The sequence below is a fragment of the Sturnus vulgaris genome, chromosome Z (genome assembly GCF_052056855.1).
Source record: "Sturnus vulgaris isolate bStuVul1 chromosome Z, bStuVul1.hap1, whole genome shotgun sequence".
NCBI lineage: Eukaryota > Metazoa > Chordata > Aves > Passeriformes > Sturnidae > Sturnus > Sturnus vulgaris.
In genome coordinates this window covers 78,216,665-78,288,753 of record NC_142283.1, presented here as the reverse complement: position 1 = coordinate 78,288,753, position 72,089 = coordinate 78,216,665, and the positions used below count along the sequence as shown (strand labels likewise).

The 72,089-nt window shown below is 37.2% G+C and overlaps 1 protein-coding gene and 1 long non-coding RNA gene across 4 annotated transcripts; both read left to right on the top strand.

Annotated features, from left to right (window-relative positions):
• The first annotated feature begins 28,722 nt into the window (after nt 1-28,722).
• Nucleotides 28,723-55,006, top strand: LOC148219954 (uncharacterized). 2 transcript variants are annotated; one of them, XR_015799474.1, is made up of 3 exons: nt 28,723-28,803; nt 29,963-30,032; nt 54,488-55,006. It is a non-coding gene; the product is annotated as an uncharacterized LOC148219954 (long non-coding RNA). The 2 variants fall into 2 exon arrangements; XR_015799473.1 differs by lacking the exon at nt 54,488-55,006 and adding an exon at nt 49,455-50,766.
• A 3,009-nt stretch (nt 55,007-58,015) lies between these two features.
• On the top strand, nt 58,016-70,365 carry SYT4 (synaptotagmin 4). Of its 2 annotated transcripts, none has more exons than XM_088156059.1 (4): nt 58,016-58,620; nt 61,353-62,161; nt 63,729-63,849; nt 66,846-70,365. In XM_088156059.1, exons 1-4 carry the CDS (start codon nt 58,587-58,589, stop codon nt 67,151-67,153), a joined length of 1,272 nt encoding a protein of 423 aa, XP_088012185.1. In that variant the 5' UTR covers nt 58,016-58,586; the 3' UTR covers nt 67,154-70,365. The 2 variants fall into 2 exon arrangements, with proteins under 2 accessions (XP_088012185.1, XP_014750320.1); XM_014894834.2 differs by having other exon boundaries at nt 58,018-58,620; nt 61,353-62,167.
• The last annotated feature ends 1,724 nt before the right edge of the window (nt 70,366-72,089 follow it).

Genomic DNA, 72,089 nt, shown 5'->3' with positions numbered 1-72,089 from the left:
TCTTCCAAGCTGGGGTCACTGGTTGTTATAAATGTTACACAAGGACATAAATACTACAGAAAAAAAAATGTTTATAACTTTTTTAAAAAAAAAGTTTAACTGTACAATTTTAACTGAAGGCTATCTGTTCTACTCCTCTTACAGAATTAGCCTTTGTTTCCTGACAGACGTAGCTGTAGCAAAAACACACTGCTACATCCCATGGTGTGTGTGTATAACCAGTGAAGCAATCTAGCTGGTAGCAATTTTTCATAACCAAGTCATGTGTATTTGAAATTGAGATTACCCAACGTATCAAAGGAATGCAATCCAATGCAATTGGTTTCCTGCATTTTCTAAGAGATAAATGTGAAAACTAGGGGAAAAAAAATAATAAATTAATTTAGAGGCCGAACTCTGGACCCCTGTGATTGAAAACCTCGGCTCACAGCTTGTGTTTTTACTATAGTAAACACCATCAGCCAGTCACTTTTTATAGTAAACTTTTAGATTTGTTGTTAGAGGAAATTTCTAACATTAAGAGTAGCTAATTATCCAACCAAGCACTCAGATTAGGTGCTAGAGAAACTGTTTTCTCCTGTAGCTAAGTTTAACAGCACACCCCAGCTCAAGAAAAGATGCCCAAAGCTGTGCAAAGGTGCTATTTCAACAGCCTTTGGTTTGCTTCTCCCAGTCATTTTCAGTCATTTCCAACTGTATATTTAATAACAAGGAGACAGCAGACAGTAGCTTCCCTAAATTATTCATTTCAGCTCTGCAAAATATCTCTCAAGATTTCAGTGCTTCTGTTTTGTGGTGTTAATAATTCAGAGCTGCTGGAGAAGCAAAGCTTGCCAATTTAGTGCTTATCTTTTGTTTCCTCAACAATATTACACTTCTCAGTCTTGTCCTGATAGCTCATATGATCCAAACTTCAGCTTTCTCACATTCTTACCAAGAGAAGTAGGTTACATTTGACAGAGAGGAATTATTGTGTTCACTTATATCCTTTTGGATTCAGCATCCAGAGTGTTCCCTTATTTCCAAATATCTTGGAATATAAATAAATACTACCCTCTGGTGTTTTCCATTTGTAAATATTGTTATGGTATCCACCTTTATGTTTGTCTTCCTTCCTGAGTGCTAAAAGGATTCACCAGTTCCTGAGGATCATTGATTTTTATTCAATCTTGAAATAGCTAGAAGAGCAATGACATAAAATGGAAACATGAACTGCAGTCTACTGAAAGCAAAGCATCTCAAATTCACACAAACCCCCACCCCTACAAAATGCAATCATATTTCTAAAAGGCTTTTAAATGTTTTGTATAAATAATATATTTATTCTGCATCAGTAATATATTAATTCTGCTATATTTGACATATGTGGGGCTTCCACTGGTCACAGATATTGAAGGAATATGTTATGTGCTCATATTCTCTGGTTTATCATGTGTAACGTATATTGGAGCCTAATGCACTATTAAAATATGAAAATCTTGGCTCTCTTAGTACCACCCTGTATAAATGTTACATAAACCATTGAAAACAGTCCTCCAAAGAGTGGTTAACTAAGGGCTGGGTGATCAAACCTGTGTTTCAAACCACATCCTTGTAGCTGTAAACAGAAAAAGTGTTGTTGCACATACATGAAGGTACTGCAGTGTAATATTTTGTTTTGTGTAACGTGAAGAGGTTTTTTTGGTTTTGTTTTTGTTGTTTTTTTTTTTTTTTTTTTAAGTACGACATATAGTAGCACCTCTGTGCAGAGAGCCCTGAACCCATCAGCTGATAAAATCCAGTGGGAGCTGCTGATGTCTTTTTTCCCAACATCAGCAATGTGTACCTGATCTAAAGGACATCTTACCAAAGGTCTGTGAAGTCTCACTCTAATGACTCTGAGTGGAAACATCTGTATTCTTCTGCAAACAGTTAGGTTCACTTTTATTTGCCATCATGAAGAGGAATTTTTTTTTTTCTTTTTGATTGATGTCATTTTACTCTTCTAGCTTTTGAACTTCCCCTTTTGTGAACATAACTATCCACAAAGATTTTTTTCCTCCTGACAATCTCTTTTGCCATTGTAGATATTTTACAGAATTAACATATTTAACAGAATTAACATGTGACTTTGATTTTTGATCATTGCCCTGAGCTCACAGACAGAGACAAATGAAATGAGAAATGTAAAATAAAGCTAATTAGAGTAGAGTCTTTCTTGCTTGAGGTAGAATTTGATCAATATGTCAAAAATTTATCATGTCTTTTTCCCAGTAGAAAATTTAGACTTTGTATTCCAGTGATATGAAGTTACCATTCTTTGTCTTATAAAGTACAAAACCTGAGCTTTATATACATCATGTCTAAGATGAAACACCAAAATTCAGACAAGTTCCTTAAAAAGTCTTGCAATTAATTTGGAAAGCAATGAGAAAAATTTCAATTACCTTACTTGCATTTGCTTAACTCTCAGTTTCCACATCCTCCATGTCCGTCTCTTGACTGCTTCCTGGCTTTGCCATAGTACAGTATTTGTAAATTGCATTGAAAATATTACTATTCTGAATCTTGATTCTCATATTATTTTAAAGAAAAAAAACACAGAATATCATAAGATGCAAGAAAGCTGTCAAAAAAAGGGCATTTTCCAAGTTTTCTCATCAAGACGTTGAAAACAGCTGGATTCATAATGACTTCGACCTAAAAAAAAAAAAAAAAAAATTGAATGGAATAAAAAGACAGAACTTCCTTCCTCCAAAGAAGGAAGATTATTTTTCCAAATTCTAATTTAAAAATTTTACATGCCTTAAATCATATGTCAAATTAGATTAGACACATACACAGATGTACAGTTTTCTCACAGATTGCTTACATGCACAAAGCCTTTTTCATGTAGTATAGCTGAAGTATGAAATCATTTGCAGGACTCTCACAACTAGACATAAACACCAAAGGTAGTCATGGGGTGTCATCAATTTTCCTCTATCTTGATTTGTCTTGGTGACAGTTTAAGGCTGCTAAATATATTTCAGTTAGATAAAATAAGATGGATGACACTCCATGAGACTTCCCAAAAGGCATCATGTTGGAGGAAGTGGCAGGGAAAGACTTGGTTTCCCCAGCCCTTTCCCTCTCATCCTGTCAGCTGACATCCACACCACTGATGTCTTCTGTGTGGTAAACCCTTGCTGTGGAGCTGGATGCTTAGTTAGATTTCATATAGAGTCACCTAGGGAGAATGCAAATTTTGACAAGATGAAGAAAAAAGACCTGTGGAGAAGTAAGTTCAGCTGCAACCTTTGAGCTACAACTGTTCAGTCAATCTCATTTCAGTAATCTTTTCCCTCAGCTGTGCATCTGGTCTGATGACTCTAATTCATACTCCCCATGCTGTCTCAGTACTTCTTGGAGTCATGGAGAATATTCCCAGCATATTTCATCAGTGGGACTCTGCTGCTGTCAATGGGGCTGTGACACACTACAACTGAAGAGGATTTGTTTTAATGTAAGATGAGCAGCACATTGCAAAAGGTGAATTCACCTGTTGCCTTCTTTCTCCCTTTAAATTTATCTATAACATCTGGTTGTTTATTTGATGATGTACACAATTAACTGTGTTTTGAAGGCTTCAGCAGTGCACAAAAGGAAAGGAGTTTCCACTTTCACTCTGAATTTCTTTGCTGCCTTTGTGTTTTGCCTTTGCAGGAAAAAAAATATTTCAGGCATATTTGAAAAGACAGTAAAAGAAATTCCAAACTCTGAAGCTGATAGTTCGGTGACAAAATCCTCAAGAGGTATGGCAGCTGTAGTCATTAATACTTTTCCTCATTCATTCAGTTATTTTAAAATAGATCTGCTTCCTCCTGGGTTTGCTGCAGGAACATAGAAGAACAAGGTATTTTAATTTCCTTCAAAGTAAGAGGGCCAGATTCTAGGTGAAGTGCCCAGAAGCAAAATTGTGGTATGTATTCACAGAGGTATTTTGGCCATGTCAATGACCTTAGTTGTTCAGGATGTTTAGGCGATTCAGAAGCACAAGGACTGATTTTTCACAGTCTCGATTTCATTATTTTTCAGAACATACCAATGGCCAGCATCATTTTCACCACCTCTTTCCTTACAGACTTTCCAGATGTGTCACCAATGTTGCCCACGTTCCTTTATGGAGATGAAATTTATGACAGGCTTAGATTTCTGGGTGAATTAACCAGAATATGCTTTATAACTGCCTAGTTTCCATCAATCCTCCAGACTGAACAATTCCTTTGCTTTCTGTTCCAAATGAAACTCAAACTGTATCTCAGAGTAGATTAACATACAGCCCCATATCCTTCTCAACACTAGAATCTAACATAAAAGAATGTTTTATAGAGAAAGAAAAGTGTTTTTTTTCCCAGTCTGACAACCAGAATAATTGTGATATAGGTTGTATTAAATTGCACAAATCCTGCAACTATAGTAAAAATAATGTAAACTTGTAAGTCATTAAGTTTAATAAAATAAAATTGAGTGCCATGGTTATGAGACCAAATGTAGAAAAACAGGGGATTGCCTCAGTTTTTCTTTTACTATCAGTTTTGGTGATGATTGAAAAGCAGACAAACATATTGGAGTTGACTGCTCAGTCCTGACACATTCAAACATTGTGAGATCATACACAAGAATGAATTTTAAGCTACAGAAAAGGAGGTGGTGACAAGAAGGTTAACATCGAAGGAAGGGTGAAAACATAAGCCAAATTATAGTTGAAACAAGCAGTATTTCACAAGTATTGGAGAATAATTGTATAATAACATAATTAACCTGTGTAACTCCTCACCAAAGAGGAGAAATAGGATTAATTACATTCAAATAGTAATAGCTGACATAATTTCACAGAAGAACAAACACATAGATTAAAATCTCAAATAGGTCGAAGCACTCAGTAGGAACTAGATAGGATAATGAAGGAATTTCTCTTTTACTATGACAGAACATCTAGATAGACGTTAATAAGGGAAAGGCTTTGTAAAGAAATTTACAAAGAAATTAATTTGACCCTCCTTACAGAAAGATAAACTACTTGTAAACAGTTGTGTGAACCACACTGAAATGATTGGATTTTGCAGAAAAATAGGGTAAATTGCAGTTAGCAATTTCTTTGTTGCAACCAAGATGTACTGTGGGATATAACGTTCACTGGAGTGAGGACTGTGCTTGCTGAGGTTGAAAATAAAAATAAAGACATGGCATTTTTATAAACTGTGACTTTATGTTCTTTGTAAGACCTAGTGTTAGTGAATGATGCACTGTACAATGAAGTTTCAGCACTACTATGACTGTTATATAATAACAAGTGCTAAAATATGTAGAAGGAATGCATTTTAATCACACAGAAGAATTGCATTCTAATACGATGGCCAGAAATAACTAGAAAACTTTTATGTAAATCGGATTAAAGAGGACACACATTTTCATAGAATTTTTTCTCTATTTGGATAATGAATTATTCTGTCCCTACAAGTCCATGCTAACCTAAACACTTCTATAACCATTGCAGTGTAACTTTATCTTTCTCCTTAGTGAAGCCCAGGAGCTTATCTCTTTGGTGTGGCTGATCCCGCCAGGAAATGTATGAAGTGTTAATTGGGCACTATCTAATCTGCTGATCTAGAGCAGGATGTTTTAGAATAATACAGGTTGCAGCTTCAGTACTCCAAAGAATTTACCGAAGTGTTTGATGTGAAAAATTAGGTGAGAGTCTTTGCAAGACATGTGAAGGGCAAGAAACAAAGTCCATGCTCTGCAGCACAGCCTGATGTCACATCATAGAAAATGGATGTTTTCATGGCAGAAGGGCAGTGTTGTATTTAATAATTTTGAAAACAGCTGTTTCTCATAAAAGTGGCATGGTTTAAAAAAAAAAATTAAAAAAAAGTTAAAAAAAAAATCAAACAATTGGTTCCTGTATTAGAGTCTAAGCAGAAAAACTGGAACTTGAGGAATGTTGACTTCTCTGCCTCCTTATTTCACTCCATAACTGCTGGCAGCGGATTCTTGTGTGCACAAAGCCAGTACAGCAGTACCAGCTTGTGTCTTTGGATGGCAGCAGCATCCTAAGGACGTGGTTCAACCCGAAATGCCCTGGTCTGTAGCAATTTGGCACTGCTTGGGCACCACTGGCAGTGGTGCTGAGCTCGAGGTTGGTTGAGAACCAACCCAGGTGACATTTTGGTGATGTTTGGGGGGCCTGGCAGGAGCATGGGGACCTCCCTTCATGGGGCTCAGAACCAAGTCCAGTTATCAGTCCAATTCCCAGAGCAAGAAAACAGTTTTGCAATTATTATCTTCAGCATCAACCTGTCAATTGTATTAGGCAAAAAGCAATCAAAATATTCTCACCACCTTCTGTTCTGCCTGGAGCATGAAATAAATGTTAATACTAAGAGATTAAAAAAAAAAAAAAAAGAAAAAAGAAAAAGAAAATCAAAATACTATAAGCTGTTGTTAAAGAAACAAAAGTTATTGCTGAAATGTTACTAAAAAGATGTTTTCAACAGTACTTTTTTTTTTTTTTTCCCCTTCTGTTACTCAAATAATTGTTTTTGTAGCTTGTCTCTTTCAGGTCAAATTATCATATTTCTCCACTTCCACTTCACTTCTTACCTGGGGTGTTACAGTAGCAGAGGTTTAAAAGGTCTTCGAAAAATTAATTCTGACCTGAGGAAACAGGAAAATACATAGTAAGCTTTTAATAGGCTTCAAGCAAACCTTGAAGAGATTTGTCCCCTTGTATTTGAACCCCTAGGGTTTGCAAGCTAGCTGCAGATCTGATAAAAAGCTCATTGTAAAACAAGCTTTAATAAAATATGCGTACTCCAACAACAGGAAAATCTCAAAGTTAAAACAAAGTTTGAAAGGTCTGTTTACTTCAAATAATAATAAAATATATATATATTTGTAATTTAATGTTTAATTGGAACTTTTATGAGCAGTACATGATGGCAATGGTCCTAAAGCCTACATTTTTCAGAAGCTATTTTCTGAAGAAAGCATTTCAATGTATCATTTTTATATAGCCAGAGTGTGTTGTGTCTCATTATGGTAGAATGGAGCTTTGCTTTCATGCATTTTTAAAAGAGCTTATAGCTAACATAAAGAAGTTACAATAATATTTGTATTGGCTCTCTAAATCAAAACCAGGGTCCATAAAACTAACTCAATTCTCTGCAGCCTTTAAAGCTCCTGCAGCCTCTGAGCTAAAGCTTCATGGCAAATTCTTGCTATGTCCCACCACGGGCTGACTCGGTCAAGCAAACACAGATTCTGTAATCTCCAAGAGGGATTATTTTATTCCTTTTAAGAACAAAATAGCAGACCTTGCTACCAGTATTCCATCCACTATGTTAATACGGATCAAAAACAAGAAGGTCGAGATCAGAGGCTTTAAATCTCACAGCAAAACAGGCTAAGAGCTCAAGCAAAAGTTCTCCCCCTGCTTCTCCCCTAATGTCTTTTTGAAAACACGAAACTAGCAGTAAGAGGGAGACTATGAGGAAACAGACACAAATTCCGCTTTGAATGGCAGTGAACTAAGATTAGGATGTTTCTTCTTACATGGAAATAAGGTTGGCTGCAGAACTTGCTGTTTTCTTACTGTAAGACAGCTCTCATTTCCTCAACTTAGAGACAACTGCAAGGACAATAAATGCATTTATACTTAGGATCACTGGTGTACAGTAATTTCCCGGTTGCCATGGTAAGGAACAGATGACCTAAACAGATGAACAAGTGATGTCAGGCAACAACTCTCAAGCGAAAAAGTTGAAAAGTGCTAAAAGGACGCTAAAGGCATTATCAGGAATGTTTGTGTTCCAGTGTTAATCACTGAATCTTGAATGATTTAATAGGAAATAATGACTCCTTAAAAGGCTTTTAAAATCAGATTTTGCAGAAGACAGTTATTTGCCTTTTAATCTTTATTTTCAAGGGAACTGTAAACCTACCCTTTTTAAAGTTGTTTGAATACAACTCATGTCCATAGCTTTTACAAACTTGAGCTGATCATTAAGCTGACATGTTTAAGATATATTAGGGTAGGATTCAGAGCTAGTTTAGGAGGTAAAGATAGTCATCTTCTTGAGAGACAGACTTAGCTGCCAATGATTTAGTGGAGATATTGTTAACGCACACATAAACGTGTTGTAATTCCAAGGTTAATCTCATCCACCAGAACTTGATTGAGCAGCCCCTGTGGAGAATCCCCGTGTGCTTTGGGAATGAAGTAACCCACCAAATATTTGTGCAGAAGGAGGCAAGCAGGTTATCTGTTATACATCTCACTTCTATTAAGTACATTGGGCAATTTAAAACCCTCTTAGAAGTCCCCACATCTCAGTAGACAGATCCCCCACTGCCTGTGGGTGTGGGGCATGAAAAGGGGATGCAGATTCATTGGTCCTGGCCTTGTGTGGCTCCCAGTGTGCTGGCTGAGGGCTACTCAAAGTGGAACAACAAGAACCCACCACCAGCCACATTCCAGAAAGAGGATCCACTCCAAGGCATCGGGACCCTCATTGCTGCACCACCACCTCTCTGTACATCAGGGATTCTCACAATCATTTAGGTGGGATAAGACCTCTAAGACTGAGTCTAGCCATTAACCCAGAACTGCCAAGCACACCATCAAACTGTGTCCTCGAGTTCCACACCCACACATCTTTTAAATTTCTGCAGGGATGGGGACTGCCCTGGGCAGACAGGGCTTGACAAAAAAATTTTCCCTAATAGCCAATATAACCCCCTCCTGGAAAAGCTTGGGAATATTTCATCTTGTTCTGTCCCTCTAAATAAGTGGTTGTTAGCCTGCGCATAGAAGAAAGAAAAATTATTGGTGCACATCTTTCTCTTTTCACATATGTACATTAATCCCTTAAAAAAAAAAATCAACAAGCAAACAAACAAAACAAACAAACAAAAAAACCCAAAGAAACCAACTACAATAAAAGCAAACAAAAAAACCCCAAACCAACCAAACAAAAAGCCCAACAGAAAACAAACCAAAAACCTCACAAAAAAACCCCAAACAATAAAAGCCCTAAAACCAGATCCATCTCATATATAATCTTAGTCAAAGTCTCTTTCTGGTTCAGTTTTATGGTTATACTTACAAATTTTGGAGTTGGTGGCCTTTTTTTGAGAGCAATTTTTTGCTTCCCTTAATCATTTATTTATTGGAATTCCATCTGAAAAGTCCAACAGCAAATTAGACTGACAATGAAACAATATAACTCGATCTGTATAAAAATATGTCAAATATGTGAGGGGAGCAAACTGAAGAAATAGATTTTTGAAGATATATTTTGCCCCTTGGGAGAAATCCATCATGCAGGTCCTTTAAGCAGTGAGGCAGCGTGTGGTTCAATAAAGCTCTCTGTTATAGTAACATTTACCATTCATTGATGTTTAGTACACTTTTTTTTTCCCTATAGGCAATATCAAACATGCAAATAAAAAATATAGAAGTCTTCTCCTTTTCAAAGGTTTCTTAATAAAAATAATTTGCACGTATCCATTTAATAGCATAACCTAAAAACCATGTAATAGATGAGAGCTTTGGTGGGTAAGGTCCAGTGAAATTCTTGTGCTATAAAAGTGAAAATGTGCACTGTTAAGCTGGGGACATCAAATTTTATCCTACACAACACTGTGTAACTTAAACGTATCTCAAAACATCTTGGTGCTAGAAATAGGTTGTATTCAAGGTTAGCTCATTTCAATTTGTTTGTAAATAGTAATCTTTTTCCTTTCTGACATCTGCCACAAGAGGGAGAGATGAACACAAAATAAGCCATTAAATCAATTCTACAGATTTGAGGTGTCTAAAATAAATGTTGTGATAGATTTAATTATAGGACATGGTGCTGTTTTGAAAGACTGACATTTAAAAAAGAGAAAATAAATGCAATATTTTGGTTCTTCAATGCAGGATTTTAAACTAGCCCAAGATGAGGATGTCAAGCATTATCTGAACTTGCTGTATCCCTCTAAAAAATGAAGTGCTTTTTCTGAAGGCATGATAATTGCATTCTCACAAGGTGGAGGATTTAACTCAATGTCCTACCAGCACTGTTGTGGATTACTCTGCAGGAAACACAGAGGCAAATAAATTTCTTCTCTCTCTTCCTCTGGAAAATAAAGAAGGAACAGCACAACATTTAAAAGGATGAAGCAAAATCTTAATTGACTGTATTTTGAAAGAAAGAAGGGATTTGCTATTGCTTAAAAATATGTACACTTGGAACACTAGTCTCTGCCACTAGATAGAACTTAAAATAAAATACTCAGAACTATAGGGTTTCAGACTTTCTGAGTTAAAGATCTACATAATGTGAAAAAAGTACTCGTTTTGCCCAAGAAGAATGAAAGAATAAAAACAATTTTTGAGAAGGTACAGTCCTCTACTATGCCCTCACCCTCACAGACTCATTTCATATTAAGTTTACTGCCGGGTAAGACCTTCTCTGGAGCTCCATGACTGAAACTGGATAAAGCAGACTCCTTCTGAGGGGAAGAGTAGTCTTTTAGAAAGAGTTAAAAATAACTCAGGATTGTGAAAAATTGACAGAGACAACAGGAGAATCTGATAGAAAGTTTTACCAGGTAAGGTCGTAGTTTATGACCAGCCTCATAATATCTGTCCATTTAAAAGCAATTTTATTCACATTTATTCAGTTTTTTCCTGGCACTGTGATTCTCACTCTACCTGTCTAAATCAAAGTTGTTATTTTCTTCAGCTTTAGAGGACACTGGACTGAGGACTAAAAGACGGATGCTAATTGTTATTCTTTCTTATTAATTCTGCATGGTAACAACACTCAAAAAACATCCCCTTCCAGCCTAAGAACACTGCAAATAGAAAAGGGGGACACCTTCCAGGTTTTCTCCTGAGGATTATCATTGTTCATGTAATTTGTCTAGAAACAATGCCATGCCCTCCAGTAGTCACTTTTTGACTGCAGTTTCTGGTAAGCACTTTCCTAATGTGACAAGCACTGTCTTTGAGAACAAAACCATCTCCGAGTTCACTCTTTCTAGCAATTAATTAGCCCTGCTTTCCAGGTACAAAGAGCGAGGTCTGGACTAATTTCTGTTGTCCCCTCCAAACCCACAGCTGATGAAGTAAGGCATGGTAGCAGCAGGGATGTTATCCTGCTATTCTGGTTCATCTGTGACAGAGCAAACCGGGAGACGGACAAAAAAGTTGTGATTTAGCCCTTCCTTCATCAGTCACCACTAAAATTTCCATTTTAAGGGAAAAAAAAAGACTTTTTTTCTAGTTTCCTAATATCCTATTCCAATAATGAACACTTCCCTTGCTTTTTTCTAGTCACAACACCTCTACGTTCCATGGCCATTGATACTTCTTCAAAGGAGCAGTCTTACCAATTTTTGTAATTTTAAAATGCATTTTTTTCTTACTGAGGCTACTTTTAACTGATGTACTAAATTATGTTGTTATTTTGAATGCAAACCTCACACATATGTTGTCAAATTCTTGCCTATTGCTCCCTGGCTCTATATTTCATAATTTTCAAATAAACTTGCTGCCATTTGAAGATTTCCTCACATCCTTTTATGTTGCCATGAGACAAAGACTTTGTTTCCCATGGTATAATTCTTTTTTCTCTAATAAGCATTTTTCATAATGGGCAGCAATAGTTCAATAGTCATCAACTAAGAAACGTTTTCACCATTTTAAATAATCTTCAGTTTGCTATAGTACGTTGTTTTTTAAATGGACTCAGCAAACAATAAGTAATGAAAATTTATATTCTTGTTAAAAACCAGAATCACTTGAAACACATTTTTATGTCTATTCACAGCAGTTTCAAAGACAGTCTAAGACATTCAGTTTCTTGATAATTTCCATTCAGTGCCTGTCTTTAGGTGTCTATGAGTTGTCCATATAAATACGAAAGAGTTTAGGTGAATTCTGGTGGAAAGGATTCAAAAATTTATTAAATGCAGTGAATCATTTCTTTACAAAGACCTATTGAGTTAATCAAATTCATTGTCTTCTAGGAGAGTATATAGGTTTTATCATAATACAGGATCATAGAATCACAGAATATCTTGAGTTGGAACAGATCCCCAAGGATTCTTTCTCTTTTTGTTGGTTTCATGACAGCTTGCTTCTTACACTGAGCTTAAACCCCCTGTCTTACAAAATGAAGTTTGGTATAGCTCTCTGTTCTACTTTGCTTCAAATCAATATTTATTAGCAATATTTTTGCTCTGATGCAGACAATAAAAAGACATGCATGAAACAAGTGAAAAATTACCTAATACAGCAGTTGGGATTAGAAGATCATATAAAGATAAATATATTTTGTATTACTGTTTACCCAAGGGATTCATCTAAGCAGAGGAGAAATGAAACAGATTTTGGTTTTTTTAAACATTAGCAAAAGGCTCTGTTTTATAGGTGTACCTTTACGTTTACTTTAAGCTACACTGACGAATTTTATAGATATAGGAAGATTTTTTAATAAATAGCTAAAAAGTTTTAAATTAAGAAAAATAAAAAAATAAATATATATAAATATATATATTATATATATAAAAATAAAGGCAAGAAGGGAAAACCTAAGACTGAGTTTTTTGGAATTTGTTTTGTTTTGTTTTATTGTACTTTTTTGTGAAGGAAATATAAGTTTAGAAAACTAATAATTTTAATTAATTGCATCAAAATCACCAGAAATTCGTCCTGCAGCAAAGTAAATACATAGAAATGGATAAAGTATGGTGGACAATATCAACTGAACATAAAGTCCTTCAAAATTTCCCAAATGGAAACATTTGTTTTATTTTTCATTCATGGTACTAGAGGAGTTCAGAAGTTGGCCCATGCCTGTGATTGAGCAAATTTTACTTTCCCTTGAAAGGCAGAAGCTGAAGGGTTGTGCCGGATTGAGAACTTGACACAAAGTTTGCTTATTGATCCAATATCTCAAAAAAGAAAAAAAAAAGAAAAAAAAAAATCCAGTTGACTCAGGCACCTTGATTTAGACTACATAGAGACTACCCTGAGCCAAAAAATAATATTAAAAATACACGAAAAGAGCATCAAGATGTAAAACATTCACTTTGGAACAATGTATCTTATGTCTGCCAAATCTAAAGGTCTCACTTCAAAAAGGCAAAGTAGAGGTAAAGGGCAGCAGGGAGGGAGAAAATGTTTCCATGGAAGAATAACACTGCTCTGAAGGAAATTAAATGGATGATGGATTGCCGTGACCAGTGTGGCCCTGGAGGAGAAAGCAGATCGATGTTTGCAGATGTAAACCAGAAAAACCAGAAAGTTAGCTCCTAATATGCATGCATATCCAACTGCAGTTTTGAGAATTGTTCTTGATTCCTTTCTCTTTTTTTAGTATTTGAGCAACTGTGTGAGAAGTGTGCCTTGCTTTGAAATAACATCCCTATGTGAAGTAAATTTCAGCTTTGGTATTTGCATAATGGCTACTTTAAGCATATTAATATGCCATAGAAATCAAACTGTCAAGTGAGAGAAAAAATAGCATACAGGTGATATAAAACAGTGAACAGAATGAAGAGGAAAGATACTGATATTTTCCCAACAAATTAATATTTAATAAGCTACTTACATTGATTATGAATGAGCTACAAAGTTTGCAATTTGCAAACTTACTTTTGTCTTCCAAATAAGCCAAGAAAAATTAAAGCTTTCATTGCATGGTGACTCAATGACATGGAAGAAAAAGTAGCTTAATAAGGATAAAAATAATATCTATATCTTCAGCACACTAGTCTTTGACAAAATACTCATATTCCTGTATTTTCTTTGTTATAGATTGTATGGAAATCTGCAGGAAATTCTTCCTGAAAGAGAAGTATGATTGCAATTGCTGTATATGGGCCTACCACGTTTGTTACAAGAGCTTTGAAAGGCTCACATAATTAGTGTTTGTAAATCATGTTAGTATAATCAGAATGCAATTACAGAATTGCAAAGTGCTATTACTATTATTATTATTATTACTATCATATCAACACATCCATTAAAGGCATACAATATCACATTGTAATTCAATATGAATCTTTTTGACATATGAAAAAACCAATTCAGCTTTTTCGCTTGCAATTGATGTTGAGAATTGGGATGGACAATGAAAGGCCTGGTAGAATATTATGCTGCATATTTCTATGGAACTTCTCACATATGCAGTGGAATAATGGTAACAGTTTGTTCATGCACTCTACTGATAGAAAAAAAAAGATGTTGTCTTCACAGTTAATGAAATAGAACTCTTATCCACTCTTATTTTAGAAGTCAAAAGCACAAGTACAACCTTATCATTCTCATATTTTCTGTGTCCAATTATGTAAGTTTGTAGTAAACTATTTAACAGTGACATTCTTAATAACACAGAAGTTTGATGTGAGTGCCATATCACAAAACAGAGGAAGAAACAGCCTTATTTACAACCTGTGTCTGCATTTTCCAGTCCTTGATCTTGAAAAAAAAAACCAACTCTTTTTAAGAAATTATGTCCTGGGCCAGATTAAACTAAAGGCAAGAGCAATATTCCAGCACATCTCTGTTTGTGGTCATCAGTGAAACTCAACACACTGGGATATACATGCATCAGTGCTTGAGGCACAGAATTGATTGAAATGATAGCCATCCCCATGGTATTCCCCTTCCCTAAGGCAAGATTGGCTATTTCTACATCATTTCTGATGGACATCTGTTCTTAAAGACACTTGCTTGTTGCAAAATCCAGATCAATTTTTTTATCCTGCAATCCGTTAATGATTAATGATCTATTTATGATGATCTCTCTAATTAAAAAAAAAGAAAAAAGGTACTTAATACACAAGCAGAATTATCTTTGTTGTCATTTAAGGCTGCTGCTCCTTCTCTCCATAAGGCTATTCTAAAATCTAGAGTATTATCTATAGAGCTGCTATTTTAGTAATTCATAACCTATCTAGTGCAAATGATGTCTTCTTCCCACCAGTCTTTATTGAGCAGCGTGGTGGGACTTTCCATGGGTTTGGTAGCTGAATTCCATTATTCTCTTCTGACAGACTAACTTTTTAACTCAGTGTGATCATAACTTTTATTATGCAAATTTTGTCAGTTGCATCAAGCATTTAGGCTTCCTGCACCCAAGGGAACCTTGAAGAATTTCTCAGAAGTAACATGCATTACTTTGACTTGCTTGTTTTCAATAAATCCTTGATAGCTGCTGATCATCTCCTTATTCCTTTATGGTTTTATATGTCACTGCTTATGTGCTCCATCACTTTTCTTAGAACTTAAATTACAGTGAATGACAATGCCCAGTTTACATATATAAGAAAAAATACACTCTTAAATAAATAGGGGTATTTGTATTTACATTTCCAGACATTCTCAGACTTAATGACAGAAAGATTTCTTACATACTGGCTTAAATATATTTGACTTGATTGAGTAGTTTAACTTTTTCTGTCCCTTGGATATTATTCCATTGGTGCTCAAGAAATATTAGTGTTTCCTACCTTTTAATCAAATAACTGAGAGACTTGTCATAGCATCACAGAGAAACAGAATCTTTAATGTTGCAAAAGAACTCCAAGATCATCAAGGCCAACCTATGGCTGAATATCACCTGACCACCACGACCAAAGCACTACATGATATGTCCATTTGTTTCTTGAACACCTCTAGGAATAGTGACTCCATCAGCTCCCTGGGCAGCCCCTTTCTAATACTTAGAAATCATCTCTGTGAAGTAATTTTCATGCTGTACAACCTGAAATTGCCCTGGTGCAGCTTAAGCCCATTTCTTCTTGTCCTATTTCCAGCTGTCTGGGAGTAAAACCCAAATCCCCCCCGGCTGTCCCCTCCTGTCAGGGAGTTGTGCAGAGCCACAAGGTCCCCCCTGAGCCTCCTTTTCTCCAGGCTGAGCCCCTTTCCAGCTCCCTCAGCCTCTCCTGGGGCTCCAGCCCCTTCCCCAGCTCCGTTCCCTGCCCTGGACACGCTCCAGCCCCTCGGTGTCTCTCTTGTCCTGAGGGGCCCAGAGCTGTCCCCAGCACTGCAGGTGTCCCAGCAGTGCCAGCACAGGGGACAGCGCTGCCCTGGGGCTGTGTCACACCCTGGCTGACACAGCCCAGGGGCCTCTCGCCCACCTGGGCACCCTGGGCTCCTGTCCATGCCCTGTCCCCAGCAGCCCCAGGCCTTTCCCAAAGGGCCCTTTCCAGCCCCTGTGTCCCGGCCGGAGCTCAGGGCTTGGTGAGAGCCAAGGGCAGGACCCGGCCCTGGGCCTTGGTGCCCTCCCAGCACTGAGCCCAGCCATGGATCCAGCCTGGGCACATCCCTCTGCAGAGCCTTCCTGCCCTCCAGCACATCCACACTCCCACACAGCTCGCTGTCCTCCGTGGATTTACCACGGGCACGCTCCATCCCCTCATCCCGATCACCAGTCAAGATTTTAATCAGGGCTGGCCCCAGCACTGAGCCCCGGGGACACCGCAGTGACGGCTCCCAGCTGGATGTGGCACCATCGCCACCACTCTGGGAGCCAGTTCCTAACCCAGAGAGGAGTGAAGCTGTCCAGGCTCTGCGCTGCAGCTTTTCCACGAGATGCTGTGGGAGACGGTGTCCAAGGCTTTGCTGGAGTGCCGGCAGACACAGCCACAGCCTGTCCCTCCTCCAGCAGGCAGGACACCTGGGCATCACAGACCAGGCTGCTCAGGACAACTTGCTTTTTCTGAATGCATGTGAAACCTTTTGGCGAACCTTTTTTTCAAGAATGACATAATGCGTCCTGGCTGTCTTCATCTGTCATTAGCTTCTTTCCCTCTCTGTTAGAAAACTTCGCCTTGGTACACTGCTTGTAGCTCAATAATCAATTAATTTCTTTTGCTTTCATGTTTTTATTTACCTCCACATAATAATGAAATACTTCTATATTTGTCTCAACTTTGCTTCCATTTTCTTCACATTTTGTTTATTCTTCTGGTTAAAATTACTGATGAGCCAAACGTAGTTTCAATATTTTAATTATTCGTCTAATTTCATAGTAATATCTGAGTGCACATTTATTTTTCTTCACAAAAATTGCTTTGCTTTAACGTGTATTTCCCATTTTCTCAACCTCTCCATAACCCTATTTACAACATTTAAGAAAATCTCTCTTGAAAAAAAATCGATTTCCTCTTGTTCATCTTTCCTATTCTACCTCAAGTACAAATGTTTTAAATCTATTACGACTAAGTGTTTGGATGTTCTTGCCATTTACTTACAAAAGAAGCTATGGATTGTTCTCTTTCTCATCAAATGGTGCTCAGCAAGAGGACACCTGTGTTCCCTCTCTCCTTCATTCACTAGCAAAAAACCTCAGCAGTTTGTCATTCTTTGTAGATGAAACTCAGGAAAAGACATCTGCTACCCATAGATAAATATAGCAATATCTATAATTACATAGTGGAAATAAGTGGATCTGGATGGTTTTCTCTATTAAAGATGAGGGTGATAAAAGGTTTATGAACATTTCAATCTAAGTTCTAGTGTGATGGATCAGAAAGATAAAATAGGAAAACTCCTATTGCATAAGACAAAATAATAAGGAAATCTTCAACCTCTCTTTTGCTGGACAAGTCAGTTCCTGTCACTTTTATCCTCAGTTCACTTATTTGCAATGATGTGCTGATTTGCCATGAATTTAAGATTTTCTATTCAATGTGCTGGTCTGTAGACACTGATCTTACTCACTCACAGATCATCTTTAGACCACATATTCTAGATGATCCCAATGTGAAGAATTTCTGTCTACCCAATATCAGCTGGACTTAGGAAAAGAGAACTTTTTTCTACTTTTAAAGAGATCTCTTCAGCTACAGGATGCACCAGTGAAGGATAAGAAATATTCACAGCCCTTCTAGCAAAAGAGGACAGAGCCAAATGTCAAGACTGAACAACGATGCAAGATTAGGATGTTAGTGAAAACAGAAGTTTAACTCCTGACTCTATTAGTCATTCTCCTAGAGATTCATTGTCACTTTTGAGCTGTGTAATGCCATTTTTAATATTGTCAGCCTGTCACAGAAATGTTGATTTGATGGGATCCCTCCTGATGTCATCCTAATCTCCCACCTGAATCAGGGCAATCACTCAACCAGTTCTCTGGGAAACATATTTTAGTGACACATTACCTACTGCTAGTCAGGAAAATTTTCCACATGTTCAGCTTATCTTACTAAACCATATTTTAATGCGGTTTGATGTTGTTTTATCATCTTTGCCAAAAGAGAAGGGTTTGGCTCCATTGTCTCTGTAACTGCTTCTCGGCTATCTGCAGTTTTCTGTATGTGTTGGTTGTGATTCTGGAATGTATATATTTTCTCTCTCTCATTGATACTGAATCCTTAAAAGCAACCAGGACAATATTGTGGTGTTGATCTCAAATTCCTGCCTCCTTAAGGCTGGAACATTATCACTGGCATATTCCTAGACCAGCTTCCTCTGTGTAGTGTGCTTAATTCCTTTACTGATGTCACTCAAGAGAGCCTGAACCAAACCACTCCGTGCTGCAGGAAGCAGGAAAGAGGATCTAGCCATGGATGTAAGACAGGTATTTACCTTGTTTTCATGGTTGTCTAAAGATTATGATTCATTCTATTTACTAGCATATAGTAAAAAAAAAAAAAATGCCTGCTGAGTCATCTTTGCTGAACTTACAGGCGGTTGTGAATTTGACATGCATTAAACCACCTTGAATGAAAAAAAAAATGTTGCTGCCAGGCCAAATTCTCACAATTCAAACTTTTGTAATCTGAGCATGTTGTGAACAAGATGCTCCTGTCAATCGACTGGTGTTTAAAACAAATCAGCCTTAAAGCTTCATCAGTATTAATTATAAAACTCTGGAGGCATTAACTGCTACTACTATTTGGATGTACATGAAGCAAATATTTAAGACATTTCCCATGTTTGCTTGGGCAGACACACTAAAAATAGCTAGGCATCTTCCAGTGAAATTCTAAAATATACACTAAGTGATAAAATTAATAATTGAACTATATGTATTGATGGGTTGTGGTCACCTTTTTTCTCTATGGAGGGCAGACAACACAAAAGTTGAGTCCAGAGAACGAGAATAAAACTGGTGAAGTTTCTCGAGAGTAAATCCTGTGAGGGCAGCTGAGATTGTTCAATCTGGAGAAAAGGAGGCTCAGGAGGAACCTTCTGGCTCTCCACAACTCCCTGAAAAAGAGTGCAGACAAGGGAGGCTCTGTTCCCAGGGAACACAGGACAGGATGAGAGGACATAAACTGGTTACACAGGGAAGATTCAGGTTGGGCACCATGAGGAACTTCTTCACAGACAGCTTTGATAAACACTGGGAGCTGCCCAGGGAGGTGGTGAAGTCCCTTGAAATTTTCAGGGATGGCTGGATGAGCCACTCAGTGCTCTGGTGTGGGAGACAAGATGGGGATGAGTCACAGGTTGGACTTGATGATCTTGGAGGTCTTTTCTAAATGATTTTGTGATTCTATGAAAAGTACAACTTAGCTACCATTAATTATCAAGTCACAAAATAACAGCATGATATTCATTTTATATGTGTACATCAAAGACTCTTACAGCACTATTATCAGAAAGTTTAATCATTAGTAAAACAGACATACCTTTATGGTGAAATAATGAGCCCTTTAACAGGCAAAATGATAATCTCTGTTAGCATTTATATCACTGAACTACGCTAATGACTAAACATTTCCGACAAATTTATTTTCTCTTCTCCACAAAATCGTCTTCCTATGAATTTAACAAGGACAAAATTCAAAGACAATGATAATATTGCTGATATAGTCATATAACAATTGATGCAGACACACACAATTGGGCAAGATAATACAGAATGAAAAGAGCATTTTGCTTATTGGTTTCTGCATCAACAATAAGCACTGAGAAAAATAAATGAAGGGTTGCCATCCACTAAACCTCCTGTCTTCACAGTGCATGGTTCATAAAATCACCTGTTTCAATGTGAACATATTTTTCTCACTTTTAAAGATGAGAAAACAAAATAAAACAAAGAAACTAAAAGCTATAGAAGGAATGAGATTAAAAAAAACCCAAACCCAACCTGAAATTTAAATACAGTAATTGTGTAAACTGATGGTACATCAGTGGGAAAAATTATATGTTAAATTCGAAAATCTATATGGAATATAAACATCTGCAATGTCCGTATATGCCATTAGGAGATTTTTAATGGGAAAGGAATCATGCTGTATAATGATATAAAAGTTAGTATTACACATTACACTGGAGTGTTTCTTAAAAAAAAAAAACAAACAAAAAAACCAAATAAGAATTTATCAAAAAAGCTGATATTTAAACCTAATTCAATACTGGTCTGTCAATGTTTTTAAGGTTGTGTTTATCATCTTCAAACCACTTGGTTCCACTGGAGATGAACCCAAGATTTTACTAGTGCAATAAAGGAGTACATTTGCAATTGCAACCAGCTTACAAGGGCCACCTTCAGAGAACTTAATGTTTTAGAACTTAATGGTTCACCAGATTTGATCCAGCAGAAGCATCTTTCTCTGTTTAGGAAGCCTAGGTGTATAGCTAAAACCCAAATAAATACCTAGGAATACAAGTTTGATTCTTACCTCACTCATCTCTTTGCAGTAATTCACTTAGGAAATTCAACTGCCTAACACCTTTTAGGCAGAAGTATTTCTAAAATAGAGTAATAATTTTCTCAGTAGGAAATGTGAAGACAAATTATTTTTTATTTGCAAGCTAATTAAAAATGTTTCAATGAAGCAATTATTGAAATAAAACTATCATGTTAAATTGAATGTTAAACTAATTTTTATTTATTCTTAATCAGTTTTCCAGTGTTGTACATAGAAATACTAAATTAATTAAATTTTGTTTGCTTTTTTAACAAATTCATTAAATAAATAAAGGAGGAGAGGAGAGTGATTTAACCTCAGTAGACCTGGAGATTGTGAAATGACATGCAGAAATCAAATACATTAAGTTAATTTTTATATTAGTACTGTTAAATTGGCAGCAACCCATGTTCAGTTCTGTCATTTAATTTAAAAGTAATTTATTTTGCTAATCTGTTTCTAATTTGAAGAGAGAAACAAATAAAAACCTAGTTCTGCCAAATGAATGGAAGAGTCTGAATCAATGCAATTTCATTTGTAGAATCATTGAATCATAAACTCATTTGAGTTAGAAAGGACCTCAAAAACCATCTCATTTCAACCCCCACTGACATGGGCAGAGACAGTTTCCACTATCTCTGATTGCCCAGAGCCTCACCCAGCCTGGCCTTGAACTCTTCCAGGGATCCAGGGGCAGTCACAGCTTCCCTGGATCAACAGCAACCAGTGCCTGTGCCCCACCATCCTCACCCCAGATCACACCTAGATTACATTAGAGTTATTCTTTAAGGGAGCTCTTTTCGTGGGTTTGTAGCAGTGTGGGTTGCAGGCTGCAATAGTTTCCAGGGGTTATTAGCAATCTATACCATCACCATCCTCACTTATTTCCAATAGAATGTGAAGGAACTTCTTCTCAGAGAGCAGAACCAAGTCTAGAAGTAGGCAAATAGCTTACAAAAAAAATGCCCTGGTTCCATCAAAAAGTGTAACACAAAATGACCACATTTATTTTTTAGCTGATAAATACAGTATCTGAAGTAGAGATATAGTACTTGAAACACTCCAGTTGATCTTGAGGTAGAGCACAGCTTCAGAATGTTTCAATTTTTCTATATTTTCTAACAACTGTGATTTTTATTACAGGTAAGTGGACCTAACACTCATGAAATGTGTCAGATTTATAGTACTGGAAATGAGAAGCTTTCAGTTTAATGCAGAGTAGAGCTGGAGTGAAAAAAGAGACAGAATGAACATTTTGATCCCTGAGAGATATATCTCTGTTTCTTACTTTTTCTCTGGAGGGACCAGCTCAGCCATGGGGCAGCCTCCCCTATACTGGTTCAGTGACCACAGCAGACTGAATTCCATTGGATTTACAACTATGAGAAGAACAGCTATGTGCCCTCAGTTTCTGGTGTCTCCTTAAGTATTTTCAAAGCCAAAAAATGCATGAAATTTGCTGCAGTTTGTCCAGACTCTTTTCATCAACACTGGTTTATGTTCCAAAACACCAAGGGCTACTGACCAAATCAATATAATGACACTGAGTCCTTCCCATGAAAACTTGTCTCCAGTTATATTCCCCTCTCATAAACATTTCAAAGATAAAGTATTTATGAAGTATCCATTGGAAAAAAATGTAAAATATGTAAGAGGAAAGAGAAAGTACATAATGAGAAGTCTCATAACCTATTTTTAGTTAATTCTTCACTCACTGTCTTAAATTACCATCTTTGTCTGAGGATACAATCATTCTGGGCTAAACTCAGAAGTGACATTTAAGGGTTTTAAGCATATACAAACTCTTATGCAGAGCATAGCCAATACTGGAAAAGGTAGCAGCAGTGTGAGTCATAATTAAATTTACTTTCAATATCTCATGATATTGGTAAGTGTCTGAGTCAGAATGTACAGACTTTAGTCAGTTAATATCAGGCTCATAGCCCAAAAGGTGATATTCCTTTCCCATTTATTCAGATTGCTGGTTCAGTTTGTCTCAATAATATAACCAACTGGAAGGTTAAATGTGGTTATGAGAAATAGAACTGTGTCAAGAAATCAGCATAGATATAAAAGTTAGAAACTTCTTCTTTTAATAAGAATCTTAGGAATCTCTCCATTAATACTTTTCTTGTTTCATAGAAATGGTGTTTCTGGAAACATCCATAGAGGCCAGCAGCAGCTCGGTTAATGACTGTGTATGGAGCTAGAGTTTCATAAAATCATGGAATGGCCTTAGGTGGGATCTCAAAGATCCTCCAGGTCCAACTCTCCTGCTGTGGTTAATGACATTTCCACTATCCCAGGTTGCTCAGACCCCCATCCAGCCTGGCCTTGGACACTTCCAGGGATGAGGCACTTCCAGGTAACTTTTGTTTTCCTAACATGCAATCTAAACCCTTCTCTTTCAGTTTGAAGCCGTTCCCTCTTCTCCTGTTTCTGCATGCCTTTATAAATATTCTCTCTCCATCCTTCTTGTAGGCTCCTTCGGGTATAGGAAGGACTGTGTTCATATAGTGTGGTGAAATTGTGATCCATTTTTTCAACATTTTTTCCTCTCATTCCTCTTTTTTTTTCTGATGGAATCATATCAGATTTGCAGAGCTGATCACTTTCATGAATATATATATATATATATATATATATATATATATATATATATATATACATATATATATATATATATAATAGAGCACAATTACTGTTGAAAGATAAAACAGCTCAGGGGTGGAATTCCAGGAAGCTTCAGTGTTTCTGTTGAGCAACCAAGTCTCCCACCTCTCATCCTCAAAACATTAATGGGAAAGACGCCCAGCAAAATTAGGAAGACTGGTATTGACAGCTATGGAATTGTAGGGTGGTTACTCCCCTTGAGCACTGACTTCTGTTCTCCTTTTGGCCTCATTGAGCAATGCCACCCACAGTCTGACAGGACAGATGGATGTTCCTTTGAAGATGGAGCTCCTGGAATGTCTTACTGGAAGAGAAGCTTTCCATGGTGCCACGTGCACTGCAGGGCAAGCAGGATGGGAATCAGTTATGAGGAGCTGCAAACCACCTGCATTCTTTAGCATACATACAAGCTTTATTTCCAGAAGGTATTATATTGCCTCTCAGATTACATATTTACACCAGTAAATAGGACACAAAAAAACCCCTCTTCTTCGTTCATCTGTCTGTAGAGAAATCATAGCAGACAGAAGAGATGGAGAAAGAGCTCTCAGTTGCTTAAAAAAAAATTAAAATCAATATACAGTAATTGAATTTAAATAACTAAAACAACTCTACTGTGATTAGTTCACATATTTGTGTGCTTTAATCTGTATACTGTAGTATTCCTTTTGGTTTTTTGTTGGTAATTTTTCCCCTCAGGTACTTAAATTCTACCTGCATTCTTTCTGTACTAGAGCCTCAAAACATAAATATAAGATCACACCATCACTGTTGTTCAGGGAAGTATTAGTCACATCAATTTTGTCAGAAGATAAGAAGACGCAAAGCCTTCATATAAATTCCCCAAGGACTTCAAGCAAATTAACTAAACCCTTTTTAAATAAATAATTGTTACTTTTCACAGCAGCAACTTCTTATTCTGAAGCAGAAGTCATGTAATCATGTTGCCAGTAGAATTCTGCCACCTCAAAGTTGTAAAAATTTTTCAATAAATTATCAGGAGTAATTACACTAGACTGTAGCATCCTATAAATGTATGAAAATATAGCAACATATAATAGATAATTTATTTTTAAATCTTTATATTTGCTTATTTTTATGGATATAAAATAAAAGGTTTAAAAAAGGATTTTAAAATTTGTACAAGCTCAGAGGAGTGAAGGCTCTAAGATTTTTGTTTTAGAACTAAACAGAAATAACCTCATTGTAGAAGTTAACCTTCTAATTCTCACTGCAATGTCTGTTTCTAACTTTTCAAGTCAAGTTTTTTTGGTACTTTATTTTCTGTTTAAATCCTATACATGCTTAAAATGAGACCTGAAAGAAAGGTGACAGGGAAGAGTCTTTGACTAGCCATATGGAAATGCACAGGCACTGAGCTGCAAATAAAGGTACAAAATGGTACAACCTGGAACTCAGGAACAAAAAAGAGTCTGGGGATCAGAGCAGACCAGGTTTCTGATACCATTAAACAGACCTCTTTCTATACATGCTGTTTGTATTCCTAACAGTTTTAGCAATAGTTTCAGCTATAATTGAAACAGAATTGATGAAAACAGAGAGACTGTGATATCAGTTTTGTTGGGAACAGGCAAACAGCAGCACAGCTCTGTGGTAACAGATGGATGGATACCTTTCCTATATGTATGAAAGAATGGCTAGAGCTGGGTTAGGGGAAGGTTAGTCTGGATATCAGGAAAATGTTCTTCCCCCAGAGGGTTCAGGAACTGCCCAGGCTCCCCAGGGAATGGGCACAGCCCCGAGGCTGCCAGAGCTCCAGGAGAGTTTGGACACTGCTCCCAAGGATGCACAGGGTGGGATTGTTGGGGTGTCTGGGCAGGGACAGGAGTTTGACTTGGTGATCTCTGTGGGTCCCTTCCAACTCAGGATACTCTGTGATTCTGTGAAATACAAAATGGTGATGCACATTCACAGGATGCATCTTTTAATAGTGACTCCTTCCTGGTTGACTGCGTAGGTAGAAGACAAAGAATACATATCCTTAGTCTTTCTTTTCAGTTCAGCCTTTTTCATTTTGGTTATTTACAGTCCATATTTATTGCAGTGGTTTTCTGTACAATGACTCCAGAATGATGCTACTCTACAAAGATGTGTCATGGAGTGCTAAAATCCATTATTTAAATCACTGTCCCTGTATGACCAATTTCCAAATGAAACTATGAAGCAACAACTCCAGTGTTAACTGGAGCAGCAGGAGTTGCAATCTCAGAAGGATTTTTAGCATTTCCTCTTAGAGGCCTAAGGGACCTTGCTGTTCCGAGGGCCTGAGCATCATCTTTGTGTGCAAGGTGTGTCACAGGTCAATAAAGATTACCTGTTTGCCAAACCTCACACAGAAACAAATAGACCAGGTATGCAGCTGACATAATTCCCTGTAGTTCTTTCAATAAAAGACATTTCAGAAAAGTCACACCTCTTTTAAAATGAAGTTTAATCTGATTATAGGTTCTATAGAATCTACCCTCATTGTTACCTAAATACATCCCTCACTAGAGATTAGAATAAAGTTTATTCACAACCGCTTTTCAGCTTCAGAGGCTATAATTTTAACTAAAGCTAAACACAAGGGTGATTTTTATCTCCCACATTCATTTAATTAAACATGGTTCATAAACTGCCATCATTAATACTAAATCACCATGAAAAATCTCTGTAACGTTAAATTAACCTTTGATTCTACATTTTTCTTTTTATGCCATATTTGATAAATCTTGCAAGTGGATTTATGGATATTATTTAACTAGAGACAAACAGCTGTATGCAAAATACAACAGGAAGTACAATTTCTTGCTGTATGAGTCAGAAAATAGAATTACAAATAAAATGCAGCTGCAGGCAGGAAGATGATTGTAAGATGTATATTGAGCTTCTTATAGCATGCTATTTTGTGATGTTTAAATAAAGGAATGCTATGACAAATTCTAGTTCAAATTAAGTAAACCCCTCAATGTTTAACTACGGATCATTTAATCTGACTTTCTGTTTGTCTCTGTCCTGTTCATTCCATGTCAAACATGTTGTCCGTCATTGATCACTAATGATCATTGTTACCCTTCAATATGGAAATCTGTCTCAGTTTTTAGAATGAAATTCATTCTTTTTTTTCCCTAGTAGGTATTTCTTGTTATGCCTCTGACAAAACAGAAAAAATGTATTATACACCCTTGTCTCTGGACAGACTTATGAATTGTAGATGTCACAATCAATCTTATTTTAATAAAGCAATTCACCCAGATTCTTACAATATCCACTCTAAGGTCTATTTAGTAGATGCCAAAGTAGTTGGTTCCTTCTTTGTTTCATCACAAATTTGTAACTTCTTCTCTAAGGCACAAACATGAGTGCCATGTAGTATTCCACTTCCTGTTCCAATATTGACACACACAGTCCTAAAAATTCCACTTATCTACTTTCTTCTCACTTTCATTGTCACCAGAAATTTTTGCCACAAGTTGGTAAATAAAATGAGAGACAGAATTTTCCTTTTGTCTGTTGCTCTTTTACCTGATGCAAGTGCAGCTCACTAATTAACCAGCTCTGAATACCCTGGCAGATAGCCTGGTCCTTATCATAGAATCACAGAATTATAGAATTTCTAGATTAGAGAAGAAATTTAAGATCATATAGTCCAATCATTAAACCAGCACTGACAACTCCACTCCTGAACCACATGCCTAAACATCAGATTTACACGTGTCTCAAATATTTCCATGCATGGTGACTTCACTACCAGTTTAAATTCCTGGAAACACCACATAAATTTTCTCTATTATCCAATCTACCCCCTTCCTCACACAATTTGAGGCCATTTCCCCCTCATTCTATCCTTTGATATCTGGAAGAAGGAACCTAGTCCCAGCTCATTGCAACCTCATATCAGGGAGTTGTGGAGAGCAAGAAGGCCTTCCCTTTCCATGGGCCATACCAACTTTTCCTGGAGTTTCTCTTTCCTGTAGCAATTACTTTTTCAAGCAGTGAACACAAAATAGGTATATTGATTGTTAGTGTATCCAGCAATTATTTTCCATTAGTCAACACTTAATAGTTTTTCATTCGCAAATTCAGAGCCCTTTAATATGAGACCTATAGATACTTGTAATTTTTTTTAAAACCATCTCCTCATCTGATGCAAGTCAAATGCCACACTTAAATGTACATGTATTACATATAAGGGGCTACTTTTATCAACCAAATTTGTAGTCTTATCAAATAATGAAATCTAAACTATTTGACAAAGCCTATTTTCCATAAAACTGCATTGACTGATATGAATTAGAGTTCCTCTCTCTGATTCTCTATTAATGGAAAATCATATTGACTTTTTCATTATATTGTCTGAGTTTGATGTCTGGGTAACTGGCCTATAATTACTAGGACTTTTTAGTTCATCCTTTTTGAAGTATTTTTTTTAATAAACTATTTTTTTTTTAATGAAGAGTGATCTTTTTTTTTCCACTCAAATGTTCTGGGATGCAATTCACCTTACTATGCAGAGTTTGTATGTTTCTTTTTCATGTGCTTTGTGAACCTGGTAATCAGTCTTTCATGAGACACACATGTCATTCCCTTCAGTGATGATGCTGAAAAAAATATGTTTGGCCATTTATTTCTATTTGTTATTTTTATTTCATGGTTTTGAATTCTTATCCATCATCACTAAAGCAGGATGGCTCTGTAAATGAGAGTTAACATTTTTCTTCATAAGGAAGTTCAATTCCTAAATATAATTTTAATATATTTCTTTCTATACCTTTTCTTGTCATCAGTTTCATATGCAACCCTCCCATTTATGTTTGTGTGTGTGTCCATTCAATGCTAGATAAGATAATAATAACAAAATTTTGGTTATTAGGTGAAACATTCTGAATTCTGGATATTCTCCCCAAGTGTTGCAAAAGATAAACTGGGAACTGATATCTTTGTGACCATCTTGGGGCCACTATTTTTAATTTCATCATTGGTCTTCAAGGGGAAAAACCTATTAATAGGATTAATCGGGAAATAGAAGTAAACATCCTGATGAAATTAGATAGAGCAATGGCATGCCATATGACTTGCAACTGTGTTGTCCATTTTTGTATAATTTTACTCAGGGAATTAGTTGAAATTGTGAGAGGAAGTACAGATGTAAAACTTCTATGCATTAGATCTCATCTAAACTCAGTGCAAATGCACAGTTCATCTCTGAAAGCTGTCGTAATTCTCTCCTCCTTTTCTTGAAAGAGGAATAATTTATTGCATGTTTGTTAAATGGAAACACTGCATAAGTATGCAGTTACTATAACAACAATTGCATCATAATTTCATACCCTGATTTACCCTAGGAAGGTGCTTAATAACCATCTTTTGTTACAGCAGACTGGAGATTATGACTGAATTTTCAGACGCCGGGAATGTGTGTATTCCCAGACACAGGGGCTATGCAGGGGCACGGTACCTCAAGTAAGTTTGAGACTTTTTCTCCACACTCCTCCCCTGCTTCCTGCAAAAGAGCTTCCTGCCTCACCATGTGCCCTTTCCCATACCATGAATCCCCTGCCGTGTCAGAATCCATTGACTAAGCTGTGATCACCGCTGTGTTTGACAGCTGCTTTGTCACACCCATATACCATTTGCTCTATTTTTCTGCATGGACCACTCACAACATCCCTCTGCTTCTTCCTCGCCTGCACAGCTGGTCTCTAGGGCTTTGTTTTTCCCAGACAGTTCTGACCACACACTTGTGCTTCAAGGTCTGATGTCTCCATGTTTCTGCTATCTCCATTTTCCCCTCTCAGATTTGCTTTCTCCCACACCTGCTTTTCCATCACCCTGAGCCTTGGCAGTCTATACAAGAGAATGGAACTCTGTCTGCTGCAGAGTTCTCCTGGCAAGGAGAAGGTTTTAACCAGGGGAGATAGTCAATATTCACCATAAAATATCCTTTGCATTTTAAGGAATAGCAACTCTGGTCTTTCTTTTCCTATGTCACCCTGTCTTAGATGCATCCCAGCTTTGTGGGATGGCAGATCAGGCTCAGCATCTACATTTGATATATGGAGTGGGTCCACAGGCAGGGGAGTCAAATCTTTGAGACAAGGCTTTTTGTGAGGCAACCTAAGGTGGGAATGAGAGGTAAGCGTGGAAACATTTATTTCATTTATTTCAACATGGTTTCAGCTTCTCTACCTAGACAGATACTTTGGAAGCTCTTATTTTTGAAGATTCAAGTTAAGCTGCTGAGTTATCTGAATATACAGGGGCAAAGTTTAGTCTTATTATTTCAAGAGGATCTGAGGTCAGCAGGGTAGTAGATACAGCAACTGAGATACTGTAGGGAGCAGTGCTGTTCACTCTTGATCCAAGCACACTGGAAAGACAAAAAATGTGGTTCAGAAAGCCCTGCCAAATTCTGTTTTCACTCAATCTGTCATGCATATCCAAATGCCACTCTCAGGGCCCAACCTTGTTTCTTGCTTCCTTGTATTTTTTCTCCCCCCACACTATGATGCTCCTTCCCCTCTGACACAGAGTCTCGCTTCACAGTCCACCCTCTCATTTTCTGCTGTTCAGTCTCCCACTCTTCTCTCAGAAATTATATACATCCATTTCTCTGTTTTAGCACTCCAGTTGTGCTGATTTCCTGGTGTGCTCACAGTACAGGTCCCCAAAACAGGAATCCTCTGACAGAGGTGAGTTGTAGCATGTCACAAAAAAGTGGCACAGCCTTATAAGAGCCAGCAGTGACCTGGCTTCAGCCGTGAACTGAGAGCTGACAGGTAGCACACAAAACTTCTCCTGTCTGGCTCGAAAAGAAAATCATATCCTCTGAAAGTCTTCGCCTGCATACTCTTTGTTTTCAAACCAAATCCTTATTTTTAGTTTCACTTCCCCCAAAGGATAGGAAATATACATGTAACAGTTAATAGTCAACAGTGATAATGAGGATAACTCCTGGAAGTATGAATCATATGCAGTAAAAGGATTTGAAGTGCTAACCAGATCTGGGCAAGGAGAAGTAGTTTATCAACTTTTTAAAACACTCTTTCAAGGGAAGGATAAAATCTTGAGATTTGGGATATTATCCGTACTCATTTCTCCTTTCTGCAAAAAGTAAAATAAACATTTTGATTTTGATGTCTTTGATAAGATATTGTTCTCAGTTTCCACTGCAGTTGTAGGTGGAAACTGTATTTACCTAAGATCACTAGTCATGTTACAATCACAAATATTGAGGGCAGGAATCATTTTGGCACAGGGCAAAAAGAGAAAAATTACCTGTTATTTTTTTAAATTCTAAAGTTGCTATAATATGGATTAGATCACAAACCAAATCTCACATGGTATTCTTATGCTGTAGAGTGTTTGCAATCAGCATACTAAACTTATCACTGATTTCAGGGTGCTATAAGTGATTAACTGTTCAACTCTTACTGGAGTTGTAGTATTTTACATATAAATATATGAGGTTTCTCTGTTTTGCCAGTTGTCAGTTCTGTTTAAGGATAAGGATGAGTTGAGAAATGGGTAAGATTCTTCCCCGTGATCCTTTCTGCTGGTATTGGTCCCTGTTTTGGTGTCCTTGCTCATTAACTTTGTCAATACTGGTGGAAAAAAAAAGAGCAAAGAACTTTATGAAGGGATGCTGATTCCATTTGTGTGGCTAAACTTCCCATCCAGCTACCCTATCCTCAAAAATAAAATAGTAATCCAGGATAACTTCTGGGAAAAATCCATGTCCCTTTCTATTTTGTAAACCGCTTGAGCACTGTCTGTAAAATACAAACAGGCAGAGAGTAAAACCATGCTGGTATGGTGGCAATTTTTAGCTTATGTCCCTGAAGCATAAACACAGGGAATCTCCACATGTAGATCCATGAGTAAAGAACCATTAATTTGGAAAAAATGACATTAATGTGATTTTGCTGGAAAAATTAGCAGTTATTTCATCTGTCAGTCAAGTCCCAGCCAGGGTCATTGACCTTACTTGATATCAATGGGCTCCATGGTTTTTAAAGTTGCTTAGCATTTTCAAGTGATATTAATTAGACATGGGTGAGCCCCTTATCCCCTTTTTCCCCACTCTTAACAATATTAATCCTGAGATTTACACATTTAAATACCCTTTATCTTATAGAGAGGGTACTTTTCTCTCTCCCTGTTTAATTTGAGCATCCTTGAAAGATAATTTGAAAAATTTCTTAAATACCTTTAGGGTTGTGGAGAGTTCATGTTTTCCTGTTTTCCTAAGCACCTGAACTCCATCAAATTCCATAGTTTTGGTTACTTATCCATTTTTCTTAGCTTAGTTTTACATTTTCATATTCTTTCATATTGCCATGATTTGACAATAAGCAATTATTTTATTTGCTTTGCATGCATATTAACCCGCAGGCAGCAGCTTTGCATGTAATAAATGTTTCTGTCAAAGAGAGACTTGGACAAAACAGAGTTTTCTGGTAATATTTATTTCATCTAAAAAAGAATTACACAGCAAACAGACATTTATTCCAGATCTAACTGCCTATTCATCCAGTTCAGCAGACTGTCAGATTAACTGCAATGGTACCTTCTGGTGACTGAATAATATAACAGTCTGTGCCCTCTCAGTGCTTCTTGCCTATTTTCGTTTAAGTGGCTGTAAGAGGTGTGCCTGTGCTCAGGTTTTGGAAGTGAGGGGTTGCAGGATTGACCTCTGTTAGAAAAAAGCTGACGCTTCTCCTGACCTAAATCTCTTTTAATTGGCAATAAAGTATGAAGCAATAAGGGCTTTATTAGGACCTAAAAAAATATCAATATCTTTTCCCCAAGTAGAGTCTGTTGTGTCTGTGATGGTAAGTAGTCCCCCTGCCTTTATAAGGAGATATTTTGCCAATGAATCTGGGTAGTTGGACAAAGTCTGATTTGGCTTTGAGAATTGTCAGAATGAATCACCTCTCTGGTAACTGAGTGATTTTGACACAGCTGGACTGGCCAACGGTATTTAACTTGGAAAAGGGACACAGTCTCCTCATCTTTTCCCCCTATAACACAGTGAGCAGCTGGATGGGCAGTGATGTTAAGATATAGCTCCTGAAAACACAGTAATCTCTTTTCCTTGATACAGAGAAGTGAATTTTGTTAGTTCTCTTTAAAGTACCTCCAGGCCAGACCTACATTTCTTAATTATTTAAGTGGAAAAGCAAGCAGTGAAGTACCTTGTATAAGGCTACATATAGCTGTGTAAACTGTGCACACATTTGAATAATACATATGGATTTTATGCATGATGCTTTTTAAGTGCAAGAGAATTTATCTTATAATTTTTAGACAGAAATGAAATTTAGCTCTGTTATTAAATGATTTAAAAGCAAAATGTAATCATTTAGACAGACAAAAAAGATTTGCCATACAACCCTTTACTGAATCACAGAATCATGAAATAAAAAAATTATTATGGTTGGAAAAGACAATTCAGATAATCAAGTTCAACCTTCAACTTGTCACCATGTTCATCACTAAATCCTGTCCCCACATATCATATTCAAGTGTGTTTTGAACACTTCCAGAGTTGATGGCTACACCACTTCCCTGGGCAGCCTGTTCCAATGCTTTACAGCCTTTTCCATGATGAAATTCTCCCTAATATCCAATCCAAACTTTCCCTGGCCCAGCCTGAGGCCGTTCCCTCTCCTCCTGTCCCTGTCCCCTGGGATAAGATCCCAAATCCCCCCCGGCTGTCCCCTCCTGTCAGGGAGTTGTGCAGAGCCACAAGGTCCCCCCTGAGCCTCCTTTTCTCCAGGCTGAGCCCCTTTCCAGCTCCCTCAGCCTCTCCTGGGGCTCTAGCCCCTTCCCCAGCTCCGTTCCCTGCCCTGGACACGCTCCAGCCCCTCGGTGTGTTTCCTGCATTGGATAAGAGAAAAAACAAAGTGAGCAATAAATCGGACTAGCCCAGGTGCTCCCTGGTCTGTTCCACTGTGAACAGTTTCCCCTTCAACTTCTAACAATTCTTCTAATAATTGCATTCTGTATGATTTGTCATTTGTAATTTCTTCTTCAACTGAAAGGCCAGTGCAAAAGCCTGTGCACCACAAAGTCCCTGAGAGTGAGTGGTTAACAGTGCTGAAGAAATCTTACCTTCAGTCCATAATAAAAATAAAAACACATTATTAGCTTGACAGAAAACAAGTTTTAGAAGAGCACAAACAACTCAGGAGTTGAAGCTCCTATAAGCTTTAAATGAGATTTAATTTCTAAATAAAGTTGTATCTCATTTATCTGTTGAAACACGTTCTAACCCGTACCTTCAGATTAACTTAAGCAATTTGTAAATTCAAGACAATTTCAGCTAATTGCCTGGATCATAAAAGAAGAAAATAAAGATTGTTTCTCCACTACTATTTCTAAATGGAAAGAGTAATGTTTCTCAGCTCAAAATATTTTATAATTACTAAAGTAACTCAGAATAAACAAATTCTCACATATTTTCACATTAATTTTTCCAATAAGTTTCTTATGGTGTTGTCTTGGCTTTGTATATTTGCATTCTCTTTCTGACTGTGGACTGGGGAGAAATTGGCTTTTGATTGCAAAGATTTTTTCTGTGTCTTTTATTTCCTTTTCACACTATTTATATGAACCATAAAAGCTAACACAAATGCCATTTTAATTTTATCTAATGGAAAAGGCAATAAAATTTTCTGGTTTGAATCTTATTGCACTTTTTATTTTCTCTTAGTGCTCAATTATAAGAAAAAATATTTATTTCAATTAAAAATCAGACATAATTTATTTTGAATTCAATTGTTGTGAACACTTATTTTAGATATGTAAATCAACATTGTCTTATTGAAATCAAAAGAGTTTAGTAGAACTGGTTTTAGTAGAACAATTCTGATTAAACTGTTAAAAAGGATCCAGCCCTTGGTTTCCAAATCCAAAAGTGATAGGTATTTATTGTAAAGGACAGTTTCCCAGCCTGCTGCAGATATGGAGTCTTATACATACATAAAACATAAAAACACACACCAGCGTGCCAACAGGTTTTTAATTATTTATCACACTCAGAACACAGAGTGTGATAACATTTCTGAAGTCACTTTTTCGTTTGTTATAGCAGGTTTGTTTAATGAATGTACAGCATTTGTTTGCAAAGCATGAATGTAAAATAGAACAAAATAAGATCCTTGTCAAAGACCATTTAAATGGTAATGCCAGTATTGCAAAAGGTGATAGTCTGTGTCCTTTATATAGGATTTATTTCTACTACCCTTGCATAGCCTGCTTCCAAAGCTGACTGATTTTACCACCCAGTGATTTGGGCTGACTGAGTTTTCCTAAATGTCTGTATATTTTAAGAGGTACATATATTAAAGGTATGCTTGCACCAGAGTGTGCAAGCAGCGAGGGGGTCTTCTATAATTTAGGAGCTGCACTGTGTTTTGTTTCCTTCCTTTCAGAGTAGATTACTTCAGAAATTTCACTTTTTTTATATATCTGTGGTATAGGAATCAAAGTTTTCAAACCCAAGGTATGTCATAAATTACACCCAGTAAAATGCTTCTTTTTGACAGTGAGTGTCTGTGTAATCATCCAAAGTTCCAAGTCTTTTCTGGAGATAAGATAAATATAATTTTTTTGTTCAATAGATGCGATATTATAACAAAAAATTATGTATGTTTATTACCTGATTAGACTACAGAAGTACATCTACAAAGGAGTTAATATTTAAGTTATCTTGTAAGTGTCTGAATATAAAAATCACCTTATTTAGTTCACATTTGGTTGAAACCCCAGAGTACCTAAACAAAATCAGTTTTCCAATACCCGTTAGCCATTAGTCCCTTAAGCTGCTGAACACAGATGGACCAACTGCAATGGTTACTGGGGAGTTTATATCAACTGTATCCTTGAAATTACCAGGGAGAAAGAAAAATCTTTTTTCTAGGGGTTTGAGTTACAAAAAATTCCTTTATAATCAGTGATTGTCACTTAAAGAAGTAAGGTTATGATGAAATAGCTTGCTTTTCGAGGGTTTTTTGGGGTTTGTTTTTGGTGGTGTTTGGTTTTTTGTTTTGTTTTGGTTTGGTTTTGGTTTTGGCTTTGGTTTGTTTTTTTTTGTGGGGAGATAAAAACTCAGGGACCATCACGACTTCAAATTTTGATTGTTTGTTGCACGTCAAAATTTTTCCTGGTAATGATAAGGTTATTTATGTGTGGTTAATTCAATTTTGGCTGTTAGAGGAGGTTTTTAGTGTAAGTTAGTCATTATTAGAGTTCCTGGTACAATAGACAGATAAAATCATTCTCTTAGAGAGGGCAAAGAGCTCCTTCCAAGGGTCTCTGGCCAAGAGTATGATATACTTTCCAGAAGTCTTTCTTAGCAAACTCGGCAGAAAGCTTACACTAATTTTAGATTCCAAAGTCAAGTGAAATGATCCATTAACTCCAGTGCCTTGTTTATAATCTAGGGCCTTTCTGGATCAAAAAGCATCAACATCCAAATCCAAACCTACCTGTAACCAACAAAAACACTGCTTTTCAAATAAGTTGTCTCAATCTCATTCTTCTTTGTCAGAAACTTTTTCATTATATCTCGTTATTAGTTTGTCCTCTGACCTTTTACTTGTTCTGAGAGTTCTTCCTACATTTCCATACTAGTCAGCTGTACAGCTCAATACTCATTTAATAAAGATTTGACCCTGTTCTCTGCATGTATAAGATGCAATATGGAGCTTGCAGTCAGAACTCACAACCAAATGTTTTCAAGCAAAAAGTTTTTAAAAAGGGCACAGGAAGAAATGCTATAATTAGAAGAAGAATGGTTCTCAAATCCACAATAAATTTTCTACCATACTGAGAGACAGATCCACCTATCCCAGAATACTTTTTTATTATGGATTGAGTATATCTGTATTCTGAGTTCCATTTTGGGATAATGATGGTTCTTAGTTTAGTTATTGTTTTATTCTTTTTCAGTTGTCCTTTTACTCCTGAAATTCAATAAATTCCTCAATGAATACACTGAGACTATTTTAGCTGTGTATTTCCAAACTAATGCCAAAGTTATGGCTGGCTCAAGTACAGACAAGGTGAATCCACCATCTAATCACAAGGTGACCAGAATCACTGCAGTTTATTATTTGTTTATTGTAGCTGCTTCTGACTAGCTTTGTTTTCAAGGTAAGTCCACTCCTACATTCAGCTTCCTCTCTAGAGGTCAATCTTCATGAAGCATGTTCTATTCTGTTTGAATGCTAAAAAGGGCTACAAATACTTCTTCCTTCTCTCTGTTGAAGATATTCTGGTTCTTTCTGTATCAAATGGAAAACCTCAGCAGTAATAGGGTGCACTGAGGTACAGAAATGTCACTCTAAGAGCAAAAAGACAAAATAAGAATTTTGGGATAGCTCAATGTCTCCTACATTTTGCCATTCTAATATTGCTGCTTCTCAGAAAACTGAGGTTGGTGACACAACTCACATGGAGGGGAAAGGAATGTTGTTCCCATGGACCACATGGAAATTTCTGAGTAACTGGTGGCTTTCTTCTGTACAGGGAGCACATGGAGAGCATCTAGATCTACCAAGATCATAGTGCAGGTATCATTTCTTCACATTTCTTGTACCTGCCTGTAAAACACTCTTTTTTTTTGCTTTTTCCAGGACATCAGCAGCAGTGCGTGTAGCAGCAATTCCCAAATTTATTCTCTCACCACATTTTTTGAGTAATGACTATTCCTTCTCCTAGCTTGTGGCTTTAAATTGTGAAATGTATAAACCAGACACATTTTGAGAATACATTTCCTTTCTGCTTTTATGAAGCCTTTCACTTTATTGTAATATTTGCCTTTCCATCTTTGCTGTATGAACTTAAAGAAGGAACAAATCTTAATTTATTATCAGGTCCATCAATTTTACACAACCAAGATTATATGTGTTGTTTCCTTCTGTTCAATCTATTTCCAGAGGTCTCTAGTCAGGAAGGTATCTCTCACTCCAAGCTAATCTCTGCCAAGATTTCAAAAAAATATTGCCTTATATGAACTCTGACACTGTGAATAAATAATTTCTTTCATTTTTGCAGGAGTCTATGTAGTTGAAAATTGCTACCAACTCACTCTGCTGTTACTCCTCCAGCAAAGCATTTGCAAGCTGTTCAATCTCAATAGCAAATGTTTTCTGAAATTTTGCTTGCTTTCCTCTTGACTCCTTTCAGCTGTTCAACATTTTATTGGAAATTCAGAGGCTGAAAAGGGATGTACTTGCCTTCCTTTCTTAAGTTCTCTGTTGTTCCCAGTCTTGTATATCTCCACAAAAGAGCTGATGCTGAAGTGACCTAACCTTGTTGGGGTGAAGCTGTTGTCTCTTCTCTGATCTCTAGAATAAAAAAACTGCCCAAACACTTCTAAAAATTTGTTTTCCTTTACATTGGTAAAGGATGGCTTCTGCTTCAGATTTTCTGTTACAAGGAGTTCCTGAGATAGCTTTTCCCTTTCTGAATATAACATTTCTTTTTATTTTAGAAAATTGTAAATTTTTTCTCTAATTACCCTGAAGCGCAAAATAATGATCTGACTTTTTCCATACTCAACTTTTTATCAAGCCAAAGTGAAGAAACAATTATTCATTTCTAGAGAAAACCTTGAAAATACTGTTCAGAAGAAAAACTGGTGGCATTTTAATATGTTTGTCTCAGATATTCAATATATTGTACAGAATGAATTTCCTCAAAGTAGAATTTCTGGCTAATAGCCTGTTCAAATTTGAGATTTCTGGAATGAAGAAGCAAATATTATTCCTGTAGGGTCATGGGTGATGATTGCATTGTCCACTTCCAGCATAAATATTAGAAGAATAACTTATTTGTGAGTGATTCTAGATAGCATGTGTTTGTGATGAGAATATATTAGGACCACTGAAGGTTGTTCTTCAGAAATTCAGCATATTGCTATGGAAGTGTACTGGGCATGGAGGAGTATAGGAGAATAAAGTATTTGGGAGAAAAAAAATAATTTAGTGTCAGATTGGAGTAAAGAGAAGGGATAGGGAAAGGAAAAAGAGAAAAACTGATGGTGAGGTCTAAATTAGGAATGTTAGGCATCAGTATGAATCTGTCACTGTATGCACAATCTTAACTCTCACAATAAACACAAGTTTGGGAATTCTTCTGTTTCTGATTATGTATAATTTCCCCATTTTCTACACTGCCCCACAGTACCAAATTCCAAATGGCTTTGGGGAATCTTTTTCTCTGATAGGGGTTTGATTCTTCCTGTTCTCTCCCAGAGGCAGAGGAGAAAACACACTCCATGAAGGATCTCAAATTCAGACTGGGGCAGGGTGAGGAGGGCAAATGCAAGGTGCACATCCTTGGAAAGAGCACTGATTTTTCTGATGCAGCAAAAAGAGAACCAGCTCTGGTGACTGAAATGGTTCACACATTTAAAAGTTGCTGCTTCAGACTAGATTCATCTCCATGCTGTTTTCTCATTCAGCTGGGAACATTTCATGGAGACGAATTGGTCACTTCACACTTCTGTGAACCTCCTAAACTACAGATGGATGTGAAGAGCCCTTTGCTTTCATCCTTCTTTTTAAAAGTCCCTTTTTCAATACTGGCAATGTCACTGTGAAAAAAGCAGTGTTTTGTGATTAATTTTATACCGTAGTACAGTGGATAATAGACTTCCTAAAGTTAAGCTGAAGAATTTCTGTCTTCCAGGAAGTTTGGAAGTATTTTACAGTCTGGATGACTGGCAGGACTGTTTAAAACTTGATTGCTTTGTTAGTGATGCAAGAAAAGTTAAGGTTTTAGGGTAGAGGTTTTTGAAGCAAAGTCCTCCCAAAATTAAAAGATATATACTCTATTATTACTTTGAGTGGGATGAAGTTCTAATTAGTGAATTTTGCTGTGTTCCAGGAAGTGTAATAAGACATGTGGTTTGTCGTTTACTGCAGGCAGGGAGCACATGTGACAACTCTGCACATTTCACACATCTTTAAGGAAAGAGAAAAAAACATTATCAGAGAACAACTGTTGGTTCAATGCTAAAATCCATCCTGAATTTTACCCCTGGAAAATGCAAGAAGTTAGAAATGTAAGAAAAAAGCAAAATGTGAAAAATTGTGCAGAAAAATTGTGGAAAAGATTGATCTGACAAGGTGGAAGAGAAGGAAGCAAGGTTACACTACTGCATTTGTTGTTTACAGGAATTACACTGACCAGAAATGGATGTGAAGGAAGAGAACATGCAAAAGGTGCCAAGTGGGAGAAAGTGGAATAGGTTGGACAAGTTAGTCTTGGAAAAGAGATAATTATCTGTTTAGAGAGAGATAATCACCTGTTATAGATCATAGAATGTGAGGGAAGCTTCCCAGCAGAACTTCCCTTTCATCTTTTAGGATCTCCAGCAATGTAAGGAGGAAGTACAGCTAAGTGGGGAGATTATCTAGAACTTCACAGGGAAGATCCCAAAGTCCAAAGGTGCTTCACTGGTCTTTATATCTCCTGTCAGTGGAGACCCAGATCTTGGGCAAGGGTGGCTTTCAAGTGGAGTTGAAGATCCCAAGAAATACAGCTGTTGAGCAGGCAGGTAGAGGAAGTATCTTCTTCATGAACTCGAAAAGCAAAGCAAAAATGTTTTGGTGAACAAGCTGACTAGCTTCTGCCTATCTTCTGTGTCACAGCTCAAAGTTAAAAACCAGGCCTGAAGACATGGATGCTGGTTGGCTGGGATTTTTTTAATAGATACATTATTTGCTTGTTATCTAATAGCAGAAGGAGAAGGTTGTGATTACTTAGAGCAGTGTAAATTTGCTACAGTGAAAATTTAACCAAAAGTAACAATTCAAAAAAGTCTCTTGTAGTAGGTACATAAGTCATTTTTGTGGGCTATTTCTGAAAGGTGGGTTTTCCAAATCATGGCACTTAGCAGCACTCAGAAAATATAAATTTTAGAAAAAAAAAAGAATTAAAAGAAAATCTTTGTATGTGGAAGCAGCATGAGTATGGAATAATTTTTTATTTAATTTCTTAAAAAATAAGTTGACTTTTTCATGGAATGCACATAAAAAATATGAGACCCAATAGCACATTCATGCCACTCCAGGAAATAGCACAATATGAGAATGATATACTGCAAGAAAGAACTTGAAATTCTGCTAATATGTTAATGAAGAGGGTTCTGTTAGGTTTTGCTTGTTTTTTGGTGCTTTTTTTTTATTTTTTTATTAAGGTGTTTCTGCATCTTTGATGCATTTCCTTAAAAATGGTATAATCTCTAAAATGTGCAAAATACTGGAAATAACTTGTCCTACATGTTGATTTCCCAGGATATATTTCTCAAGCATTCATATGTGATCACTGTAACTTTTTTCTTTTTCTCCTCTCAACACAGAAAAATCAACATATTTTGCACTACATCTATCCTTAAGCTATGGTAATGTGAAATAACCATTCTTTGCCCCCTTCAGCCATCACAGAGAGAGAAAGCAGTGTAAAGCACAGGATTGCTCAGTGAAGGAATTGCCTTACATTTTAGGGAAGCATTGTTTGGTGGTTATAAGTTTGGGGCATGCAGGTTTTTGCTACAAATATTGAAAAACAGGATGTTTTCTTAAATCATCTGTCTACCACTTCTTTAATTTCTTTCTAAAGATACTCATTTATCCATTTATGGGACACATCTTTATCTGACACAGCACTGCTTGCAGCCCAAATCAACAAAGTTGTATCTCCTTTGTCTTGGCTGAAGAATGTTCTTTACCTTTCTGTCTTCATCCTGTGAGTCATTAAAATATTTGTCAAATTTTGCTTTAGTTTAAACCCTATACAGAGGCTCAGGACACCTCAGTTTTGTGGTGGTGACTCAATACAGAGTGACACTGAGAATAGGCTCCCTTCTATAGGGAGAAGAACTCCACGGTTGATGTGGTTGCCACTGCATAAATGAGTCTTTTAGACTGTGTGATATCTTTTTGCTAATGATGTTATAAATATAGCTTCATCTTTTCTCTCCATTCCCCTCCTCATAAGAGTGAAAAACAGTGTTTTCAGAATGAGAGTATTTTCATTTATATTTCTTCTGGTAAAGTAGAACAATCTTATTTCAACAGGAACAATATATATTTTATAGAATGATAAAATTTTGGGGGTTAAAAGGGACCATATGGATCATCCAGTTCCTCCTCCTGCCATGGGCAGGGACACCTTCCACTATCCCAGGTTGCTCCAAGCCCCATCCAACCTGGGATATTTTCAGGAATGGGGCAGCCACAGCTGCTGTGGGCAACTGTGCCAGGCCCTCACCACGCTCACAGGAAAGAATTTCTTCTTTGAGTATTCTGTTGAGTATTTAATCCCCATACAGTCTTTGTCAGTTTAAAGTCATTACTTCTTTTTCTACCCCTACATATCCTTGCAAAAAGTCCCTCCCCATCTTTTTTGTAGCCTGTTTAGGTACTGGAAGAGCACCAGAAGTTTTCCCTGGAGCATCCTCTTCTTCCAGTTCAACAACCCCAACCCTCTCAGCCTTTCTTAATAAGAGACCTGAACCAGCCTTCTCATCACCTTTTTGATGTCACACTAATATTTATATTTTTTTTTGAATCAGACGAATATTTTTTCTTAGTTTTGACTGGAAGGCAATGCCAGTCCATGAGTCATGATTCTTTACCTCTTTCCATCTTGTTTACTGGAAAAAATAATTCTGTACTCTTTTTGATTGCTGTGCAGTCTTGCTGAAAATAATAAGTGTCTGTTTTTCCTTTCTGCCTGCTTGCCTAGAAAGAAGTGTAATATAGAATAACAGCTTCTCAAAGCCTGACCTCTGAACCAATGTTCAGGGAGATTAAGCAAAATTATTAGTAAAATCAGCACAGGTGACAGTATGTCTCAGAGTGTATGAGGGAGAGAAACACTCTGGTATAAGCCCTAATCCTGGGTTTTGATGAATTTTAACAATCACTTCAAAGCCTTGCCTAGACTCTCAAGATAACTCCTGTGTGATGAAAATTCTTACACGATGAGAGTTTCTGTATAATGCAGACTCATTATGATGAGAAGCTAGATTCTCCTTGAAAGACAGAGAAGATTTTCATCAGGTTATTTCTCTGGTGGGTTGACCCTGGATGGACATCAGGTGCCCAAACAGCCACTCCATCACTCCTTTTCTCATCTGGACAGAGAGGAGAAAATACGTTGGAAAAAAATATATGACTCAAGATAAAGGCAGTTCAATAAAACACGAGCTACATGTGAAAGCAAAGGAAGACAAAAGATTTATTCTCTGCTTCCTGTCAGCAGGGAATGTCCAGCCACTTCCCAGGATTCAGGGTGCATGGCAGCTGCTCCAGAAGACAAATGCTGTAATAAGGGATGTATTCTTACTCTCTTTTAAGAGAAGAAACTTTAATTGTTGAGCTGACACCAAAGGGTCTGTTGGGTCAGCATTCCTGGCTGTGTCTTCTCCCAGGACCTTGCCCAGCTCCAGCCTAGTGGCAGAGGAGGGATGTTGGAGAGATGTCATGGGCTGTGCCAGCTTTGCTCAGAGCCAAAGCAATGATTTGTCATCAACACCTTTCCAGTTACCAATGCACAGCACAGCACTGGGAAGGCTGCTATGGGGAAAATTGACTTAATCTTAGACTGACTAAAAGCAGCTTCTTAGCACTAATGGAAAAACATGTGATTTATTTTCTTGGTTCTAGTGAGGTTTCTTGGCCTGTTGTCTATGAATACTCGAGGTATCTTTCTTAGAGCTGTTCAAAAGATGGAAAGAACAGACAGCATTTGTTCACTCTCAAGGGATTTGTGCTTCCCTGAGAATATTTGAGGATTGACAATTCTCCATAAAAATTTGATGGCAACTTCTTTAATTTATTAGATTCTAGCCAACGTAGACAAATTATATCTGTATTTAATTATATGAAATTTTCTGATTTCATGACATTTTTTAAAAGTGTGGTGTTTTTTCAGGTTATTCATGGCTGACAGGCAATGTAACCCTGTGAATCATAGGCTACATAGCTATGATGCAAGTTCTTTATTTAAGAGGTGTCCCTAGGTTTCAGTACATACAGAATCAAAATCTTTTCTCTTAAAATAGTTTGCAAATTAGTTTGCAGTATTTGGCAATTTGCTCTTGGAAATTCACATTTAACATTTACCAGAATGGTTTTGTGCTTAATTCTCTAAATTTGAGACTCAAATTTCTATACATAATTAAAGTTTTAGCATTCACAAGACAGCATGAGTGAAAACAGAGTAGTAGTTAGATATAATTTTCTGACTCTGATTACATTAAGAAACCTGACCAACCATACCCCTGTGCCACATCTGTTCCACACATAGATGTATAAACCTATCAGGACTTCTAAAATGAGAGACAGGTTCCAAAGGGTTGTTTAGAAACCACAGTATGAATTCATAGATTGCAAGGAATCAATCTGTGATGCATTTACTTTGGTTCCAAACGAGACTCTGGATACGGGCTAGGCTGTGAAATTATTCCTGTCACCAGATGCTGTTTGTCTGCTTCTGTGCTCTAATTGCTATCAATAATTAAACACAGGTCTCTGATTCATATGCACAGAGGCAGAGATTCTTAAATTAAACATTTTAAAGTCATTATAGTACATTTTATATGTTCAGCTAAACACTGCACTCAGGCTGATTATGATTAAATACATTGATACCAAATTACATATTGATTCCATAAATATCAACGGATATCCAGAACAAATAAGATTCTTAGTAAATAGGAGGAACATTTTCATTTCAATGACTAACAGAAAGTAGCTTATATTCATTTACATACAATATATTATGTTGCACATGGAGCAAAAAATGGCATGTGCCAGCTGACCTGCAGAAAACACAAAATAATTTCCATTTATTTGGAAAACATCAAATGAAAACAAGGGGGTACCCCCAAGTTTGTGTGAGAGCCACTTGAAAATCCAAGTCTGAATGCAAGTGAAGCTTGCACTTGTTAATCAGTCTGTGGCAAGCACGATCTTTTCCAAAATTCTGTCCCCAAGGTCATTCTCACTTGCTTTAAATAGAACACAGTCTTTAGTAAGTCTGGAGGGAAAAAAAATAGTGCTCTTTGAAGCTGTGTTTATCCTTTGGCAGGCTGTACAAGGTGATAACATACTTTCTTATGATGATTGCTATTAGTCATGCAACCGTCCTGCACAAAGGTTTGGCACACTCTCAAACAGAGGTATGATGATGATGATGATGATGATGATGAGCCATCTCTGGTGATTCATTCTTTCCACTCCAGACACTGAGGTCACTGTAGTATGACCATAAATACCATGTTTTCAAAATGCAGTTCCTTTAATGCCCCTATTCAGATATTTTTTATCTGCTTAGACTTTTGGGACTGCTGTCCTCTGTTTCCAGAATCCCATGAACTTCTTTCTGTGGCTACTGGTCAGCAGGAGAAGATTTCAAACCACTCAAATATCCCTTGGTTAGAGTTTATTTCATTTGCAAGTCTAAGCTAGGTGGTATTTTGTATTCTACATCTAGAAGTGAGTCTTTTTCAAATTTATATTAACTTTCATTGTTTGCTTTGATAAGCTGCTACTGAATAGTTCTGAGAAGGCACAAATTGAGAAGAGAGTCTTGTTGGAAAGAGGTTACTGAAAGACAATCAGTTTCATTAGATTTTGAAAGGCCCCATTCTCTTTGCAGAACAGCTCTTAAAACTAGTTTATCTGTTGCTAATAGAGTTACAGAAGTGTTAGCTCTAGGGAAGTATTTGGAAAAATAATGTGCCTGAAGTATAGTGTGTGTCATGACATTTTATAGAGGCTTCTCTATATCAGTGTACCACTGTACACTGTGGAAATCAGAAGGTGACTTTCCATCTGAGACATTGGCAAAAAAAAATTATAAAATTACATAATTTAAAGTTCTCTTACTCAACTCTCACTTCCAATCACTTAGGCTCTCTTCCACAGGTATTTTTATCAGAACAGAAAATGTCACCTTTTGAAAAATCAGTTCAGCTCCTAAAACTGCATTTCTGGAAGGAGCTGTGGTTGCTCAGGATACGAAATAATTTGACTTTAGTGCTTGACACAATATGGGCACTTAAACATAATTGTCAAATTGTCATTTGTCATATTAGATGTACCAGAAGTTTATGTATCTATGCCTCCAGCTTCACTCTAAAAAGGCCTAGGTCTCTCCTAAGTGCTGTGTCATGCACGTCTCAAATTTCTAGGATGCTGAAAATGACATTTATGTCGAAGCAAGCTGACTCATTGACACATCTTTATGTGCTGCTCATAGAGTCCCACAGGGGTTTATGTTCATGAAGTACTTGGAAAGTGCCCAAAGTGTAGCATGTGTCATCACACATTTAATAAAACTAGAAATCTTCAATTAGCAGTTGTTTGTTGTTAGGTTGAATTTTTGTATTGGTTTGAAATAGCTCTACTACACATACAAAAAAAAAATTGCCAGAAGAAATTAATTGCCACATTTTCTAATTAGCAGTACAACTTAGTAACCCATTAAAAAGTTAAATTGTCATTATTTGGTTTAAGACCTTGTTTACAGTGGCTTGTAACTTTACAAGCCCATAATTCAGTGGACTAAAAACTTTATGTGCATGTGGTGCTTTGTGTATGGACTGCGCACATAACTAGACCACAAAAAATATAGCTGAAATTTTTTAGCCAAAACAACTCAAATAGCTCCTGTTATAAACAAGATAGAGAAACAATCTTCTGTTTTGTTCCCAGAAAACTCACAGTTAAAACCATAATAATGCAATAATATTCTTTTCACAGCTGTGTGTTTTAATACAGGCTGTGCATTTGGCAGGGATGTGGCCTTAGCAGACCAGCTGAGTCACTTTAATTCAGTCCCTCCCTGGGAATTAGTTAATGATGGAATTGTGTACATGGGTTCCCTATCTGTTCCTAAAAATTGATGTATCCTAGGGATCAGTCTCATGGAATAATGCAGGGTGCTGTTCTTAGGATTCCACCTCAAAAGTTGAAAGGTGAATAGCAAACAAAGTTGTAGACTGGGAAGGAAAAATCTGATATCTAATAATTTAATGAAGTCCTGTTTGAAATGAATGGATGGACTGATGGCTAATGAGGTTGCAAACAGAATTATTGAAGGTTGTAAAGTGAACTCACACATTTGTAGAGCTGCAGAAATACAGGAGGAACAGATACCATGAAAGCTTTGATGAACAGATTTCAAGTATATTGGACATACTATAATGGTCAAAAATCCACTTGGGTAGAAATCCTTTTCTTTATGTGCAATGAAGCACAAAATCAGTTCCCTTCCTCTTCATGTGCTTAGGACATCTTTAGTGACAGTAGATAGGTGAATTTTGTGATTTCTGAAGATGGGTAAGTTTCTCTTCAGTTTTTTCCTCATTGAGATCTTCTGCCTGTCCTATTGCCTCTTTCTTGCCACTCATTCTAGAGCTCCATTCTTAAGAATTAGAAGATATAACAAGCTAATAAAAATTTCTCCTTCAAAATGCAAGGGAGAAGTTCTGCCTCGTCCTTCACAAAACCTTTGCCATTTCTTCCCTATGTGTCCTACTTGCCAAAGACCATCCCCTTGCTTCCCAAACCCTTCCCTAGAATTTTCCACGTTCCTGTTTCTATTTGGCCTGTCTCTTGGGCCAGAGGCACTACAGGTAATGCAGTGAATGGGTGATTGGCCATCTGCCTCTGAACCTCTGAGCTGGTCAGGCAGAATGTGACATTGCTCAGCAGGCACATGTAATCCTTAGGCAATATTTTTGTACATCTCAGTTGTGAGTACTTTAATATATTTAAGATTCCTACTCGTCTGTCCAGTTTGGCTGATATTAGCCGGAGGGATCCAGAGTTATTGTGAGAAAGAGGACAGACAGAAAGAATCAGTCATGGAGGCAGAAGTGTTGCCATTACATCAGGTTCACCCCCTCAGGAAATCAGACTAAAATGTTGGACATTTTTAGTATTAAGAAATTTGATTGCTGCCCCAGAGAATTTCCTCACTGAATTTGCCATAGCTTTCTTATACGATGATGGACACATCACTTCAATCATCTAAGTATGATTTCAAACACAAAATGCAGTGGAGCTGAGCTCTTGTAACCATGTTGAAGTAACTACAGCTTGTGCTTTTAAAACACATAAACTACAATATATTACTAAGAACTCTGAAAACGTGAGCCCTCTGGGACTGGCTGGGACATTGAATTAGGGCAGACTCATGACCTGAATTTTTCTTGCAAGTGTTTAAGAAAACATTTGGGTTCTTGCAGTGACTTTTGGGTGAAATTTGGAAGCAAAAGTGTAGGAAGACAGTTCTGAAAAAACATGTTTACTTTTAACTATTTGCTACCTTGGTGAAATAAGGATCCTTTGTATGATATTAAGAATTAGCGTATTCTGATCATGTGCTTTGGTTTTTAATTTCCAGTATTTTCTCAAAATAAAATACTCAACTAGTCCTCAAAGAAAACCATTCCACAGTTTGGTGGCAGGATGGAAAGGGTGCCAGTAGTATTACAGTCAGCTGCAATGATACCAGCTGGAGGTTGTGACTATCTGCTGGTGTAAAACTCATAACTATATCCTTTCTGTTCTTATCCTACAGCCAAATTCCAAGCACAGCTTCACTGCTCTGTCTTCCTCATGCTCTAAGTCATGATTTTCACTCCCGTGACCTCCATAAAGTCAATTCTCTCCTTTTAGTATTTATATCATCTAGGAGCAACAATCCATGGTCACATGCATGCATTTAAATTATTCTAGAAATACTTTTTGCTTCAAGATTCCTGTGGATGCTCAAACACTACATGCTGCACATCCATCTCTCTTACTAAATTTTACATTAGACAATTGTTCTGTCATTTTTCATTTATTTAACTTGATTGCGATTGGAAAGAGGAGATTGCTGAAGAAAAGACTTCCATTATGAGCAACTGGAAGTACATTTTCTTTGCCATGTTGTTTTCCAGAAATATAGAGACAACCCAGTTTCTGTTGAATTTCCTTAGGGATACACTGACAAGCTGAATGCTGAATTCATGTAGGTATGGCCAGTTAGGCAGAGAACATGCTTCCACTTCTGTAATTGGAATATGAAGCTTTCCATTAAAGAGCCAAGCAAGTAAGATGAGGCTAGAGGGCCAAGGTTGATCTGTACCAATGTGTAATCCTCAATATGTGTCATATACTTAATTACAGCTTTTGATCATTGTATTGTGTATCATCATATTTTGTCCCTGTAATCAAAATGTCTGCTTGTGCTTTCTCAGCTACGTCATTTCACTGAAATATTGGTCTTTTCTTAAAGTGTCAGTTTGTGGGCTTCTTGCAACACCCATTAGAATGAGCTGAAGTTCCTGTGTGTTGATGCATTCTCACAGAGTATTTTGAAGGGTATAAACCTGCACAAGACAAGCAAATCCACTACACAGATAATCCAGATTTCAAAAAAAATGTAGATATTAAGTACAGTAATGAGCAAGATTTGCTAAGAGACTTTTGTGTACCTACTAGTTAAATTCCAAGATGAGTATTACTTTTCCCCACTAAATTCCTTTAATATAGTATTTCCTTGTAAGAATCCCATTGGAAAGAATTCAGGGAACCTGAGTAAGCCTATGAATCATTCCAATTCTTACAATCCAATGAGAAAATTCAAATATATTATTTGAACTGTTACCTTTAATACTGCAATATTTAAGAGAGTTTAAATCTCTCTATTCAAGATGCTAATAACTGCCAGAAACGTAAAGTAGATGGTCCACTGGAGCACTGGGCATCATTTGAAAGCATAACAGTGGAAGATATTTTCTATTGCTGCCTATTAAAATGGAAAACAAAAAAAAATATGCATACTTGTTTTCTGTTACTTCTTATTGAATTAAATGAAATATATTGTTCCTTTTTTCTGACAATATGTCTTTGCATCTGAGAAAATTACCTTCTTGACCCAAAATTTTGTAAGACAATATGTAAAATAACTTTGATTATCATTTTCAGCAATTCAAACACTGTCTAGATTTCAACATAAAATGTGTGGAGTGCTACTTTCCTATTTGTCCTTTTTTTTTATTTGTCTTTTTTTTTTTTTTTGTAATATTGCAGGAGTTGGCTCCTTTAAATTTATCTGCATGACGTGAAAGCTGTATCAAGCACTCTTCATGTTCTCAAGAATCCCTAACAAAAGCAGCTCTCAAGATGTGATGCATACCATATTAAGCAGAAATTCAGTGGAGCAGAATTGTAATTGTAGATTCCTCTCTTGGACTGTCAGCTGCTTGCATCACTACATTATTAATTTTTTCATCCTTGTTGTCCTACAAAGCTGAACAACCTCTTTTCCTCCCTTCTTTCCTTCTCACTCCCTCCTTATGTTCTGCTTTTGAATTAGTTTGCAGTGAAATTTGTCCTAATTCAGGCTTCAGATTTTATCATAATCATATTTTAGAGAATTCTACAGACTCACTGAAGAGTAAATCTTCATTTCTATCTGCTGCTGGTTAATATGTGAATGATTTGGACCCATCAGTGTACAGGATGTATAGTGAGAAGAAACAGAGATATAAGGGAGGACTGTACCCAATTTCTTCCATCAATGAAGAATTGAACCCATCACCATTTGGCAGATTCATATGGATTAAAAACAAAGAGCTCTGAGAGGATCACTTAAGCTCATATACTTCAATCTTTGTAGCACTCATGTAGAAACAATTTGGCTCAGAAATCCTAATGATATATTTAGTTAAATGAAAGTACTTTTCATAAATGCTTTTATCTGGATGGTGCCTTTTGTTTTCATCTACAATTTCCATTTATTTCTGTAGTGGCTCCAGAAGCCCCACCCCACCTTAAAAAATTTAGATTTTACTGACACTGTTTTTTCAATATTTTTGTTTGATGTGTTTCTCTTCCCCAAAGAGCACACATTGTGTAGGGAAAACATTACTTGGAATGGAGAGCAATATGTAACAATACGGTATTGGACTTTCAATGAATTTTGAGAGTACTTGATCTTCAAAAACTAAGCTCCACACATTGTAATATTATCTGTATACTTAAATTGAGGTATGTTAACCTTAGGAACTTCGGTCAGAGTTTTCACATCTCATGAAGACACACACAAAGTGGAGAATATTTGGGATCAAATATTTACTTGTAGATATGGGTTTTTACAGGATTTCTATTTTTAAAAACCCTCTTTCTCCTTCCCTTCTTCTCTTTTGCTTTTACTGTGATTCCAGTTTCCTCTGTTTTATGAGTGTTTCATCTGTGCAGAATAGTAAGTGTTGCAACATTTCCACAATTAAATTCTGTAAATGTTAACAGTAATACCTTTGCTGAATTGTACAATGTAATCCCTAAAGTCAAGACAAAGAGCAGTCTTAAGAATGAAAGTGGTATATATTGCATTAGCTGCCCTTGCTAAATCCCTTCTACAGTGCAGAGCCTTTAGCTTGAGTTTCAGAGAATTTCTCCAATAGTTGAGCCTTTAAACATTGAACCTCCAGCTGGAGAGAAGCATTTTCACATGTAATATTCAGCTGCCATTGGTACTATGATAGAGAACTGCTTGGAAAGAAGATGAGAAAATGCATCTCCATCGTTAGAGGATTGACCTAAGCCCTATGTTCATGCTGCATATTTATTATCTGATCCAGTATATTATTACATTGGAAAAGTATCATAGGTACATTTCTAATTTTAAAGAATGTTGTCAGGGATATTTCCACAAGAAATAAGAACACAGGAAAGATTTGAACTGGTTATGAATTTCCTGGTGGAATACTCTCATATCTGATGTCCTAGAAGGAAATAAGTCTTTTTTTTTTTTTGTCTGGCACCTGCTCCATCAGTCATGTCTGAGGAATGGATACAAAACAGGTGTTAAAAAAGGAATTAATTACCTCACTTCTTTACAAACCAAAGCAACCATTCTTGAGCTTGGCCAGAAGAGAAAACATCTTACAGGAAGTCATTCTCACTGTTCTAAGTTTCTCAAGAGGTTCACAGTCTAAAATATAAGTCCATCAGGGACTTGAAGGTTTGAATTTTATACTAAAATTCATAAAACTGGAGTTAGCTGAGATTTAAGCCTTAAACCCCTGGGTTTGCATAGTTTTCAGTCCTTATGTTTATTAATTAAATAAAAACATAAAAGACCTGTTTGTTAATTAAGGATTAAATTTCTAAAGAAATCTGAATTAATTATGTAAGAACTTAAAATTAATTTGAGCTTTATAATACCATAATATTTCTCCAAAATTTCAGCCTGTCCTTCTCTAATGAAACCTTTTCTTCTTTATTTGAGTTATACTTCAACTGATAAGAGGCAAAAGAGATCCATGACAAAAATAAGATTCTAGTTCTGCCTCCTAATTTCAGCATTGTTGTTATCAAAACCCTTACTTGAAGAGGAAATGAAATTTTCTTTTCCTCTACAGGCAGAGGTTACTAACATGAAAGGATATTCTATCTCCTGAGGTATTTATAGACCTGGCTGAAAGTGTGAGAGTTGCTCTGACTCACCTAGACTGCAGAGCCTATAAAATAGACACAGGCACAGTAATTTTACCAGCTCACATATGAACCTTAACATTCTAAAGCCAGCTGAATCTAGCTGTTAAACAAAGCAAAACTGTCAATTGACGTGATATATTGCCTGGAAAAAATTATCTTAAAAATAAAGTAAAAAGTCATAGAAATTATTAGTAGCTGCTGCCTCCAAAACCAAGGTCTGCTTCATGACACCTTATAACACAAATGTGACAGTAACCTCCAGAGACCTGATTTTCAGGCACTTCAGAAAGACTGTGAGTTCCAGTACATACAGATTGAAATCAAACTGAAAAAAAAAAAAAAAAAGGCATCAGTGAGTGCTTTTCTTTTTCCTTTTCTTCACTCGCCATGTAGAAGTGCAGAGATATCTTAAAAGGAGAAAAGAAAGAAAACAATTATTATTGTATCCTCAGCAAAACATTGTATAAGCTCTCCCAATTCTGAAGTCATGGAAATTGAAGAACCTTGTCACAAATCAAGCAACAAATGTTGCTTCCTCAATATAAAAATCACTGCTAAATGAACTGTCGTTCCATCTTGCAATCTGATCAAGATGCTTGTATACACAGTGCCATTATGGAGAAAAAAAAAATACTTGGTTTGGTTTTTTTCTGATGAGAAAGTACAACAGCAACTGTAGACTCCTTACACAGCTTTAGGAATGGAGGTCAGACCTAAAACTGCCATATCAAAGTTAGTCCAACTTGGCATTGAAAACTTCCAGGTTTGGGATATCCACAACTTCTCTGGGTAACCTGCTCCAGCGATCCTGAATTTCATGTTGAAAGCATTAATGTACACTTCTACACATCTGTAGCTGAGCTAGGCGATTTCCTCAGCTGCTTAAATGACAGTATAATAAGATTTGAGGCAGGTTACCTAGAGCAACCATTGTAGCAGACATCTCTACCCCACCCTCTGTTGCTGCTCCAGGTCTGTACAGGTGTCCTGCTCATCCTTGTATTCACTAGTTCTGTGTGAAAGTGTAGGGCTTTTAGGTTACCCTAAACACATGTTCAGAAGTAATGAAACCAAGTCCCAAAATGGGAAAAGTTCATGTCTAGATTTGTAGGCCTGAAATTCAGTGGATGCACGGAGGGTGATTCAGTTACCAAAATCAATGCCTCTTGTGTCATTTCAAAAGCTCTGTGGTATCCAGTGTAGCCATATGGGACTGGTAAATACAGTCCAGGAAATGTACACCATTCTGCAGCAGAAGCTGGAAGCCATGCTGAAGTCTTTCACTGTAGCACTGAACATTAAAATGCATGAAGATTAATTCAGTAACAACCCAGGGAAATATGTCATAAAGCCAAATAGGGAGCAAAATGAGTCTTCAGGTGATAAGTCCAGCATTGTGTGTGTGTGGTACTCAAAAAGTTGTCTTTAAGCATTTAAGAAATGTCAAGGTTGAGAGAAGAGATAGAAGGGATGCTGGCTCCTTTCTATTAATTGTGTAGCTAACTGAAGTGGAAATTAAGCAGAGTATGACTACCTAAATCCTTTGTAGATCCCTTTGAAGCTGTTTGACTTTCAGAGTGTTGAATGCTCTCCACTTTCCAAAACCAGGGACTGATATCAGTGTTCTTGCTGAGGTTTTATTTTGTAAGCATGGCTAGAGGGCTTGATTTTCATAGGTGTTGAATAGTATTAATTAATGTCTGTAGTTTGGCACCTGGCAACTGCAGAATTCAAAATTACATGCTATTTTTGAAAATGTGAAACTGTCTTTAAGCTCCAAGGAAACATTCTACAGTGGTAGAAAAAGGTTGCTTATCCAGATTCACCTATACATATAAATCTCTGAGTTTTATTTTTAAGTGTTGACTGACTTTGAGGGGAGGGGGCACTGTGGGGACACTTGGACACTTGTTTAAAATTACTTTTTTTTTTTTCTTTCTTTTTTTCTTTCTTTCTTAAATGGATAGGATTATGTTTTCTTCACACATAGGCGTGTGGATCTGGAAAGCAATGGCAATTCATTTGCAGGTGGGGGGGGCACCTTTTCCAGCCCTATATTGTGGGACTATCTGCTTTGGGAGGTGAACAATCTCTGTCACTTAGCAACTACACTCCTTCTTCTTGGAGTAGTAGGAGGATTCTCTGCGCATGCATGTGCACCAGTAATCTGGTTTTTAGACCACAGAAGGTCTTGTTGTGATACAGTCAGCCAGATCACATACTGTGATATTTTCCAGATGATCAATCCATTTCAATTCAGTGAAGGGAAAATCTCCACCAGCTCCTTTTATGTTCTGTCCCTGAGCTGAAAGCGTTTGAGATCATTGTTTGCTGGAAAAAGGAAGGGAATATTACCTGGGCATTGAGTTCCTAGCCTGAGTTTGTACTGGAGTCTGTTGCAAACTGTGTGAAGGGAAGTATATACAATGCCTCATTTGAACAGAGGGAAATGTGAAGATCTTATAGCTGCAGAAATGATGAGTCACTACTGTTTTGTAGGACTGAAAGGCCATCACTTAATTGATTAAGAAACACACAGGATTCACACGATTTTCTCTCTAGACACTTGTCAGAAGTGCCATGAATCAGCAGTGAGTTGTTTTATATTCTTGTGTTTGCAGTACCTACAGGGGTGCACGTTCGTCATCCAGAGCTGATGGGTCTGAGCCGTACACTAGATGGTGCTTGCACAACGCAGGCAGCAAACGTGTGTCTGTCTCGAGATGTGTCAGCACTCAGAGCTCCACCTCCTCCTCAAGTATTTTCAGTGATGAGCACTTTGTTCCATTAAGTGGAGTCCTGTATTAAATAAAGAAGGTTCATATGTGATGTAAAAAAATGTTTATTTGCTATTTCACTGACCAAAGCAAACAAGAGATGACATTTTCATACCTATAAATATGTTTGCACATGCTTCTACATATACACAGCCTTGGCAGCTCCAAGATTCTAAAGACAGAGACTTGCAGTTGTGAAACTTTTTTTTATGTTACCTTTATTAAAGTGATACACATGCACAGAACTGAGATGAAAGGAAGAGCTCTCTACTCCGTGTTTGTACTCAACACAATACCATTCAAATCTTAAGTGGCATCTAAAACCCATCATGAATTTCTGAAAAGGAGGAAAAAAAAAGAATAAAAGGACACATATCTTCCCCATTTCATCAGCATTGTTTCAGAAAATAAAAAGAAAAGAAAAAAACAAAAAAAAACAAAAAAACACTGAATGTAAAAGGAAATGATCCCTGTGGATTATAAAACTAAAGTACATATGGTGCAAAAGCTTTTTATATAACCCTGGAACCTATGAGAAACTAGAGGGAAGAAAACAAAAATCAATTATTTTTATAATTCCATGTGGTCTCTAAATGATGTACATTTCACCAAAGGAAGTCTTGGGGCTTACTCAAAAATAAAAATAAAAAATATTCAGAAATTACTGACAATAATTCAAGTGTCAACATAATATATATGTTCACTCTATCCCAGCTCAAGTAGTATAAATGCACTAGCTGGATTTACCACATATTGATTCTCAGTGCTTTGTTTTTAAAATCCAGACATAGTAATTTACAATATTCCAATAATCCAGTTATATTTGTTTAACACCAAATTTCTTTTAGGATTTTGATTATTTCAGTCATGTCTGGAAGTTCATATATTTGGAATGCAGTCTAAAATCAAATATGATTACTTTCAATGTCTGCATATTTTGAGCAAGGCTGGATTTTGGACAGGGAAAGAGAAGAGGATAACAGGGCTAAGGGAATGAGAATTGCCAGAAAGAATAAAGACACTAAGCCAAGTTTGCTTGGATTTGTGCCAACATGTGAATCCAAAGAATCCAAATAAAATTGTGCTGCCAAAACACACTAAAGACAGAGCTCCACAACAGTTTATTCACTCTTCTTATACCCAAATTCATTGTGCTCCAGGTGTTTGTGAGAGGAACAGTGGTGGCAAGCTATACTCTGTACTTTATTAAAATGAACGGAATGCAATGATGATCAGAGTAATGGGTACGGCTGCTCCTGCAAGAGTTTTGGAGCTGTATACCAAGGCCCGGTTGCTGAAGGTACAACAGAAGCAGATAAAAAATATTTAATAATGGATTCTCAAGACCCAGGACATGCCAGCTGTATTTTCACACCAGCTTGCCATGTTGACTAGAAGGGAGGCTAAGTTTGCAAGGATACTAAGTAGGGTAGAGCTGTTGACTCCCTCAAGTAGAGAGGCCCTGAAGATAGACCTTGACAGATGACAGAGATGGGAAATCACCAAGTTCATGTATGAAGTTCAACAAGGGAAAGTGCTAGATTTTCACCTGTGATAGCTCAACCCTGGATGTATGGACAGATTGGGAATAAGATGCTGGAAAGCAGGGCCATGGAAAGGAGCCTGGGGGTTCGGGTCAGTGGCAAGTTGAACTTGAGTCAGCAGTGCCCTGGCAGTCAGGAGGGACATCCCTGTCCTGGGCGACACCAAGCACAGCATGGTCAGCCAGGCAAGGGGCAAGACTGCCAATGGGGCAAGATTGTCCCCCTCTGCTCTGACCTGGGGCTGCCTCACCTTTAATATTGTGGGTAGTTTGTGTGGGTGCCACAGTATAGAAAGAGATGAAACTCTTACAGGGTGTCCAAAGGAAGGCTGTGAGGATGGTGAAGGATCCATAAGCAAAACAGTATGAGGAGTGGTGGAGGACACTTGGTCTGTTCAGCTGGAGAAGAGGAGGCTGAGGGGGGATATCATGGTTGTACGTAACTGTATATATATTCTGTATATTTCTCATGACAAGCAGCAGAGGGGCAGACTGATCTCTTCTCTGTGGTGACCAGTGGCAGGACATGAGGGAATGGCCTGAAGCTCAGTCATGGAGGTTTATTCTGGATGTTTGGAAAAGGTTCTTCCTCCAAATAGTGATTGGGCACTGGAATGGGCTCCTCAGGGCAGTGATCACAGTACCAAACCTGGCAGAGTTCAAGAAGCATTATGACAGCTCTCTCAGGCACATAGTGGATTCTTGGTGTGTTCTGCTCAGGGCCAGGAGTTGGACTTTGATGATCCTTGCAGATCCCTTTGAATTCAAGATATTCTATGATTCCATGATCTTCCTACTTTAATTATTGTAAAATCCCAGAAGCTTCACTGGCTTCACGGAGAGGGAAGAATGTGTTTTAAATGGAGCAAGACATACTAGCTTCCGTGTGGCTGACCACAGAGTCAGCAGTCAGCAGTCAGTCTTGCCAGACTATGTCCGCATCTGGATTTTGTTATTTAGAGAAGCAACAGCACCTGTTTCCCATTTATGCAGAAGAATTAGCTCCAAACCTGGCTGCTATACTTCCATTTGAATCCAGGAGGAGTCAGATGCCAGGTGCTGGCTTTTGCAGCTCTGTTTCACAAGGAGTTAGCTTGGTTTATTATACACTATAGACATTCTAGTTACAGGCAATCCCACTTTCTTATCCTGTTCCCCCTGCATTCCTCCTGTATGCCAGACTCTCCTTGTCTCCCTGCCACATTCTCAGTTCTCGCTGGAGGAAAAGACATCTAAACCAGCAAAATCTAGAAGTATTTAGGTAAAGTCATCTCCTTTCCCAGACCTGCAGGAAGATCAAGAGGATTTCCAAACTGGGGACTGAATGTTTACGTGGGGGTGGATGTTGGGAGGAAGCAGGAAAGAGGCACAAGGGCAAGTCACATCCGGAGTTTTCGTGACTCAAATTCAGCAAATGTATCACGTCAGTCATAGGAAAAACGTGTGCCCTGCAGCTGGAGACGAGGTATCTGGACTGTCTCAGGCTTGCAACTCTTTTACATTTTTGCAACTTGTACAGCCGATAGTTAATTAAGCAAATGAATAGATCGTACCCTGTCAAAAGAGGCACACCCATGTCTTCCAGAGGGTGCACTGAATCACAGACATTGCCATTTCACTGTCTGTGTCCTGTGGAAGGGTGTGTGGGGGAGCTCATAACCTGCAGCAAGGCAGTTAAAATAATCGATGAGTGCGTGTTGTTCAATCCAAGACAGGGACGGGGGAGCGGGGGGAGGAGGAGGGTGTAGGAGGGGAGAGAGAGAGACAGAGAGGGAGGGAGGGAGGGTGTGGTGGCTAGGGAGGGGGGGAGGGAGGCGGGAAAGGTGCTGATTTCAGCCCTGTAGCGTCAGGATTGCGTCAATTTGGGTTTCAACCACGTACTCAGTCTCAGAGCAGAGCTACTCAGAAGAGCCAAAACAGGAAGGGGGTTGCAAATCAGTGTGCAAAGGGGAGGACCGAAGGTTCCCCTCCCCCCTCTCCTCCAGTCCCCTCGCAGCCTCCTCCTCCACTGTCCCCACTGCTCGTGTCTCCGGGTTTTGGGTGTTTTTTTGTTGTTATTCCTTTTTTCCTCTTGCTCTCTCTCTCTCTCTCTCTCTCTCTTTTTTTAATTTTTTTTTTTTTTTTTTTTTTTTTAACTGCCCTGGCAAAGACGATTACCCGGGTGCCGTGAGAGCGGACAGCCAGGGGACAGCAGGGCAGTGCGCTTGGTGCCCCGGGCGAGTCGCTCGGCACCGCGGACAGCGGCTCCAGCACCGCGGATAGCGGCTCCAGCACCGCGGACAGCGGCTCCAGCACCGCGGATAGCGGCTCCAGCACCGCGGACAGCGGCTCCAGCACCGCGGACAGCGGCTCCAGTGCCGGACAGCGGCTCCAGCCCCCCAGACATCGCTCGCCACCAACATGGCTCCGATAGCGGACAGCCGCCAGCAGTTCGGTAAGCGCGTCCCGGCTCCCCGCACCCGGGGCCGAGTGATGCTCGCCTCCTCTCCCCGGGAGAGGAGAAACCTCTGTGGAGCCTCCCGGTGCCTCCCAGCTCAGCTTTCTGGGAGGGACCTGGTTTTCCCCGCAGTTCTCTTCAGGTCTCAGAAGTTGTGTGAATCTGCTTTCTTTCCCTAATCTCTCTTCCTTCCTCCCTCCCCGTTCTTCCTCCCTAGTAAAGTACCGGAAGAGATAAAGAGGGTTTTGTAGGTGCGGTTTTGGTTGGGAGAGGTTTGGGGTTGTTTTCTGCATCTCTGTTAAAGTACCATGCATCAAGAGTTAGATGATGAAAAAGCATCTTGTACCACAGAGAAGATATTTGTTCAAGTCATTCTTGGAATAATTGTCATTCTTTTTATTCTTCTTGTAGGTCAATCGTTAGTTAAAGTGAAAAGATATCGCTAGGAAAATGAAAATACGGGATTTCAGTGCTTTTAGCTGAACAACTGCATCTTAACCAACCCAGTTTCATTGAGAATAACAAAGATGACAGTGAACTTTTCAGTTTTGTCATTTCTATGCAATGGATGTAGTGTGGCACCAGAAGTTTCAGAAACAGTCATGTATGTGCACTTATAAAATGCATACATAACTTGCTTTAGTAAGAAAAGCAGGAGGGAACGTTTCTGAACTCTGCTTTACAAATATTGACTCTAGCCTACCTTTCACTTGCTTTAGCAGTGGTTTGATTCAAGGATCATTCCACTGACTTAGTGAAGAGACTCCAGATTTATATCACATAACTGGAATAACAACTTCTCCCAGAATCAGTAGGAGATGTCTTCTATTAATGCACTGTCTTGAATGTTAACCAACTGATTATGACAAAACAAGGAAATTAATGCTGTGACACAATTAGTTGTAAATATAAAACCATTTTAGTGACCATTTCATCTCCTTTCCTATTCTATCCACTTGAGATTTCTAACCACACTTGTGACATCATGCTTGTCTAATTACTTATTTAAGAAACATAATTAATATTTTATACATCAAATTGATTCTATCACTACTTTCAGTAGTTATAGAATTAAAGTAGAACATAATATCTATTATTATGAAAAGTCTATTATCTCACGAGAAAGTACTGAAAATGTACAAATCATTCTTAAAAGATATTAAAGTATTCTGATTAGTTTTCAGTTACGTTTAGCTTTCTATTTTTATACCGTGTATATTTAAATTTCTGCAGCCCAGGGAATTCTTGAAATTCAAAGCCACGTGCTTAAGTTAGGAAAGATACTTTTAGATTATGCGTATGTTTTTCAGTCATTTCATTGACTTCTTGCAATTAAGTATATAGAATAGTACAGCTTGTAAGCATCAGGAAAGTGTTGTCATAAAAAATTAAGAGCCAGGCCTGATCCTTTCTGTGCTGGAACATTATGTCCTACTTTGCTCTAATAGTATTGTTGTGGATATTTTTTTCTTAATCATGCCACTGAAAAGCAAAAGTGTATTGGCAGCACATTTTTCTGCCCAGCTTTTGCCTGGATGAGGCTGGTTTAGTAATACAGGTGGATAGTTTTCCTTTTCTTGTCCAGAAGGACCAGAGAGAAACAGAATTGTTACATAATTGCCTCTATGCATAAACAATGTCATGACATTAATATTCTATTGGGCAGTCGGGGTTGCAAGGAATAAAGATTAAACTCTGATTGTTACATTGTGGGAGTTTTAAACTCACTTAGTAATGTTACTTATGGGCAAAATTGGCTTTCTAATTAGTTGTGCTCATTTACCCTTCCATGCATGCTTTGAAGGGATAATGATACTCCATATGTAAATTATATATCCACATGGCAATGGAGGTTATAACACTTGCTCAGGTTTCTCTTTATTCAGTGTAAGTACAGGATTCATATTAAAACTCTAGAGAATTTTGTTCTAACATTTTTTCTTATAAGCTCCTAAGAAGTACTGACCCTTTCTGTAAACTCCCTATAAGCTCTACTTCAGTGTCTTAAATGTAAAGCTTAGTGGTTATCAATGATAAACTCAGCTTTGAACTCACATGTGCTGCCCAATGTCACATCCATCTGGAAAAGACACTTGCTATATAATTATTCTAAATTTTCTTGATAGACTTCCTCCTGCAAAGTATTGAAAATCCCAGTGAAACTGTTGAGTGCTATAACCTCCAATTAAACTCACTTCTTTCAAGAGATACCTCCAGGCAATTATGTGATCAGATCATTTGAAAAAATAGCTAATTGAGTGTACAAAGTATTCTAGGAAACACTATGAAAGGCAGACGATGTGTCTGCAAGTAATACATATTTCAGAGTGTATTTTAGCTAACCAGCAAACCTCCATAAACCCAAAGCTGAAACCTGCTGAGGGCTGTATTACTCACAGACATATAAGCTCAGAAACTACACACAGAGGGTAGAGGCCATAGACAAACTATGAATAGCGATTATTATTAGGATGGGAATAGTATTTTCCTCCCTAACTCTCCGTGTATGGAAAAATACTAGCATAACAAGCGTGCCTTAGAGTGGGACTGCACACTGGTGCCTGCAGATGGCGAGCAATGTGTACAATGCAGAGCATTTCCAGTCTGTCAATCCTGCTGATATCACCATCTTGTCTCAGTTTGTTTTACTAATTATTTCTTTATTAAATATCACTCAGAATTCAAGGTACTGCTGCTTATGTGCTTGTTGCTATTTATTTGATTTGCAGATGAAATTCCTACAGTGGTTGGGATCTTTAGTGCATTTGGCCTTGTCTTCTCTGTCTCCCTCTTTGCTTGGATCTGCTGCCAGCGCAAATCTTCCAAGTCCAATAAGACCCCTCCATACAAGTTTGTCCATGTTCTGAAGGGGGTTGATATTTACCCTGAGAATCTCAACAGCAAAAAGAAGTTTGGAGCAGATGATAAAAGCGAAGCAAAGAACAAATCAGCAATGCCAAAGAATTCTCTGCATCTTGATCTGGAGAAGAGAGATCTAAATGGCAATTTCCCCAAAACAACCACAAAAATGCAGGGCTCTCCAGATCTTGAAAATTCATCTCCTAAGCACTTTGCAGAAAGGAAGAAAGATTCAGTATCCCCTGACAGCTTAAAATCCATCACTTCCCTGTCATCTGAAGATAAACAAGACAAGCTAGGAACTCTCTTTTTCTCCTTAGAGTACAACTTTGAGAAAAAAGCATTTGTAGTGAACATCAAAGAAGCTCGTGGGCTGCCAGCAATGGATGAACAGTCAATGACTTCTGATCCCTACATCAAAATGACAATCCTGCCTGAGAAAAAGCACAAGGTGAAAACCAGAGTGCTGAGAAAAACCTTAGATCCAGCTTTCGATGAGACTTTTACATTTTATGGGATCCCCTACAGCCAAATTCAAGACTTAACACTTCACTTCATGGTCTTGAGCTTCGACAGATTTTCCAGAGATGATGTCATTGGAGAAGTCCTTATCCCCCTCGCTGGAATTGAACTCTCGGAGGGAAGGCTGCTAATGGACAGAGAGATCATCAAAAGAAATGTTAGGGTAACACCTTTTTTCTTCGAAGTTTGAAAATGTTGTGATAGGATTAGCTATAATTCTTGTGTAATGCTGCTGCCATCTTGGAAGGAAAAAACAAAAAGCTCACCAGGCAATTCCTGAGATGCTTTCCTAATGGCAGTGTGAGGAAGCCATTACACAAATGCAATAAAAAAAAAACACATTGCAACAAGCATATTGAAAGAAATTGCTAATGCCCTAAGCTCTAATTTCTTATTCATCTGGTCCAACAGATTTGAGTGGACACATTTCAGCTAGCTCAAGCAGACTCAACCCTCACTGATTTGCTTTTAATTGCTTTTAAATGAAAGAATAAAAATATTTATGTATTATTCTTTTTCCCCTGCATCCCCTTTTATATATGACATCATTCCTTCTTAACTCTCATTGGAGTCAATGGAAATGTCAACTGTATGGGTTGTGTAGCACATTCTTAAGAAATGTAGGTAGTCATCAGTTAGGGAAGTGGGACCTGCTACAGAACATATTGTTGATGTTGTAGCCTGTTCTTGCACATTGATGCTGTCACCACTTTGTCTCTCATGAATGTGATACAGGCTGCAGCTTTATTAATGGCAGTAAGGGTGAAACCATAGACTTGTTGGAGTTACCAACAAAACTTCCTGATTTTACTGGGACATAAATATTTCATGCTGTGTTGTCTCAGTTCAGGATGTAAGGGTCATTTCCAGCCATCTCAGCTGAACCACAGAAATGCACAGGCATCACACACACACATCTCTTAAATCTCTGCTAAGGAAGTGGAACATGTATTGACATTCAACATGATTGGTTTCAAATGACAAGCATACTATCAAATAAAATAAATGTCTACTAGGCAACATACTTATAGCTAATACTGTTATTTTGCAATTCTATCACTATATGGCAACAAATATAAGTATGTCACTGATCTTTGGTGGATAACTTATTGGATTTTCTGGTATATAAGGTACTATCTTCTCTTGTTTCCCTTGCCTTCCTTCTCCCTTTCAAATAAACCACTCCTGCAAATTCAAATCAAATAATCATAGAGAAAAATCTTTGATCTCACCTTTATTTCATGTATATCATACTGCTTTAGAGTGTCAGGGGATAAGATTTCACTGAGAGTTTGAATTCTTTCTGTTTAAAATACTTTACCAAATATTTTTTTTTTCTTTACTTGTACTAGATTTTTCCCCCAATATATCTTTATGAAATTTTGCTTTGCTTAAGATTTTTTTTTTAATTGAGATTTTTTTTCACGATTTCATTTCTACTCTCCAAAGATAATGATGTCATGTCAACATATCTTGTCCATTTATCTTTATTTTTGTTCAGTCTGATAAACAAATACAGGAAAAGTTATATAACTAATACAGAAGGAAATTATATTCACTATGTAAATCAGAATAGTTATACATACTGTGTCCTTTTACACAGTTTCAGAGTATAGACTCCTGTGACATTTCATAAACCTTATTAACTCTGTTTAAAGCTTGGTCAATATAATTGCTTATAAATAGTTTTATTCCCTTTTTTTTTTTTCCCTTAATTTCCTCAGAAATCATCTGGTCGTGGAGAATTACTGGTCTCTCTCTGTTATCAATCTACGACAAACACACTCACTGTCGTTGTTCTAAAAGCCAGGCATCTACCAAAATCTGATGTGTCAGGATTATCAGGTAATGGTTTTAATAATGAATATGCCCTAAGAATATAAAATGGAATGATAAAAGACAGCTGAAATACTGCATTTCAAAGACTAAAAATATTCCAAAAATGCAGAAATGATGTTTCTATTATTTACATCCTATTCGTTTTATTAATATCTAGGTCAATGCTTTATTTCCGGGGTATGTATTTTACAAATTTGCTCTTCAATCACATCAAAGAAAGGTGACATCTGTTAGCAGTGGAAACCAATGAGTTTTATGATTGTCTTGAACAGAACCCATCTGCCATAAGCGTGGGACGTTGTTTGCAGATACCAAAAGCTTTGTTTATGACAAAAAAAAAATGAGTTTATTTGTAGAAGATCAGTATTAAGTGAGATCATCATATGATTTATCTCAGAAGAAAAGCTGCCTCTTACCTCTGTGTTGAATTTGGCCCATCGAGCACTAGCATATTTTGGCAAGGTGAAAAGGTGAGCTGTGCCAGTGTTGGGAGGAGGCTGCAGCATGACACACATGCTTTATTGTGAGCCAGATTTGGGGTGCACTAAGAGAGATCAGGTTTTATCCTCTCTTCTCCTTGTCTGCTTCTCATTCAGTGGAATCTTCTCTTGAAGCCAATCCTGGAATTGCACATAGAAGGCACATTAAGGCTATATAACATAATAACAGTATAAAATTTAATGTTCTATATATAAGACTGCCACAAAAAAACAATACACAAAAAAGGGCTGTAGTACCACATCTGCTGCTCTTCTTTATAGAACTTATGGTCTTTAATTTCACTCAGTGTTACGAAAAAAAGCAGAAGAGGAAGTAGGTTTGGGAAACACTGAACAATTATCACTGCAGCCAATAATACAGTTTTTCTATTTCTCATACTGCTATTTACATAGGAAATTAGCCCATCCTGAATCAAATGAAACAAAGCTATAGGTAACTCTCATCAAGTTCCACTTAAATCTTCCTTTTTATCTAATTTTTGTTCACATATCAGAAGGAGAAAGGATGTCTATGGAGCCAAAGAATTTACTTGACTAAAAGAGAGCATATGCACTTTTAAAAATCAACCCCAAAGTCCCAGGAGATAGTGGGGGTTTCATGAAGGCAGCACGACAGCCAGCTGATCTCAACAGACTTGCCTGATGTTTATCCAGGTGGGAAAATAACTTGGTGAAAAAAGCCTTCCTAGTCACAGCATCCACCTGCACACTATGGGACATCCATTGTTTATTGCACCTCTTATAAGAAAAGCTATACAATTTGTTTGCTTTTCCTGCATCCCCTGGGAAAGCCTTGCTAACTATAATAGGAATGCAGTATTTCTGCAAGCAGCCATGTTGCACCTACTTCACTTAAGCAGTTTTTTATTGTTTTCTATTCATCAATAAGACCAACAGATAGATGTAATAGATATTTGGGTGTCAGTAGCATTCCACACTCAGGAAAGTCATCATTTCCACTGTGACTTTCTCTTCTTCCCAACATTAGTCTTGGAAAAGGAGGAGGGTGAAGTGGGCTTTCTATAAGATAAAATGAACAATTCCATAATTCAACCTCCTTGAAAAGAAGGCATTTTGTTTTATTCTCTGAAGCTCTTCCATTTTCACAATCTCCTTGATTTCTTTGGTCACTGGTGTTGAGTGACCTTTATTAGCCCAATAAAATCAAGTGGAACTCTTTAAACTTATCTAGTAACTGGCAAAAGATAACAGAAAACTTCCTCTAAAAAGAAGTGGAAACCAATATGAATCTACTGATTAATATTCATTTTGATACTATGCTTGCATGACATACAATAATTTCAAAGCCAGTGAGTTTTTTCATGATTTTGAAATATTCATTATGGTAATATAATATGAAAGTGAAGAGATACTCTATTACACCCTCTCGATTACTTTATTACTTCTAGTATTGTCAGTTCAAAGGAAAACATAACTTTTACTCATCCAACCATTTCAGTCTGATAACTGTGATGTAAACTATATAAATACTGTTCAGTTTTAGTAGTATTTCTTTTTAAAAAGTATTCAGGTGTTCTTGATGATTAACTTGGCTGATTGTTTACATAAAATATCATGTTTGACTGGGTTCAGTAGAGAAGATTTTGTACTACACCACTGCACCATGAGAACCTGGAAACAGGCCCACAATTTCACAGAATAAATGCCAAGGTAATTGAAAGGGTTGATTTTTAAAATGTCTGCTCTCAAAGAATAAAAACGACCATTATTGAGGACAATTGCAAGGGAATCTCACAACAATTGAATAACTATGATGAATGCAAACACTCAAAGTTGGATGGTAGCTAAAAATATGGACATTTTCCCTTCCTATATTCAACAGTAGTAAGGCACAGGTGCAAAGACAGACACAAATTCCAACAACAAATATAACCTTACGTTTAAAATTTAGTGTCAAATTGGTTAAAAAAACCTGATGGCCTCAATTTAATCAAGTTGATTGACTTCAATAGAATCCCAGAAGAAATATCACATCCATTCTCTCAGCCCAAGTTTATTCAATCCTTTTTGAAAATTTTCTTTTCATGAGTTTGATTAGTGCTGAAGATTATACCCCAGTAGAATGTGTGAAAAGCAAATTTCTGTCACACATAAATATGTAATAAAACACATTTTTCAGAAACCCTTAGAATTTTGTGAACTTTCAGACTATTTTTGAATGTGGTAGAGGTGTTGTTGGTTTAATGGACTTCAGAACAGGACTTATTTTATGAAGGAAACACCTGCATTTGATTGCAGTTTAAACTTCACTGCCTGCCTTGAATGTTATTTTGGTGATCATAAAGGGAGATTAAAGAGGCTAATTCAGACGCAAAGAAAAAAGTTTAAAAATTGGATTAGATGAATCATCTTCAATAACTTGAAATAACTACTCACTGTGATGTAATTCTATTGGATAATTATGAAATTTACCATAAACTAGATCAAGGAGTTTGTAAACACTGTTCAATAGCTGATCTGTGCTCTTTCTTTTCATTGCAGACCCTTACGTCAAAGTGAACTTGTATCATGCCAAGAAAAGAATTTCTAAAAAGAAAACTCACGTGAAGAAGTGTACCCCCAATGCAGTGTTCAATGAATTGTTTGTCTTTGACATTCCTTGTGAGGGCCTTGATGATATCAGCATTGAATTTCTGGTGTTAGATTCAGATAGGGGGTCAAGAAATGAGGTCATTGGCCGGTTAACCTTGGGATCTTCAGCAGAAGGAACAGGTGGAGAGCACTGGAAGGAAATTTGTGAATATCCTAGGAGACAAATTGCCAAATGGCATATGTTATGTGATGGTTAACAGCTTAGAGAAGGGTTGGATCTTGAAACACTATATATATTTCCATAGGCAAGGAGCAAGTTTTTTTTTTTTTTCTTTGCTATGTATAATTACAAGCTTTTAACTACAAAACTTTTTTCTTTTTTTTTTTTCAAGGGGGGGCAAGGGGTTTAAAATAAAATTGGATTGAATTACTAGAACAGAAGGTAACTTAATTTTTACACTAAGTAACAGAATTTCTATTTCATTAAACTTTAACATAATTAGTTCAGATTAATATTCTTCTAGAGTTCAAGTGGCCTGTAAATTCTGAAGCACTGTAAACCTCAAGAAGAACAAACTAGGTTTTGAAGGAGTCGCTTATCAGTGACTCATACATAGACGAAGATAACCTTATTACAATATAACAACAAAAAATACCCCACCTGTGGCTTATTAGGGAAGGGGATGGATCTATAAAAGCCGTGGGGATTGAGGGTGAGTAGGGGGGGAATTCCTTCCGCCCCTCCACCAAAAATCTTTTATGAAAAATTTAGTCATTATTTGTAAGTTTTGGTTACTTATACTTTGATCATTCCAAAGAATGAACATGTTTTCAGCATTTTGCTTTACATATCACATTGTGTAAAACTATCTTTTTTAAGTGTTGAAATATTATTACACTTGGATTTTTTTAGTAAGTTTATATATATAGTGTGGTTTTTTTTATAGTGATCAGAATAGATACATTTTTCAAACTAATCAAGTAAGCATACATTTTTTTGTTAAAAGGGCTCCTTTACGGGTGACTGTACGTGTTACAGTATAGCTAGAATTCGGGGTTAGATATGGCTTGCATTTTTTTCCTCCAGGTAGGATTACACTTTAAACATTTCAAACCATACAAAAGAATTTCTGTTGAGATGATATGACATTCAGGATATTATAATAAATTACTTTTCATTTTCATAATTACCAATTATATCTTGAAGATTCTCTAGTACGAAAAACAGCTTTATGTTTTTAGTTTGGGCTTTTTTTTAGTTTCATTAAAAAATAAACAAAATAATGAATAAACAAAGAAGAAAACCTTATTCTGCTGTTTAACTTCCTGTATTTAACCTCCTGGACTGTAACAAATGCCATTACAGTCACTACCAACATACAAACTTCAATGCATTTTCAAAATTTTGCAGGAGAGGAAACCAAATTCACTTTATAATTTCTCCAATATTATGTAGACAAAGTACTTGGAAAGTACTTTGATTATATGAATTAATGTACATTACTGACTGTACTGAAAATGGTGGTGGTAAGAGAAAATAGCATCCTGATTTCATGCCAGTGAGACACATGTCTAAATTTCAGTTGTGTCAGGCTGAGGAAATATCAAGTGTAACAATAACAAATGTACAAATAAAGCATTTAGACCTGTGAAATTTAGTCTTGGTCACACCAGATAGGTTTTTAGGCTGTCAGAACTATAGCACAACTATAAGCAGATTATTTCCTAAAGTTTGTGCACTAACTTCTGGTACAGATTTGTTTGCAAGTATTAGTCCTACTTCATTTTCAAGTACAATATATATAAAGAAGAAGATAGTGATGTTAGTTGTTGACATAAGAAGGGTTAAAAAAAGTGGAAAACCATTTTCAGTATTTTTGCATACGTCATTTGTCACGTGTAATCCCGTTGAAGCGAATGAGACTACTTGGGAACTAAGGTACTGCTCATTGTGAGTAAAGGTAGCAAAATGGGCATGCCAGGTTAGAACAAACCAAACATACATTGAATGTCAATCTACTTTCATTAAACAACAGGCCTAGGTCCTACTTAAAACTGTTGGGGATTTGTTGTCTACTTTACCTGTTCTCATATGGCCAAATTATGTTTGCAGGAAAGGACACTGAAATATGAAATATGCAAGTAGACAAATAGTACTGGGAGAATTCCATTGAGGCTCTTCCAGATTTTGTGTCAGTATTTTCTCCAGTTTTTGAGAATGTGTTTGATACAACAGTGTTTATAGATTTCTGTAAAAATACATTTTCAAAATGACATAAACATGCTTTTTATGATAATGCTAAATGTAAAAATATTGCGTATTGTATGTATAAAGGAGAGGAATCTTTTTTGATTATTTCTTTAGAAAGCTGATTAACTGCTTAAGGGCTAGAGTTTGCCAGCTGCATTCAAGCAGAGCTAATCCAAAGCCACCAAATGAAAGGAAAGATTCCCACAGGCTTCAGTGAGGTTTGTAGTGCAATCACAGGGCAAAACTCTTCTGAGTCAACCCAGAAATGCCACTGGGACCATGGATATGGGGAAACTGTTTTATCCAATGGAGACTGGGAGAGTTTAGGTCAGTATAACACAGTCAGAGTTGTTACAATTTCTGAAAAGGAAAGAACTGAGATAGAAATGATTGCATCAAAGAGAGGGGGGCATCTTGCAATTAAAAAAGATGGGAGGCTTTTGTACGCTGGCCCATAAGTAGTTCATTATCTCTAAAAATCAGATGACAGGCATCATCTGTCTCCAATGAACACAAAATATGACATTAGGGGATAACAATTCATCTTTTTGAATTAATGCTGGGCTGTGATGGTCATCTTTCATTTTGCATCCAACAAGTCGTCGCTAACTCTTTTTTCTTCGTTTTTATAACAGCTTGAGAGTCAATATTTCTACCAGCTAAATGGCAGGTTTTTTGGGGGTAGGGGGGCTGGAATGGGAAAGGGAAGCAAAGAAATCTTTATTAAATCTAAAAAAAACCTGTAAATACATGTTGGTTCTGTTTTGTTTTGTTTTGTTTTCATTTAAAGCAATTCTTAGTTTGGAAATTTGAGTAAAGACGACTTGTAACACATTTTAAACCAGAAAGAGGCAGGAGAGAGAATGTAGGCCTGTACTGAGGTGAGAAATTCTGCTGTTTTATAAAGTATTCAATTCTCATTGTGAATATCTTGAACTCTGTTAAGGATACTGTACTGTATTAAACATGTAAAAAAATATGATGTTTGTCTAAGTAGCTTACAAAAATAATAACTCCTTGAATGGGAGACTATCCATGTCTGGAGATCTGTCGTAACTAAATACCTGATTCGTTATGGTGTTGTAACTTAATAGAAGCTATTCAAGAGGAAGCATGGTGTATGAGATTTTGTAAGTTATTTGTGCTGGTTCTGTATGTTGTGCCATGTGTGTAAGACAAGAATAAACTGCTGCTTTTGTTCATCCCATCCCAAAATAATTATCCCACCTATGTATCTTTTTTTTTTCCCCAAAGATTTTAATGTTTGTGTTCATGGTCTATTCTCTCATGCTTCTATCAGAAAGCATTTGATTTGCAAAATCTTCTTCTTCTCACAGAGGTGGATTAGATTTGTTCTGACAAATACTACCCAGGCACATCACATGTTCTTTATTCCCAGCTGCTTGCTGAATATGAGTTCTGAATTGTCCTCTGCATTCAGGCTAGAACTTGGAACATGGCCCATGACAGAAAATATGAGTCTTGTAGGGACAGATATACAGGTGCAAACAAGAATGAATTCTAATATATTAGGAAGAAGGAACAAAATTAAAGTCAAATTATCCTACTAATCTTCTAGTTGTTTCCCAGAAGCAAAACATTTTCCCTGGCCAATCATACGGTACCACTTCCTCGTAGACAAGGAAGTTGTGTCAGGCTCCAGATTGTCAGATGAGTTTGGAAGCTGAGGTAGAGAAAACTTTAATTCAAGTGCTATACACAAATACAAACTTTGCTGCTGTGCTCTCTAAGATCATTGAAGTATTTACTAGGACAGAAACAGAAGTCAGGGAAGGAAGAAGGCAGTGGCAGCTGGGATACATGCTGCTATTTAATGACTCCCATTGTGAGCTCCAACACCTGGAAGGGATCCCTGATCCTTGTAGCAGAAATCAATTACAAGATTCACAAAATAGGACATCTTCCACATTTATAAGCTGGTATATTCTGTCTAGCAAATCTCTGTCTCCAGGAGACAGGTATCAAGTGTGAGACTGCTCTACTCCATCCCATGTAGGCATTCTTTTGTCTTCCTTGCATTGTACAGTTCTCCTCAAACAATGGTAATTCACATGGTTCACATTCCAGACCCACTTCTTCAGGACAAAGGTCAAGAATGTCTTTATGTTTTGACCAAGAATGTCTTTATGTTTTCCAAATACAATGCAGGTGAGCCTCAGGGGGAGTCTCAAAGCTAATATTCTGATTGCTATTTCTACCTCAAATTGCTGCAACAGACCATTGAGAGAGCCCTTGCAGATATCTTCCTCTCTACAGGACAAATCCCCAAGGTCTAACAATATTCTGTAAGCTCGTTGTATTTTATAACATGGATAAAACATGCTGAACAGGTGGTAAAAATACATAACCACAGATGGCCATATACAACGCCTTTTTTTCCCCCTAAAACAAGATTCAAATATGGTCTATGTAAGCTGCTACTTTTTCATCTGCTCTCTCCTTCATAATGTCTCATGGAGGTTCTGAACAGCTCACAGCACTCTTGCAGCTTCTATAACTGGCACTGACGTTACTTGCTTTGCTGATGGTGACTCCTTAATTCAAATTAAGCAATTACCTTAATTCAAAAAGTCCTACCAGTTGTCACAGGCTTTTTCCATATTTTTAACCCTTCATAACTGAACAACTGTTGTAACATTACTTTGGTCTGGAAGCATCGCTGTAGTACTTCTTCACAGTTTGCAGCATGGAAGAACTTTATGGTTAGGTAGAATCAAAGGATCAAAGTCAGTAAGAAGGGAAAAGAAAGAAGCTAAATGCTTTTTACTGTGTTTTTGCTGTGCTTGCATTGTTATGCCAGTTTTGCCACTTTGTGCTTCTTTACACAACCAGAGAACATTCTGCAGTCATGAGTGCGACTGCTCTGATTGCACCCAACCAACAATGAAATCAGGTGTTGTCCTGAAAGATCTGACAATTTC

Bases quoted from the DNA above. Each gene is read 5' to 3' on its own strand.
- SYT4 (XM_014894834.2), top strand. From the start codon at position 58,587: ATGGCTCCGATAGCGGACAGCCGCCAGCAGTTCG. The intron at 58,621-61,352 runs GTAAGCGCGTCC...TTTGATTTGCAG, and splicing joins GGACAGCCGCCAGCAGTTCG to ATGAAATTCCTACAGTGGTT. The intron at 63,850-66,845 runs GTAATGGTTTTA...TTTTCATTGCAG, and splicing joins TGATGTGTCAGGATTATCAG to ACCCTTACGTCAAAGTGAAC.